The sequence below is a fragment of the Neopsephotus bourkii genome, unplaced genomic scaffold (assembly GCF_033783945.1).
Source record: "Neopsephotus bourkii isolate Nb327-2 ecotype Australia unplaced genomic scaffold, CSIRO-AGI_Nbou_v1 NB_1615, whole genome shotgun sequence".
Lineage (NCBI taxonomy): Eukaryota > Metazoa > Chordata > Aves > Psittaciformes > Psittacidae > Neopsephotus > Neopsephotus bourkii.
Window position 1 is genome coordinate 7,096,627 of NW_026902090.1, and position 54,953 is coordinate 7,151,579.

The window sequence follows — 54,953 nt, forward strand, 5'->3', positions numbered from 1 at the left end:
GCCCAAATAAAATACTATAAAATACAAATGCATCAGTTTAATGCCTTGAATGTCATCATTCTTCATCAATCTCACAGCCACCTTCTGAACTTGTAATAAACAAGGTTGTCTAACTGATGTCCTGATTTTCCTTCACTGAAGAAATTACAATAAGCAGCCACACAGCTTTCCTGCTGCTCACCTATGAATGCTGGCCCAACATGCTGGTGTGCCTGCTGCTGTGAACCGCTGACAGGCCAAGTCAGGAGGAGCCCAGAGCTGCTCAGGCACGCAGCTGTCAGTACTACCTGTAGGTTGTTCTGAAATGAAGAGCTAAGGACAGTGCTACTCATGGCTCTCTCGAGCCAGTATTTTGTAACTTCTAATTATTCTTTCTGCATCACTAAGAGCAGTACAGTACAAGAATCCTCAAGGAACACATGGGGTTACTAGTGAAACCACGGATGTTTTGCTGTCCCTCAATGAGTTTTGATGCAGTGAGAAAATTAGTAGTGCTTTTGAGTAATAAAATAAAAGCAGTGTTCTGCAACGCACTGGGTGTAATACCATTTGTGATTGACATGGTTTTGGCCAAAGTTAAGTGAACACCACACAGCTCTCAAGCTCTCATAGCTCCATAACCTTGGGTTGGAAGGGACCTTAAAGGGCCATGGGCAGGGACACCTTCCACTAGAGCAGGTTGCTGCAAGCCCCTGTGTCCAACCTGGCCTTGAACACTGCCAGGGATGGGGCAGCCACAGCTTCTCTGGGCACCCTGCACGCCACCACCCTCCCTCAGGTGACCTGACCCCGTGCGCTGATGGCCGGTGCCCGCCCATCTCATGAGGCGGCCTGGGCCGCGGCTGGGCCTCATCGCCCCCACGAGCGCTTTAAAGCCAGACTCCGCTACCCGCCTCCTGCGAGAGCGGGCATCGGCATCGTCTGGGCCGCCCCTTCCCCGGTAAGATGGCCGTTGCGGCTCCCGCTCGCCTGGTCGTTTGAGCCTCGCCTGGCTACGTGCCGCAGGCCGGCGGGGCCCGGCCGGGAGAGCCGTTGAGGAGCCGGGCTTTGCCCTTGGAGGGGTGTTGCTTCCTCTGCAGCCGCCGGCGGCCCTCGAGGGAGGGCCCGGCCCAGCCTCGCGTGTGGCGCAGGACGGGGAAAGGCGGCTCGGCAACGGGCTCCGCGCTGAGCGGGAAAAGGAGCTCGGGCCGGGCCTGGGCTGGAGGCTGCGGTGAGGGGTGTGTGGTTGTTGGGAGTTAATTAAAGTAGCATGTACCGGTGCTGCTCGGTTGTGAACGTGGAAGCTCATTTCTGGGTGATTGCAGCGTCAGTTGAAGTATGTTCGGTTTGTTTTCCCTCTAGTAGTGGAGCAAAAGGGTATTTTTGTATTTAAAGTAATTATATTGTGTGTTAACATTCAGATAGCAGGTGCTAAACGTTTCGGCAGAGCCCTGTGCAGTAGTTCCCTCACGGATGGGCTCTTCGTGCTCTTTCTCCTGGTGGTCGAAGGCTTCAGCCCTTCACCATGCCTGTGCTCCCAATCACAACAAAGCCATGGGTGCAGTTTATGCTTCGGTGGAGGGGTGGGTTGTCTAGAGCAGGGTCTCTTACAAAGGGAGATGTCTCTTGTAGGTCCGACAAGCTTGGTGTGCAAGTAGTGACACCCATTCCTGTTTTTAGGGTGTTCCTCTCCTAAAGGACTTTTGTCATGATAGTCTAGAGTGTGCCTTGTTTAGGTCTTCAATACAGAAAGTATTTTACTTTTTACCGCACAGGTTAAGCGAATGGGAAGTAGAGAATTAAGCTTCAAAAATGGATGCTTAAGCATAGATTCAGACCGTGACTTAAAAATGCTTTTATATTTAATTTGTGTGCCTGCCTGACTTAATCTTTAAATCCGTGCTTTTGTAGTTAACTCGTCTACAGCCGCTGTTCATCATATACCAGTGCGAGCATTTATATGATGGCAGAACCTCTTCACATGAAGAACAAACATGATCAAGTTGTAGGTGGAAGTTAAAGTGGCAGAATCGCAGGTGCCAGCTCCCTGTTGAAAAGCTCTCAAGTTCAAGGTTGAGTTTCTGAAATACCTAACAAAAATCAGTATTCTGTAAACAAAAAATACAGGGTGTACTTTTCTGCAAGTGTCGAAACAGTACAGGAAGTTCTAGCTGCAGCACAAGTGCAATAAAAGAGAGACTTTGTCCAAAGCTTGACAAAGGTATCTTGACTTTGTTCTTCTCTGATCGTATATGTGCTTGATTATTGATAAACATCATCAGTATGGCTTATAACTGGAATTAACTTCTAATTATCTAAACTTGTGTGGGCTGCAATGTCTTAGATAAGTGAAAAAAACCCTGGGAAATTGGGAGTACTAGGGAATTTGGCACAGGTATGTGCAGTGGGATTTGGGAGTGCTTTCAGCTGTGTTTCTTGCCTTCATGAGTGCTTCAGTACTGTCTGATCCATATTCTCTTGTACTCCAATTGGGGAGAAGGTGAATTAATTCTGAGAGGTCTGAGAGCTTTGTATGCAGCCTTCTTGGGTTTGGAGAATTCATGGACATCTGACTGCATGTTAGGCAGGAGTTTTAGTTTAGGTAAGGTTTACAAGATTAACTTGCTTCCAGGCGGGGAGAAAAAAGGTCATACAAGCTTTATGTTGTCTCAGTGGAGAACTTGGGTTAATAAGCTTGCCAGACTGGAACAAACTCCTAATAGCATGTATAGTCTACAGCTGAAACAGATGTTTTGTAGGTAAATGAGTTGCCCACTAATAAAAACTTAGTATACTTATAAAAACACCATGTATTGGTATGCAGGCTTAGCTGAATATTTGTCTTGTAATAGTCGCTTGATGGAGAACAAACTGGCTTACAAAGACCTCGAAGCTCATAATGTATTCACTGGAAAGTCAAAATCTCTCCTGAAGCATTTTGTTTCTGAATACTTGCTCATGTGATCAACTATCTGTAAGTATAAGCTCAGTGGGGGCCAGAGATCTGTGCTGTTTCAGCTACTGTATTGTTGCCTAGTCTATTTTTTTGCTCTATGGATTTTGGGAATTGCATGTTGGCTTTGTTTTATTTGTTTTTTTTTTTTTTTTTTATCCCTGCTGAACAACTTTAATTGAAAATTAATTTATGGATGGAGGGCATTAAGTCTTAGGTCAAGTGATAGGCACAGACCAGTAAAACTGATAGGTTTGGATAAACATTGTATCAGAGTGATAGGTGACTTCCAGTGTCATGGTCATAGCATCTCCATTTACTCAAATGTGCTAGCAGAACAGGAGTAGATAAGAGCCTTGTATCTTCCTTGCAAATACTCTATAACACAGGCATGCATTAGTGTAGTAAATCAGATCCTTTTGCAAATACTTCTGCTTCTAGGAAGATCCATGGCAGGCACAACTGAAGGAGGGGACTTGCTGTTGACAGCTGCATCTGATAATGTGAGTTACTGTACTTCATCATTGCCCCAAATATTCTGAGCATTTCTAGATAGCAGAAGTGATCAACATATATTGCTGTTTCTACAACACTGAAATTTTGACTCTCTTATCACATTCTGTTGTCACATTTTGGTATATTAGACTAATTCTACCCTAATGGGCAGCTTTTTTTTTTTTCTAGTAAGAATCAATTAAGATGTTTTTCTTCCACAGGTATCATGTTCTGATTTAATTCATGAGAAGCCAAAGGAATCTCAGTATTCCTTTGAGAATGATTTCTCCGTTAGCTGTGATGAGAGTCTCTTCAGTTCATTAGTATCACGCCCTCAAAGAAAGACTTGTCATAACTGTGGTCTGTTGGGTAAGTGCCTTTTTTCCCATAGTCTGGTGTATTTCAGTGAAACCACATCAGAAAGTTTGCTCAGAAATGTGTTAAAGTAGAGAGATATTTTTGTATCTCAGATGCAAGTATAGAGACTGTTCAGAAAGTGTTTTGAGTTACAGACCTGATTAACAGAAGTGAGCATCTCATTAAAAAGTTTTGGTTTTCTTTTGGGGATTTTTTTGTTGTTGGGTTTTTCTTTTCCTTAATTATTGAAAGAATTTGGGGCATCTGGTTTAGTAATCTTAGCTGTATGTAAATACAAAAACCTATATCTATTTTGGACCTGTCTTGTAAAGCGGTTATTTAATAATACATTGAGTCTGTCTCTTAGCAGCTGTTGTCTCTTATGATATAGCTGTTTCTCTTGGACTCTTCTCTCTCTTTTTAAGGATCCCGTAGATGTTCACAATGCAAGCAAATATACTATTGCTCTGCAGATTGTCAGAAAGAAGATTGGCCAGCACATCGTGTTGTGTGTGAGCCAGTTAAAGCAAAGTAAGTCTGTTAAAAAGTTCTGCCAGATAATCTTTCCATAAAGACAATATCCATCCCATTACAACCTAAGTGCCCATTTAAAGGTGCTGTTACGGTGAAATACGTTGCTAGTGCTGCATTATCTCATATTTGTCAGAAAAATCTGTTGCTTTAGAAACGTAATTTGGAAGGTGTTGGAGTTCTAAAGGTGTTCTGTAGAGCTGCTTAAAGCAAAAGCATTGTTTTTACTTGCTTATCACGTCTTTAGTGTTGATGATGTAAGGAAGGGAGGAGAAATGAGACTGGTTTTCAGCAGTGGCATGCTTAATGGATTGCATTTAACAGACTCCAGAGAGGCACGCTTTGAATCTCACTGTTACCTCAGTTAATTTCATGGATGTTTTAGCTTTGATAAGCACAGCTGCAATTAGCAATTGTCTCAGCCAGGACATTCTCTAGCTGGAGGAGGAATAAGGGTTGATAACCACATACTATAAACACAGCTTTTTGTATTTGCAAGTAGGTGTTACAAATGCTATTTGTCTGTCTTTGGTTGTTCAAAATTAACATCCTTTTTCCTTTGGTTATAGTGTAAGTAATAAAAATGGAGGCAAGTCACCTGGTAAAAACAAGAAGGGAGTTTACCTTAAGGTACAGAACATGCTTTTTACTATTGTCTTGAATGTGTTTGCTGTGAGCTAGTTGCAATGTGCTTAGTTTAAACTGTACAGCAAAGAAACAAGTTCCAAAGGTTATAATCTACTCCTTTTAGAAAGATCAGTGCTTCAAATAAAAAGTTACTGGGAGAAGCATTCAAAACCATGTTATGTTTTGAAGCCTTCTGATCTTAGTTTCAACCAGACATTTCCTGTTGTCTTCCCATGAACTCTTCTGCAGGAAATCATGTTCTTGTCTTCCTGGTTTCTTGGGCTGATATTTCTGAAAGTGAGTAAATGTGTATACCTGCAACGAGCCTTATGCTTGCACTGTGCAAGAAAACTCCATGTGGTTCTTTGAAGTAGCTCATTGATCTGTTTTAACTTCCTGATAAATGTCTGGTGTGTGTATTTGTGACTGTGTTCTGATAAAATTGATCAGTGATCGTCCAGGACCTTTATGTTCAAGAGGGTATACAATATGCATAAATAACAGAAGGTGTTATTTATCCCTCAGTCATATTCTGTAACTCAAGGAAGTTCTGTGGAAGTAGGAGAGCTTATATTGCATATTGAGCAATACTTAATGTGGTTTTGGTATTGTACTGTGAGATGTGTTTTAATGGAAAATCTAGAAGGATCTTTTGCAAGTAGACAGTTTGCCAGCTGCAGCAGTAATCTCAGTTGTCATGCATTGTCTGCAGTACGTTGGTCGAAATACAAGATGTTTTTCCTAAGGATGTGTAGAAGGTTATTTTTCTGATGTTTTTAGGATATCACAGACACAGATGCATTAGGTGTATTGGGTTTGTGTGGCAAGGTTCTGTTAGTGGAGGGGCTACAAGGGTGGCTTCTGTGAGGTGCTGGAAGCTTCCCCTATATCCAGTGGAGCTAATGACAGTGGGCTTTGAGGTGGACCTGCTGCTGTCCGAGGCCGAGCCCATCAGTGATGGTGGCAGGGCCTCTGGGATGCCATGTTTGAGAAGAGGAAAAGTTGCTGCACAGGAGCAATTGCAGCCAAAGAGAGGAGAGAGAATGTGTGAGAGAAACAGCTCTGCAGACCCCAAGGTCAATGCAGAAGGGGGGGAGGAGGTGATCCAGGTGCTGGAGCAGTGGTTCCCCTGCAGCCTGTGGTGCAGACCATGGTGAGACAGGCTGTGTCTCTGCAGCTTATGGAGGTCCATGGTGGAACAGATACCCATGTGCAGCCCATGGAAGACCCCACACCGGAGCAGGGCGATGCCTGAAGGAGGATGTGACCCCATGAGAAGCCTGCACTGGATCAGGTTCCCGGCAGGACCTGTGGCTCCATGGGGGAAGGGAGTCCACACTGGAACAGATTTGCGGCAGGGCTTGTGACCCTACAGGGGGCCCATAATAGAGCAGCCAGTTCCTGAGGACTGCACCCCATGGAAGGGACCCATGAAAAACTGCAGCCTGTGGGAATCAGGTTAGGGAGGTTTGTGGAGGACTGTCTCATGGGAGAGCAAGGGAAGTGTGTGAGTCCTCCCCTGAAGGAGGAAGGAGCAGCAGCAAAGACAATGTGTGATGAACCCACCACAGGAGGTTGTTTAGATTTTCTTTGTTGTTTCTTTTAGCATGGATGCCAGCAGTTAAAGCAGTAGCCATAATCTACTCTGGGGTGTTAAGGCCACAAGGAAGCAGGTGGAATTCGATTTGTCTTATTTGTGAGAGCATCATAAGCAGGAAATGTAGCAGAGCTGTCCTGTAAAACGGGTGTTAGAGGAAGAGGTGAATGTGTGAGACTTCAGCACTTGTTTTTCATTGTCTTTTCAGTTTATCTCTGTGATGTTTGTTATTTTCAAGGGTACCAAGTCTGTAAGATTCCTTATTGAAAGTGAACAGAAGCATTTTTTCACATGTTTCTTGAAATGATCAGAAGTTGTTTTGTTACTACAAGGTGCTAAAGGTAAACAGTTCCAGTTTAAGCATAACTTGTAGCTGTTTTAAATAGGATAGCTCAGCTTCTGTGGATTCTCTCAAGACAGAAGAGCACATTAAGAAGATAACACTTCTGGATCTTCAGGCTCTACAGATCAAAAAAGCTATGGAAGTACAGGTACTCTTGTTTCTGAAGAATCCCACAATGCTTTATTAGGTTGCATTGGAAGCTTTGTTAAGCATATATAGCTGCATGTCACATCAGCAATTTTGTATCATTTTGCTCATATGTAAAGTTCTTTTATTTGTATGAAGATGAGTAAATGCAGGCAGGGCTGTGGGGGGAGTGGGGAAGAATATTTCTGTGAAAGTGAACGTCACGGGGTTTGTTCCCTGCAATTAATTACTGCTGGATTCAAAACAAAAGAATAAAACCAGGTTTAGGTTGAAATGCATTGATTGAAATGAGCACTGGTCCTGAATTGTATACTGAAGGTTGTTCTTGCATGATTATAATCTATTATGGCTTTTCTGTTTAGGGTATAGTAACAGAGTTCAAGAGCCCAAGTGAATTTTATATACAGTTGAGTTCTCCAGACTTCTTAGACCAGATCAGTAAACTTTCTCTGAAACTGCAGGACTGTTATGCTAGCACAGTTACTCAAGACCAATATATTGCCACCAAAGGGGAAGTCTGCGTTGCAAAGTGTTCTTTCGATCAGGTAACATCTGATTGTCCATAAAGTAACCATTCCTGTAAGCTCATCATGTTTTGAATGTTTGGCTTTTATATCTCCACCAGTGAAGGCTGCTAATTAGAGATTAGTTTATTGTGGTAGTAACTAGTTTCCTGTCATCTGTAACTCATATTTAGGGTACTGACTTCCTGCAAAAAAGTTCACTTTTTTGTGTTTATGTACTTGAACCCGTAAGTGCTGTTTGTCCTGCTGTTGCTTGAAGGATGTCTGTGTTTTTAACAGATCTAGATTAATGTACTTAAAACAGTTTGGAATATGACTCTGCTTAATTAAGGAAGTTATTCTTCATTTCTCACCTAGCTTTTCTGGCTGCATTTCCATAGCCACATGTAGTTCCTGTTTCCCTTCCCATCCCTTTTTCGTATTTCTGCCCCTTTTTCTCCATTACTAGCAGATTCTTACTCAGTATCCAGTGTCTGTAGGAGCAGAATTTTGCCTTCACTGCAGTGAACACTACACTGGGTTGTGTTCATTTAAGTCGCATCAGAATTTGTCGGTGCCTTTGCTAATAAACAAACCCCATGAAGTAAAGCAAACTATCTGGTGTCCTTACTAAGACTGTGGTTTATTCCTACACAGACCTGGAATAGAGCACTGGTAAAGGATGTGGATATATTGCAAAAGAAATCACAGGTATTCTATATAGATTATGGAAATGAAGAAGATGTTCCACTCACCTGGATTAAAGCTTTGCAAAAAGATGTTGAACTATTGGTTCCTCCATGTGTAAGTTCTCTTTACCTGATGCTGGCCGAGATATTTTAAATGAATAGCTCTAAAGTGAGTGTAACTCATGTCTCTGTAACTGTCACTGTAATATTTTGTGTTCAGTGAAAGTGATACATGAAAACTGCTATGCTACATGAAGTTCACCCTCTGAAATGTTTCTTGTCTACTCCATAGGGGTGAGGAAGGCTGTTTACCTTTTTTCCTTACTAGTCACAGAATTCTTGGGTTCTGAGCTGATAAGAAGAACCCTCCAGGGTGCTTAGGTCTGCTTGTCCCTTGTATGCTTTAGACCAGTTAGTCTCACCTGTGTGCCTGGCAGAATCTTGGAGCAGATTCTCCTGGAAGCCATGTGAAGGCACACAAAAAACAGCAAGGTGCTTGGTGACTGGAGCACCTCCCATACAAATATAGGCTGAGAAAGTTGGGGCAGCCTGGAGAAGAGAAGGCTGCGTGGAGACCTCATAGCAGCCTTCTAGTATCTGAAGGGGGCCTATAGGGATGCTGGGGAGGGACTCTTCATTAGGGACTGTAGTGATAGGAGAAGGGGTAACGGGTTAAAACTTAAACAGGGGAAGTTTAGATTGGATATAAGGAGGAAATTCTTTCCTGTTAGGGTGGTGAGGCACTGGAATGGGTTGCCCAGGGAAGTTGTGAATGCTCCATCCTTGGTGGTGTTCAAGGCCAGGTTGGACAGAGCCTTGGGTGACATGTTCTAGAGTGAAGCATCCCTGCCCATGGCAGGAGGGTTGGAACTAGATGATCTTAAGGTCCCTTCCAACCCTATTCTATGATTCTGTACTAGAGGAAGGCAGAGGAAACATTCTGCTTGTGTGTTCTAATCTGGGCTTGTACAGTAGGAAGAATCGTTTCTAGCTTGGGAAGGCTTAATTTGGAGTAAGGAGAGCTGTTGGTCTGAGTTTGTTGCTGTACTATGTGAATGTCTTCCATTATAACATAGATGTTCTAGCTTTAATTTGTGAGTTAAACTGGTATGTTTAGCTATGCACAAAGAAGGACAGAGAAGCATTTTTCCAATCAGTGACAACTATGACTATCTGCTATTGGAAGTAGTTGTTAATAACTTGTTCAGATGACTTTCTGTTGGGTCCATAAAAGGTTTTGAGAGGTGTTTAAATCTTTGCTTGGAGCCCTCAGTGTCTGTTGAGGGCAAGTTAGGACATGCATTTGTGGTAATATGTGATGTGTGATATAAAAATGCCGTATGTAAGACAACATAAATAGTGGGAGAATAGGAGGAAATGTAGCTTACAGTTTGAATGTACCTTCCTTATTCTTCTGTAAATAATTTAGCTGAATTGGTAGTGCTTCAAATTCCAACAGCAGCTTCAACTTTTATGTGCAAGGTGGTATTTCTAAGAGTCCTAATTACTCACTTTTTCTAAAGGGCAAACAACCCCCATCCCCTCGTGTTCTAATTGCAGTTCTTTGCAGGCCATTAGGTGTTCCTTTGCTAATTACAATCCAGAAGAAAAAGGGTGGAATGAAGGTGCTGCCAGACTTTCTTCTCAGCTCATAGGAAAACACTGCTCAGTAACTGTTGTTGACATATTACAGAAGGAAATGATGTTGAGTTTTGCTGTAGAAGTTGTTATTCCAGATTCTGGTGAGTACTTGGTAGCATAGTGGGGCAGGGGGGGAAAGCCTAAATACAAATGATAAGTATTCTGTGTTCACTTTCCTTCCACCTGCCCAGTACCTTTAAAAGAGGATGTTTTTTTTTTTTTGTTTTCCTCCTTTATTCTTTTGCTTTAACAGATGCAAAATTGGGACCATGTTGTTCTTTTTATCACATGCATTTTTAACTCTTTAAAAATTACAGTGTCAGTTTTGAATTCCAGTAAGGATTTCACCAGCTTTTGTTCTATTTCGTACATGCTTACTAATGGCAAAGCAATGTAACTTGCCAACCTCTTGGAGAGAAGACCACAAAAAACACCACTGCATTCATGAATGTGGTTTTCCATGGAATGTTGCATGTGCCTATTCGATGACTTTACAAGCAACTTAAACACCTGTATTCAGGCTTTCAGGTGAAAATGACTATATAGAAAGCTTGGAATACTGTTTGATGCATTAGAAATGGAATATGGAATAGTTAAGAAACTCAGGATTTCTTTGTAAACCTTGGTAACTCATTGCATGCTGAGTGTTGTAAATACGAAGGTACGTTATGAACTCTTGTGTCTGAAAAGCTGTTATCAGTCTGCCATGACTTTGAGTACATACTCATTACTGGCTAGCTCATTTAATGTAGTCAGTCTTGGAGCTGTGAATGCCTTCAGAAAACTCAAGTAGTGGGATTACTCTGAAATTACTTTTATTTTGCATCCTAAGCATATTAAATGCTCAACAAATAACTACAGCATGCTCACTTTGTGATAGGGATATAGGTCAGGCTCAGAAGATAATTCTGAAATGAAAATAAGTCATGACTGTCTTGCATGGTAAATAACTTTTGTTTCTTACATCTGTATTTTAGGAGACTCCCTAGCTACAGTACCTTTAGAAACAAAGTCTGATATAACTACAGGAACTGATGCTGAAGGAGGAGACCCTCCAAGAGGTAAGCAAGCAAATCAAACTTCTTAAGTAAGGGAAGGAACAAAAAAATTGGGGAATTTTAGGTCCTTCCATGTCCCATGATACTCTGAAAGTAGTGAATATTCTAGCTGTTCACCAATGTCTTACTTAAAAGCACTGGCTGGCAAAGCTTCCTTCAGTTCACTAGTGATAGTAGCACATGCGCTTTTTAATAGTATAAAGCACTTGTTTAGTGATGATCATAGAATGGTTTGGGTTGGAAAGGACCTTGAGATCCTCTAGTTCCAACACCCTGCAGTGGGCAGGGATGCCTTACACTAAACCATGTTGCCCAAGGCTCTGTCCAACCTGGCCTTTGGACACTACCAGGGATGGAGCATTTACCACTTCTTTGGGCAACCTGTTCCAGTGCCTCACCACCCTCACAGTAAAGAACTTCTTCATATCTAACTGAACTTCCCCTGTTTCAGTTTAAACCCATCACCCGTTGTCCTATCCCTCTGGTCCCTAATGAAGAGTCCCTCTTCAGCATCCTTATAGGTCCCCTTCAGATATTGGAAGGCTGCTCTGAAGTCTCTACACAGCCTTCTCTACTCCAGGCTGAACATGTGAGCATTATTAGCTCACATTTCAATGGCTAATATGGCAAGAGCCTTCAAAGTCTGAAGAGTCACGAAAAACAATAACCTGCTTCAGCATATTTACATTTTCAGTCATCCAGCTTTTGATCAGTAACTTCCTTTTTTTGTTGTTTGGATTTTTCTACACAGAGTCAGAAAACCATTCTAAGAAAAGTAAAGCAAAAATGCCTGAAGATGAAGAATATCTTCACTGTTCTCATTCAACTCCTGAGGATGTCTCTGTATGTGTGGGAGATGTGTTTTCTGCTATGGTTTCTGGCATGCAAAGTCCAGAAGACTTTTTCTGTCAGCCAGTACGCAACTCCCGTAAGTGCCAGTGGGGTTCAAGATACCTACTGTGGTATTCTGGTTTCTCAGTAGAGTTGGTCTTGTGGTTCGACCTGAGATGATGATTCCCTGTAGCTTTAGGCCATGCCTAAGTCAGTTAAGAGTCATGGTGCTGTGTAGGATAGATTTGGGCAGCGTTACCCTGTGAGGTGATAATGTGTGGGCAGTCTGAGTAGTGCAAAATAAAGAGATGGTGTGGCGTGGATTTCAGCAATCCAAAATCAATTTGTATCACAAATACTTAAATATATTGTCTCATGTGCCAGAAATATGTTTCTGATTACTTTTATTCCTACCTTGTTGTTTTACCACTGGAGGGAAATGTTTCCTTATAGGCTGGCTGCATGGCCCGAACTTTGTTATGTAGTGTGGGGAGAATATCTTGAGTATGAGAAAGTCTGATTAGAGTGCCCAAACCCACTTTGGTGTCATCTGATATAGTAAGACATAAGACTGAGTAATGCAATAGTGGGCCAGAGTGCTAGGCTGCAGGGACTGCTGGTGCCCCACAGTGCCCATAAGCAGATGTCTGGGGGAGAGTAAGAGCAGAGTAAGTTTGTGGCCAGTGTTTGTGTGTTTTCAGCTAAAGGCTTCTGCAGCTGAATGTGATCTGGTGTGTCTCCTACATTGGATTTCTCTTCTGTGTACTTGTGCAGCCTTTGAATTCTGGGTAGACTCAGTGCATAGCATGTCCTTTGGCAAGAAGTGACCTTATCATCTGTGTGTTGTCTGAAGAGCTGTCTCTTTGATTTCTTTCTAGTATGCTAACAGTTTCAATTTTCAATTCCTACTAGCTTCAGTCTTTTTCCTGTATTGACTATTTTTTCCCTGTTTGTTCTCTTTAACACTGTGATTCCCCAGGCTCACATGAGGGCTGACTGTTTTTTTTTCTGATTTGAAGAGTCCTGGTCTCATCACTATTTTGATATTACATTAAGCATTATGTGAAAAAAATCTCCATTATACTGCAAGTTCTTCTTTGATCTTAAGATTTGTATACTTTTTTAATAATTACAACATAGTGTATGTTCCAAACCTCTCTGTGTTTTAACATTAGGTCAGCTTGTTGAGCTTCAAGTGTCTCTTAATGACCACTGTGACAAACTTCCCAGTAATCCAGCTTTCCGTCCTCCTGTTGGGAATGTGTGCTGTGCCCAGTTCACAGGTAAAAATGGAGTGAAAATATGGCTCTTATGTCACTTTATTTGAAAAATAGCATTATAATTATGTTTAGAAATATTTCATAGTTTATTGTTTGGTTTTAGCTGTGGATAGCATTTGGTAATAATGTAAAGAAATTATTAATAGCAAATGGTGGCATCTAGAAAATACTAGTTTAAAAATTTTTAGACCATAAATTGGTGTCTTCATTGTGCAAACTCTTTACACTGGATTAATTTCTGTATATAGGAGCTTTTTAAGAGACCATGAAAGAAACCTGTGTGTTTCGATGTTGGTGCGCACCATTTCTTGTGCCTAGAAATAAACGGGCCCCCAAAGGAGAGAAAGAAGAAATGGGCTCATTATATCTAATGATGGTTCTTTGATAGATTACCTCTCAATGTTATTTAGTGAAGACCTGATAGTCATGACTTGTATGTTGATAAAATAGGTTCTGACAGTGATCACTGATGTAAAGCTTTTACAAGTCTCATGATAAAATTGAGCCTTGCCTAAACATGGGCAAATCCTCTGCACAAAGCAGTGTTTTGTGCTAGGAACTGATAAGTCTATATGAAAGACATACCTTTTACTGGTTGGAATCTGAAGTCCTGTTTGCCTGAAGGCAGTCAAATGAAGATGAATCTCTCTTCCTCACAGATCATTGTCCTGTTCATCAGCTTTTAACAAGAAAAAAAGCTGCTCTTATGCCTTTTTTGTTGCTCGGAAATATTGCTGCTGTTACTTTGTGATTGATAGACATTCCTGGTCATTTATTTCTTTCTATTTCCTGTAGCTTTGCTGCTTTGAACAAATTAGTTGTGGAACTGATCAGAAAAACTGAAATAAATTTTTTATGTTCTGATAAACAATAAGCTGTCTTGGAATATGAATGGGTATGGGTTTCAGGTGCCTAGCTAGGAAAAGCTATGAGATCAGTACCTCAGATACCATAATAAACTTGACTAAGCTTGTATTTCTGTTCCTCATATCTTTCAATTGAATTCATATACTGAAATTATTAATCTGTGGTTTTGCCTTTGAATTGCATGTCATTGTGATCATCTGAGAGACTGCTCTTTGTTTAAATGTATTTAATTTCAGCACTACAGCCACATGATGTAACCAGTTCTTTGTTGCAATATGTATTCGTGAAGGGGGGGATGTCTTTATGGAAAGGTAAGTTTGCAGCAATGAAGTTGTGCAAGGGGTGACGGTGGTGGATGTTGCATCGTCCATTCACCTTTTGTGAAGGTCTGTATGAACTTAATGGTGTTGGTTTATGTAGAGACTGGTGGTGTATTTTTAGGTTGGTCTACCCAAAAGATCATTCTGTGCTCAGAAGTTAAACTACAATGAACATTTGTATCTTTCAGAAGACAATCATTGGTATCGTGCTGCTGTTGTAGCATATGCCTCTGAAGAGACTGTTGTGGCACAGTACATAGATTATGGGAATTCTGAAGTTCTTCCACTAACTAGACTTCGTCCTGTCATTCCAAGATTAATGGACCTGCCAGCTCAAGCCATAAGGTGTACCTTGGCAGGTATAAAATAAATTAGCAGTTTCAAACTGGATAAAGGCAATATAAGTGGGTTGGGGTTTCATAATGATCACATCTGTAGTATCTTCTGTTGAAATATGGGGAAGCATAGAGATAACAGAAGGTGTTACTTCCTGAATTCTTAATTGTGGCACATCTACAAAACGGGCTAAGTCTTTCCTAATGTACCTGATGATCTGCAGTTGTATGGCTGGAAAACTGTGTTATATTAATATACCTGTTAGGTTTTGCATGTGCTTTTGTTCTAAGCAAAATTCAGTTACCTACTGGATTGTGGAATTCTTTAATCCATGTGCTTCTGACACTGCAGGGGAAGCTACAATTCCTTTTTTATGCCTTGCAGTTTAAACTGTATCCCTGTTGTGTGTTGTCTTTCCTGTCCTCCCTTGGCTCTAAGGCAAATCAACTGAAACTATCAGTAGACTCCTCTCTGTATGCTTGTAAAATCTGTCAAATTATAGAAAGGATGTTAACACTTTCTAGTTCATCCTTCTGTCTTAAACCAGGATCATAATTTGTTTTTTGACATACTTGTTTAACCTGCCATTGGAAATTGTTTATTTTCTGTTCGTTCCCATCACTCTGCAAAATAATCCTCCCCTTTGCTTCTATGCCCTTCCTTTAGAATACTCAATGTCTTGTACTTTCTTTAAGATATGTGACATTTAATCTGCTTTTCATTCATTTTATAAAGTCAGGAAGCTAGAATATGCTCCTCAGACTACAGAAGGTAAACATGAAACAATGGTTCCCTTGTATGTAGAGATATAACCAGTGCATATGGAATGTGACTTAAATCTCTTTTCTGGGGCAAACCATGATGCCTATAGAGAATGAGTGTTCTAAGATGAAAAAAGGTCCTAAACACAACACGGACTCTTTTCTGGGGCAAACCATGATGCCTATAGAGAATGAGTGTTCTAAGATGAAAAAAGGTCCTAAACACAACACAGACACAAAGAACTGATCAGACAAGATCTTTTCTGATAAGACTCGAATTTTACTGCTGCATAAAATATCCTTATGTAAGGCAACTTCTGCCAATCCGTTACTGTAAAGTTCTGGTTATAGCTTGCATTTTAGCCATAAATTCAGTAGCATGGAGAGTAAATGTTTAAGGAGGAAAAAGCTTAGAGGAGCAGATACATTGGCTGAGAGATGGTTAAGGTGCTTCAAAACTGTATGTTGCAAGTCTGAGTCTCATGACTACACTTCTTAAATGTTCATCCTAAGGAAGTATTAAACCTGAATTTATGCTTTTATTTGAGCAGTAGGCTAGTTGTACATGATCTTTGTCTTTTTATTAAATCCAAGTACTCTAAAGTTCAGAATCTAAATAACTAAGTTTGGAATCTTACAAGCATGAGGAGTAAGGACAAGTCACTTGATATGTCAGCTGCTTAATCTTTTGTTTTAAACAGTGTTTAATAATTCTGTAAAATATGCTCTTGAGAATAATTCTGTAAAATATGTTGTTGACATGTTGAAACTTGGACTGTCTTCAGACCCTTTCCATACGATCTCACTTTTTAGGTGTAAAGCAACCATTAGGAGGGTGGACATCAGAAGACACTTGTTTTATGAAACAACTGGTGAAAGACAAAGTGTTTACAGTAAAAGTAATGGGTAAACACAGTTACAGATATGTGGTGGAGCTTGTAGATGCATCAGTTACTCCAGCAATAAATGTATCAAGCCATCTCATAGAGAGAGATTGTAGAGCTGAAGAACCAAGAATGGCCTTGCCAGCAGTTGGAGTGAATGATGTTAAGCAAGCAAATGGTGAGTGCAGGCATGTCCTGCTGAACTGGCATTATTTAACCTCCCTGCTACAGTGGGTACAAAGAATGCAAGTCCTTAACTGCTAAGAACTTTTCAGCTGAGCTTATGAAGTCTGGCTTTCACAGTGGATGCCAGCCACTCTAGGCTTAAGTCTTAAAAAGCCTGTCAGTTATTTCTGCATGCTGCTGCTTACCACAAACTGTCACAAACTTGGCAGCTGTGGAAAATGCAAGAAGATTTAATAATATGCTTCATGGAGGAAATTATGGCTTCTCCAATGTGCCATCATTTAGTTTTTCATGTGATCTGTTCTACAACTTGTGTTAAGTAATCTTTTTTTCAGGTACTGGAGTATAATATACAGTGTAAGTTTCTACAACAAGTCTTTCTGTCTTTGTTCTTTTTGTTATTTGTAATCTTTTGTTCTTGTCCTTAGATTATTTCCAGTACTGTGACAGCTTTTCCCCTCTTTTATGCCCCCTCCCCTGTTTCCCAGAGTCCCTCTTGCTCGAGTTATTACCACTAGCTTGTACCTGTTCATGTGATTACTCTTCCTTCCTCATGTATGGCTTGCCATTGATCAAGTACATTAACCAACTAGCACATTTCTCTTACTTTGCTTTATTCTGCAAAGAGGGTTTCCCTGGTAATGAATCTGATGGATTATTTAGAACAAGAAATCCAGGGACATGAATGAGCATTCAGGATGTATCATTTTTTCCTGTAAAAAATTATTTTCTCTTCCTTTCTTTTCATCTCTGTCCTTTCTAGAGGACACAACAAACAAAAGCATTTGCAAGTGGAATAAATTAACTCTGAAACAAACAGTCGATGTCATAGTGTGCACACTGTACAGTCCTGGAGAATTCTACTGTCATATTTCAAATAACAGTGGTAAGTTTATTCAGCTTTTTTCTTTCTGCTGGTTTATTTGCTTCCTGATTGTCATTTATTATAGTTCTAATGCATTATGGTTTCAAGTGAGCTTGTTGCACAAAAACTTACCTCTGAAGTTTTGGTCTAAGAATACAAGTGGAGTATTGGAGAAGTTGGGTGATGGCATGTAGTGACTCTGAGACTGAAAGCTGAAGATGCTGGAAGATAAGCAGTTAAATGAAACTTAAAGAACGTAGAGAAAAGTGAGAAGAGCTACTATATGATTCTATAACCAAGGCAATGGAGAGAGAAGCAGAAGATGGCAAATAAGTTTCCTGTGCCTGTACAATATTTACTAGTGCTCTCCTCTACTACTGTCCTATTTTAAGTTTAAAAAAACCTACAAAGATTCAAAAGAAATAACATGAAAATGAGAAAATGCAGCTTTTGAGACTTGACTTTCCCTTGGGTAAGCTAAAAAAAAAAAACAACCCAAATAGTCCTGTTGTGCTATCTTGTATAAAGACTTCTAATAGCCACTGGCATTTTAACCTACTAAAAGACCTGCATGATGAAATTCAGTGGCTGGAAGTGGAAGATAAATGCATTCAAACCAAAAATAAGGCAGATCTTAAAGCAGGGGGGGGAGGTTTGTTCTTTAGAGATAGTATAGATATATGGCTTCTCACCTTTCAAACACAACTGAGTTCCTCTCTAGAAGTGATGCTATAGAAAAAAAATACAGAAGCAAGTAGATGAGATCCCATAACCTGTCATATGCATTGGCTGAACTAGATAATTCTGGTGGTTCAGATTTTGGAGTGGAGGGTGCTTGCTGGATTAGCAGAGAGAATTGCTGATCATTTAGTTATACTGAAGTAATTTGTCAGAGAAAAATCAGCTATCTCACCACTTCCTGCTACTAAGTCTGTCTGGTAGGTGAAATGACCCAGTGTCAACAGTTATTTCTTCATGAAGTTCTAAAATTCACTGAAATCTCCCATCTAACCTTTAGGAAAGCTGCACAGCAAACACCATTGATCAAGTTCAAGTCATTTTGTTGATCTCATTTTTTATTTTCTTTCTTTCAGAGTTATATGCTCTAAACTTACTTAACAAATCACTGTCTGAATACTGTCAGAAAACGCCACCGAATGTTTTTAAGCCTGAGAATGGAGAACCTTGCTGTGCCTTCTTCTCGGGTAAAATGTCTTTTTGTTTTTACAGGGTGAACATAAAGCAAAAAATAAAGTAGTTTTAATTTCTTACAAGGATGCTGGAGAGGGACTCTTCATCAGGGACTGTAGTGACAGGACAAGGAGCAATGGGTTTGAGCTGACACAGGGAAATTTCGGGTTAGATATAAGGAAGCTCTTTACTGTGAGCATGGTGAGGCACTGGAATGGGTTGCCCAGGGAAGCTGTGAATGCTCCATCACTGTTGGTGTTCAAGGCCAAGTTGAACAGAGTGTGGGTGACGTGGTTTAGAGTGAGGCATCCCTGCCCATGGCAGGGGGGTTGGAACTGAATCAGCTTAAGGTCCTTTCCAGCCCAAACCATTAAATGATTCTATGAGTTGGCAGAGTATAGCAAAGAACTGGATTTACTTATTAAAAGCTAAATGCTGGTAAACCTGCTAAATGAGCTAAGTAATTTTTTTTTCTCTTAATTAGATGATGGTTGCTGGTACCGTGCATTGGTGCAAAATGTTTGTTCAGATGGGACTGTTAAAGTGTGTTTTGTGGACTATGGAAATGTGGAGAAGTTACCACTGGATAAAATACGTCATATCTCATCCTCATTCCTAAAACTTCCATTTCAAGGAATTAAATGCTGGCTCTCAGGTGGGTTTTCATATGAATTCTTTCTCTTCTAAGAGCTATTGCATTTAGAGACTTGCTGCTCTGTGGGGAGGAAGTGGTGACATGGTCTGTACTTCACAATACTCTGGGTTTTTTTGGTGTGTGGGTTTTATTTGTTTGGTTTTTAATATGTATATCTGTTGCTTCCAGCTTCTGGAAATTGTGGGAACTGTTGTTTTAGCCTTACTCCATAGCAGACTGGCATTTAACAGAAAGATGGTGGCTCTTCCTGAGCTCCTGACTGCTGTGGAATGATCTGCGTGGAGGTTACTTACTGATTCACCAGTCAAAGGGAACTTGTCATTTAGTACTGCTTCATCTGTAACGCTTACTAACCTTTGGCTGTTGCCTTGCTAGGAATAAATGTGCTTTTGTGGACAGAACTTAAATATTTCTCAAAACTCTTGCAGGCAAAGGAGCTCATCTGTTTTTGTGAAGCAAACTGGCTTTTCAGTTCTCACAGAGATGTTTTATTTGATTCTTGCAGAGTTTAGCACCATACTGCTCTTTCTCAGTCTTCTACCGTTCCTCTGCTTTTTCTGTACCAAATCACTCAGAATTCAGAGTTATTCTGTTTTCCAAATGTAGTCTATTTGCCTTAAAAACAAAAAAGTGTGGAAACAGGGAAAAGCTCAAGACCACACTTTGTCAAAGTGGGTTTTGCTGGTTTAGGGGGGTTTGTCTCTTAAAACACTTGGTTTTTTTTCTGCTGTTTTGACAAAGTGGTTATATTAAAGTGATTCATAAACAGTCTTAACAGTTGTTGCTTGTGCTAAGGCACAGGATTTACTTAGTAAAATACCATAAAATGTAGGAAACCAAGCTTGAGAGTCTTGAGGAAATGCCTCCTTTTAGATGAAAGGAGGAAGAAGGAGACCAGTTAACAGGATGAAGTACAATGTGTATTCCTAATGTAGTAAAAGTAGCCTTGGAATTTTGAATTATCTTTAAAAACAAAGGTGGGGGGAAGGGTAAAGGAAAATACAATGTTCAAGAAAATCACTTAATGAAGGTATTTTGAAAAGTTCTTCTGTTTCCTAGGTATAAAGCCTGGTAGCAGCAAATGGATTCCAGAAGCTACAGCAAGATTTCATATGTATGCTGTAGGGATGAAGCTTCAAGCCAGAGTAACTTCGCTTTCCAGGGATGGGGCGGGTGTAGAGCTTATTGATAATTCCACAGGTTGTCCTAAAGTGATCAATGAGTTACTAGCTTCTGAAAAACTGGCTGTAAAGGAAGTTCTACAAGAAAAAAATAAGGTTCCAAACAAGCCTGTTGACAAGAAAGGTAACTAAATCAATGGTAACTTTTAGATTGCACAAGAAACTTCAGCATTCCGGTCTTTAACCATGATCTTGCCATTCAGCTGTAGTTAATATCAATAATAACCATGCATAGTTTTGATTATCAGTTTTTACAGTTAAACACAAGCTGCCCTGCAGGTGGCATTATAGACAGAAAGAGAAAAATGAAAAGATACTCTGTAACATTTACTTATGATATGTCTGTGCTTGGAGGGAAGTGATAATGCTGCCTTTTCTTACTGTTCTGTTAGAAACCTCACTTGGGCACTGGAAGTCAATCAGATTGGCTATAGATGAAACCATGTCTGTCTGTGTAACAGAAGTTGTAAGCCCAGACTTGTTCTATGCTGTACCAGTTAAAACTAAAGGTAAGAAAGTGTGCACTGTTCCTAATACCAGTAAGAAGGCCCTGTTGAAAGGTAGTTCATAAAATGAATGCCTGTAGTGAACTGAACCTTGTGGAAGTGTAGCTTGGACAGTAGAAACAAAGAGAATACCAAAGGTGGAAGCAGAGGAGCTTTAAGTATTCATTTCATTATACTCAAATGTGGTTAGTTATTAAACTGCTTTTTTTTTTTCTGTAGATCAACTACATAGGCAGTTGATTGAACTACAAGACTACTGTAAATGTTGTATTAAGGAGCCCTTCAAACCAAAACCCGGTGAAGCCTGTTGTGCCAGGTTTTCAGGTGAGGCAATCCTTTGTTCTTATTTCCTTGACTAGTGTTAAACAGTTCTCACCTTTGCTTTAGGAAAAGGACAGCTGCCAGCTTGAAAGTGTCAACTCTTAATTCTGCTCCAGAGGGTAGCCTGGCTGCATCTTTAGGGCAAGGAAAGCATCCGACAGCCTAAAAAAAGTAAGGAATAAGTTATGCCCTGCAAGATCCATGAGGCTTTAAAAGGAAAGAAAGCTAGTTAATGTTTAAACTGATATTAGTGTCTGAGTCACAGGGATATGAGACTTATGGCAGAGCAGTAGTGTACTTGCATCTATACAGACCCACTTCTGGTTTGTGGGTCCCTGGGCATGTGTTTTGTTGATGCTGGCTGTGACAGCTGATCATTCAGCCTTGTTAGTGTAGCAAGCTGTGCAGGGTTAGCACACTTGGTTCAAGTCAGAAGTATTCTTAAGTAAGGGAACTTACTGCCTTAATCTTTCAAAAGAGGGGATGCTCTGCTGGATTATTAGCACAGTATTTTAAAAGGCGAGTGTTGGCTCATAACTATTGTAAGTTGACTGCATGCGGGTTGTTACAGGAGATCTGGCTAAGTGCTGAAAATGAACTTGGGTGTTAGATCAGATAGCAGCTCCTAGGAAACAGGATAGGTGAATTAAAGTGCTAGGCAGACAACAAGAGCATACCTAAGTGTTTGACAGTTGGGTTTAACTTCCACTGATTTCTGCATTATGTTTTGTTTATGACTCTTCAGGGTAACTGAGGGAAAATGTTTAGGGTTTTCTCTTCTTAATTTTGGTTATGTTTTGAGAGGGAATATGTGTTGGAAAAGTAAAAAGCTGGTAATAAAGTGTGCAGATATCCTTAAAGTGTTGTAGTGAAAATCTCATCTATTTACAATACAGCAATCAGAAGCTTGTTCTTTGGGCTTGCTACTTGTAAAGTGGCTTTTCGTACGTACCAGAGTACTTAAAAATGCCAGGAAGGCTGTATAGAGTCTTGCTCTCCGGATGAGCTGTGTTTTGCAAGATTGTACTTTGTGTGATTCTTGTCTTGATCTTTTTCAGGTGATGGCCGTTGGTACAGAGCTCTTGTTCTGAAAGCTTTTCAGTCTGTAGTGGAAGTCCTGTATGCAGACTATGGGAACAAAGAAACTTTACCACTTTCAGAGGTGCTGCCAATCACTGATTCCTACTTAAAGCTGCCATTTCAGGCAATTACATGTTCACTTGCAGGTAATAAAATATACAGAAAAACACCCCCAAAAAACCTGACTGTTCTTCTTGAACATTGCAAGTCTGTACATATTCTGATGGTCATGTTAATTCCCAATTCTGATAAACAATAAGGTGATCTGCTGAAATAGAGGTAATCTGTGAAAGCTGTTTCAGAAATTATGGTTTTAGTTAATTATCTATAGAATCTAAGCTATTTTATGTTAGAAAAATTTAGCAGCATCACACTTTCAAAAGCAGTGATAGCATTACGTGTAAGAGTCAAGTCGCATCATAAAGGAATTCTGTATAGAACAAACTTGATTGGCTTGGGGTTGTTGTTTTTTGCAGGAATAGAGAAACCTGAGCAGCCTCCATTACAAGTTGACAAGTTGAAAGAAATGTTATTGAATAAATGCATCACGATTAAAGTGAAAGGGATTAATGGAAATGTTAATCTAGTAACAGTGGAGAAACTTTGGGAAAACAGCAGTCTGAAAGGAGCTGTAACGGAAGGTTTGGTCAAATCCAACAGTGCTGAAAGCTTAAGCACTGAACACCAAGGTACACAGTTACTTCAACCTACTTAATTTGAAGACCTGTGGGCACATGAGATGCTTGAGTGGCTTTTCCTGCTAAAAACTTTAGAGGGATTCCACATGTCATCCCCTTAAATTAGGGAAGCAATGTCTATGTGTGTTTCGCTCATTCATTTGCTTTGGGTTGTTTTGTGTTTTTTTTTGTAGGCAGTGCATGTGGGACCAAATGCTGCTGCACAGAATTAAAAATACAAGTAAGATTCAGTCCAAGCAACTCTTCTACATTTCCAGGATTTAAAAGAAACCCCATGTGGGATACAGATGGGAGTAGGGAGATAATTGCTAATGTTGAAGATGTACAAAGTGAACATCCCAACACTTGTTCTTCAGTTTGTTTTACAAGTGGTAATAATTAGAGCACCCTGAAACTGAAGGAGGATAGTGCACAGATCACACACACTCCATTAGGCTGTTTTGCCACATGCACAGCTCTCCTCTTTCTTTTCCTAGAGTATATGGGCTCAGGAGGGTTCATTTGTCTGCTGTGTAAAGGTAGTTGTGGTGCTTGCCATAAACTATGTCACTTAGACAAAGGGCAGGTGGATTTTTCCAGTAATTGGGCTAATTATGGAAAATTGGAGCTTTAGCTTACTAAAAGTAACTTAAAATATACCAGGAAAAAGTGAGGATCTTTGCCAGAGGAATGAAAAAAAACTTGAATTTCAAAGATGGAAACCGTTCTCAAGTGTGTTTCATACTTCCACCTCTCACCCCATCCAGTGTCAACAAGGTCAAAAGCAAAAATGTGCACTGTGATATTTTGGAGGTAGGAATAGTGTTTCTGGTCAAGGTCATTTAGACCTTCACTGCTTTGGAGTAAGCATTGCTACTGGGAGTTTAGTGGCAGAAAGACAGAACTGTGCTGTTCCTGAATGTAGTTCATTTGTCTGTCCCACTGTAGGTAGCTGGAGCTCCTTTTCCCTTTCCCCTCTACAGCTCTTTGATCTTCCAGTTAGATCTAGCTAATGTCTTCTCACTTCAATATGAGCTTTCTATTTTCTGTTATCCTATTGTATAATTTTGGCTCACTCATGACAGATGAAGATAGGACAAGAGATTCCAATATAACCCAAAACATCAGGAAATAGATGTGTGAATAACCAATTTGAGTATTTCATCAATATGGTTCAAGGAAGCTGCTGCTTGGGGGGGGGGGGGGTGGGAAGGGAACAGTGATAGGGGGAAGTCAGCTACGCTTCTACTGACTTTTCACGCATCCAGAAGGTTTTATAGCAGAAAGGAATTGTATATTCATTGAACTAATATGGATTTAGCAGAGTTCTGTATGTTTAGGAAGTATCATAATATGAAATCAGCAATTTAAAAGACAAATCTTATGTTTCTGTTTATTCCACAGCTTAAAAAGCATGAACAGATCCTACTCTTCCTTTTAAACAAGTATGGGAATCCAGATGGATTCAGTGAAATGAAAAAGCTGTTGGAACACTAAGTCTCCGACGGGCCATTCAATTCTACATGCACCAAATTGCTACGGTTCCTATTTTGGAAGAGCCAGGTGTATTCATCAGCTTGAAAATGAGTAGCTCTATAGGAATGCTTCTGTTTAAGTACCTGTATTTGTCTGTGTACTGGAATTGTTGTGAAATACGTAGCTGGAAGGATTTCAAAGCAGCAAGCTCAAATTAATGTTCTGTTTTTGCTTCGTACAACCATGTGCTGCTGGTTTTGCTTTCATTTTGCTGTTGAATGCACATAACTCTGAGAATGGTCATTGCAGTGTGAGTCTAGTCTGCAAACTGACATTTGAAATGACTGTAATCATAAAGCTCACTTCAATTTTGATACATTTTTTCAACTAAGATTAATGGTATCTTCATTTAGTCGTCTTTCAGTTTGATTTCCAGTCTGAAGTTAAGACTGCAGATTTTTTTACATCAGCTTGGTTTCAGTATCATTAATGGCTGAATCTTGTCTTGGACTGTCTGCAGGTAGTTCTGTCTAAAATCACTAAACATGTAAAAGCACACAGTTCTTTATTTACACGTATGCTGTGTAATCTGCTTCTGTGAATATTGTTTTGAAGTAAATAGTATTGGAGCTGTTTTGGCTGTAGCTATGTTGTCGGGATTTCTATACCATCAAGTTCTTTCACATCATAATCGAAAAGTCTCATTCTGGGTTATGACAAAAATACTGAATCAAATTATTGTGGGGATTTCAGTACTTCTTTAAAGTGAAGCAGATACTTCGTTATCATTTCTGACTAATCCAGGAGCAGCATTGCTGAGGATGCCAAGCTACTGTGCATACAGCACAGCAGGCACTTGCTTATTGAAACTGCAGAGTCAGCTTCTTTTCCACTTGAAGTATATATTTAAATTGAGGCTCTGTGCAACTTGGAAATACCTTGAGATTAAACTTGGGGTGAAAGTGGACTATTTTATGGTTGTCTGAATGTTTTATTACATGTGGCTCAGATTGCTTGTTTTCCTGCCTCTTGGTTTCTGCTGTGTCATAATCTAATCATTATTCTAATGAAAAATGCTTGAGTGTTGAGCTCTTTGTGCCCCTCGTTCTGAACCAAAATTGTGGCTGTCTCAAGGGTCCTTTGACTTCCTGGGGCCAAGTGTGACTTTCACAAGCATTTACCCACCTGGAAAGCAACTCCCTGATGCTTTAGTCCTCCTACAGCTCCTCTTCACTTTTCCACATGCTCTCCTAGCACCTAGGCACTGCATTTCAGAAGATGACTTTGACTACAGCAGTCAAAAGCTATGACTTTATCCACACTTGATAAGCAGGGGAAAGGAAAAGGGAATCTTTGCTGGTTATACTTGGGCAAAATCCCCTGGAACGCAGTGGTTAGTGTCTCAGTTGAAGGTGTATGTATGGTGCAGCACCATGCTGTCTGACAATCCCTCTGTTCCCCTTGGGAAAGGGGAAGAGACTTGGCATGGTTCAGAGACCTATTTCACTCCTTAATTTAAGAGGCAATCTTTGGGACCACTGATGTAGGGACATACCAAGCAACACTGTGAAAACCTGTTGTGACTTTTTGATGTAACCCTGGGCTCCTCTTGCTTTAGTGTGCTACTTTTAATCTGTAATTGAAATCTGTTCTTGAAATGATAAATTATCAGCTATATTTATCTAAATGCTAGTACAGAATCTAAAGCAAATTCCAATGTGTGATTATGTCTGAAGATTTAGGTTAAATATTAGGAAGAAATTATTTACTGTCACCACAACTCCTTGAGTGTGATTCTTGCTGTGTAGTCTGCATTGCTCTGCTTTCACGGGTAAATAAGGAGTGTTGATGGTGAGTATGGCAGGCACCCCATGGCTTTCAGGAGAGATGTGAAAAGCAGAATCAGGAAAGCTGATGCAGGAATGGGAGCTGCTACTTTGGTGTGGCTTCTGTCAATGGAACAGTATTATCACTTAAATTCCACTTTATTCTTAGAAAATCTATATATGAAGTTAGTACTTTTCAAAGAACAGTGGAGCGTAGAGATCCTTTGCACGTGTTCAGTTGTAAAAGGAGAAAGAAGCCATAATGATTTAAATCGGGTCCCTTAAATGATTCCTCTAGGTATAGCAGGTGTGAATATGGTACTTTCACTCACAGGCAGAGAATAGTTTTCTGTGGAAAAACAAACATTAAGGGAGACATTCCCTAAAAGCCATAAAAAAAAGACTTGTAAATGAAGTTGCTTCATGGCTATGGGTGTAGCAAAGCCCCCTCTGGGCTGTGGTTTTACCTCTCCTCCTGTTACCTGTGCTCTGGGGCACCACCATTTCCAGCTGTGTTTAGTCTGTGGGATGAGTGGATGCAGCAGTGTGCATCCTGAAGGCAATCTAGAGCAAGGTGCGTGCTGTCGGGTTTGATTTGGTCCTAACTGTAGATGGCAGGATGTGCTGGGTGAGGCGAGAGGCTGGCACAGCTGAACGCGGTATAAATCCAAGTGTGACGGGAGCTGCTCACAGACCCCTGAGGTGCACAAGGCTTCGTACGGCAGACGAAAGGTAACGTGCAATTTAAACTGAGTGGTTTTCCCCCATTTCAGTTGGTAACAGCTTAAAGCTCTGCCTCGGCGGATCGGGACCGGGACCAGGACCATGTGGGAAAGCAGCGGCGCTGGGGCTGGCGGAGGATCCCTGCGGCACCGGGAGAGGGGCAAGGGCTGGGCGGGCAGCTTCTCCTCTTCCTCCTCCTCCTCCTCTTCTCCTCCCCTCGTTGTCCCGGGGGCCGGGGCTGCGGCCGCCTTCTTCTGACGGTCCGGGCGGGCCGAGGAACCGATGGCATCGGGGTGAGTGTCCGGTCCGAGCAGCCGGGCGGGATGTGAGGGGTGCTGGGGAGCAACGGGGGTCCTGCGGGACGCCTTGGAGCCCGTGATACGGTTGGGATGAAAGGGGGCGATGGAGCAAGGCACTTGAAAGCCCCGTTACTGAGCTGATGTCCAGTCCCAGGCCAGGGGAGGACCTGACACCAGGGTGAGTGTGAGCCCAGCCTCTGTGTGTTCTACCTTCGGTGCGGTAGCACGGTGCCCCCGGGAGCATGAGGTTTGCTCCTGTGCTCAGTAATGTGGATTGGGTCAGGCTCGTCTTGAGCAAGGGATGAATTTGTTCACTCTAATAAATGAATAGCGCTGTGCTGGGTTATTGAAATAACAAAACCCCACCACCACCACCCAGAAAAGCAGCCCTGGCCCCTGCTCTAATGCTTTTTAATTGACTTGGTTCCAGCAGTTTTGAGGTGCGGCCAGGGGGAAAAGTGCTGAACTTGCCTGGGCAGGCTTCAGACAGGTTGTGTCTCACGTCCTTAATGAAAACCCATCTGCAGAAGACACAAAGGCAGCTTGATGAAGCAAAGAATGAAGGAGCTGGAATGGTATCTGTAGTCTGCCCAGGCAGTGGCACTTCATGGAAGAGTTTAGAGAAGCCCCTGTCTTTGAGTACACACAATAGCTGGTATTCCTGATGTGTTGCAGTAGCTAGAGGAAGGCTCTGGCTGGATCCTACTTGTACTATAAATTCATGCACCTGTGAGCAAGTCGCTTTGTCTTTCTGTATCTTGGTTCTGGTGTGTGTTAAAGAGGGATGAAGGTGCCTCCCCAGGTGGTCTGGAGTGGAAAGGAAGCAGGGAGGTGTGAGGACCCTGCTTTGCAAGTGAACAGACACCAAAATGTGACTTGGAAGTTATGAAAGTGATTTTACAAGTGGCTTCTGCACAGTTGGCTTCCATTGTGTCTGTTTATTACTGTGAGGGTGCTGAGGCGCTGGCACAGGGTGCCCAGGGAAGCTGTGGCTGCCCCATCCCTGGCAGTGTTCAAGGCCAGGTTGGACACAGGGGCTTGGAGCAAGCTGCTCTAGTGGAAGGTGTCCCTGCCTGTGGCAGGGGGTTGGAACTGGATGAGCTTTAAGGTCCCTTCCAACCCAAACCAGTCTGGGTTCTGTGACTGTGCACAGTGAAGGTGAGGCATCACCAGGAGGCCAATGCCCATCTACAAACACATTTTCCCACTTCCTTCAGCAAGGGCTCTGCTTAGAGGGGCTGTGTGTGTGTGCTGACCTGCTGCTCATGTACTCCGTGCTGGGGTAGTTAACCACATCATCTTCAGTGGGTGCCCCTAAAGATGTTTCTGAGAAGACTCCAAGAGGAGTAAGTGGATGGAATAACAAGACCTTCTCTTTTAACCCTAACCCAGTTCTGCAAAACAACCCAAACCTGTGGCAGAGTCCCACATTCTAAACCTCTTTTAGGAAGGGCACACAGACTGCTGCCCTGAAAATACATGCAGGTAACAGCTTGTATGTGCCTGCAGGAGTGATGATGGTGCTGAGAAAATTCCCAGGTTGTGGCTTGTTGTTGGGGCTTGAAGAGATGCAGCAGGAGGATAAGGTGTGAATTTGGGTTAGTGTTGTAAGAGGGGCTAGGTATGAGATGATCAGGAACACCTTGGTGTCATGCATGCTGAGGTGAGGACAGGCTGTCTCACTAAACTGAACACCTCTGCTGCAGGTAACCACTGCAACTGGCTGCCTTGGAAAGGCAGAGCTCCTCCTCTTCTGCAGTGTTGGATGTTTGGGGAAGGACAGACCACAGTTGAGTTTCCTCAGGAGGCAGGCTCATCACAGCAGCCTTTAAGTCCTTATTCCTGCTTGTGAGGTTTGTCCTTCTAAGCCAGCCCGCAGGTGCCTGTGGTTTGAGTGATGGCTTCATTAGCAACCAGCAGCAAACAGCACTTCCAGTCCTGCAGGAGCATGGGCAGTGGCACCAGCAAGTGATGCAGCAGAGGGGTTTTTGTCCTGTAACACAAGGTGACCAACCTGAGGTCTTCCTGTCCTTTTGGGGAGCTTTTGGACCAAGGCACCTGTGTGGCATAGTGGTGCATCTAAGGAATGAAGCAGGCAGATGTCTTGTTGATGTGCATGAGAAGGACTCTTCATTAGGGACTGTAGTGATAGGACAAGGGGTAATGGGTTAAAACTTAAACAGGGGAAGTTTAGATTGGATATAAGGAGGAAATTCCTGTTAGGGTGGTGAGGCACTGGAATGGGTTGCCCAGGGAGGTTGTGAATGCTCCATCCCTGGCAGTGTTCAAGGCCAGGTTGGACGAGGCCTTGGGTGATATGGTTTAGAGCGAGGTGTCCCTGCCCATAGCAGGGGGGTTGGAACTTGATGATCTTGAGGTCCTTTCCAACCCTAACTATTCTATGATTCTAAGGGAGCAGGGAGCACCCTCATTCTTTGTGAACCATTCACACCTGCACACGATGTGGGCACATCAGTAGTTGATGTGTCTCAGGTGGGATTGCTTCTGGCTGGTGCAAGGCAGTGTCTGGCCCCAGCTGTAGCCTCCACAGATTTGCACAGCGAGGGGCAACAGGGACAATCACAATCATTGCACCATAATCCATTGCCTTGAATTAGCAGTTCTCAGTGGGTATGTGACCAAGTTACCTGCGTTCTTTCATAGCCTCAGTATAATTACACTATTGGCATATTCAGTTCCTTATGCTATTGGTTTCTCCTAAGTTACCCCAGATCTGTTGCACCCCTTTTCTCTGCCACTCCATACGTTTCTTCCCAGTACCAGTGCTGGCTGCCTGCTGTTGCACACAAGTACTGAGTGCTTGCAATGCTGAGACAGGCTCCATCTCCTTTGGGTGGTCTTGCATGTGGCATCCAGCAAAAGGTAAGAAAGACGAGGCATTCACAGAGACACTCCTGCTGCTTTGCCACAGGCAAAGTCAGTAGCATGAGCGCTTGTGGGTCATACCTGATGGATGTGTGCTGATTTTGATAGTACCCCCTATGAATGCAGCAAGATTAAGTCTCTTAGATACAGGAGCCCTTATTGCACAAGGGGAAAAGGCGCTGTCACAACTGTTCCTCCATGCAGAAACAGGGGGGTGAACAAACAAGCTGGTTTTGCAGAGCATCTTATGGAAATTAAATCTTATCGCTTGAGGAGAAAAAAGTGTCAGAAGTTTGGGACTGGAATTTGTGTGGTTTGTTTTAAGGAGAAGTGAAACATTTCCTTGTCAGCTTCCTCTGCCTCCTTTCGGTTCTGACTCCTGTTCCTGTGGCTGGGCAGAGTGGACACCCAGAGCTCCCAATAGAGATGTCCAACTGCATCCAAGCCTGGGCAAGAAGGAAAAGTGAAATTGGCTTACGGAAAACAGGCTGAGAGAAGGGGAAGCAAAACTGGCCTCCTCCCTTCTCACCTCACACCTAAACATCAGGGGAACAGTGGGTCCCCTCAGCAAGCGGGTCCACATCCTCCCAGGCCGACTGAACGGAGCTATGGAGTTACAGCTACAGTGACAGGGGCTTGTTTGGCTTGTTGAGAACATACTTCCATGAATATACAGCATAATAATTCCTGCTTTCCCCCCTATTATTAAATAAAAGGTGGTCAGCTTGAAAAATGAGCTGGAAATGCCTTTTGTTGCAAGCCAGGTCTCTTGAGATGAGAAGAGGCGGTAGTCAATTACAGCAGCTAACTGGTGATTTTAAGTATCTCCTACTTGTCCCAGTAGAAGAGTAATGTTTGCTCCAAATTAGTGTACATGATGATAACTGTTCGAGTAACACACTGTGAAAAAGGGATGTGCTCATATAGATATAAACAGGATAGCATCTCATGGTGGTGTTTTGTTCCAGGCAAGTTTGGCAAGATACATTACATCAGCTGCTAGCCCTTTCCCTTCCCTTCCTTTAGAGACTCCAGCCCATGCTATGTTTTAGATCCCTTTTAGGCAGGTACTTGCCCTGATATAGGCACAGCTCTGCTGTCGGACATGGGTCAACATCCAGATGAGCAACCCCTTGGTGTTGGTTCACTGTGTTTTCAGATCAAGGTTTGGGTCTGTCCCAGTAGTAAGAATAAGGAAGGTGAGACGTTTTGCAGATGGTGAAAGCCATGTTGGGAAGCGCTTGTCAAGAGGGGCTTTCTCCACCTCTACCCCTCTTGTCTTACTCCTCCCTATAAGGTACGTGTGGCTATGCTCTTACTCAGCTTTACATAAGGTGGGATTGTATATACATGAGAATCTGGTTACAAAAAATACAACTTTTGACTAATCATGGTTAAAAGAAGAGGTTATTTTGACTCAGTATTAATGCAGATACTTCTGAATTTTCCTTTCTTAATGACTAGAAAGATGAACTGAAAAACTCCTTCACTCACCACAGCACCCCCAGCAAAGCTGCTGTCTGAACATCCTGGGGTAACGCTGATGAGCAGCGGGTGATGATGCAGTTTTCTTTCAGTTCCTGATGCTGAGAGTCTAACTGGACTGAAAGACAAAGAATTCATCCTTCAAATTAGTTGATGTAAGCCCAAGATAAGGCCAAGTTGTAGAAATATCTCAACCTGTCAACGTTCTATAATGAAAACAACCTGAAATCCCCTCACATCTGTCACATCTGGTTGCAGGCAGAAGCTTGTCCTCCTTTGGATGTTGTGTGCATTGGAATTAGCTGCTAGACAGAAAGTCCTTGGGGCATGGCGAAAGGATGACCTTACCTCTGTGGCATGTGCCAGGGCTTGAAGCTACTGAGGGACACAAGGGTTTCCTTGATGAAGTCATGTGTTGTGTTTACCCCCCTTTACTTAAGCAAGCTTGGGGTCTGTTAATTTGGCAGTGTTAATTTGGGGGTGTTAGGAGGATGTGTTGAAGAGTGATGCTTGTAAAGCACCTGGTACTGCATAAAGAGCTGCAAGACACAGAGCGCTATTGTGTCTATAATCCCTAATGATGCTTTCCCAGTTCCCCTCTTTATTATGGCCCCATGCAGGTAACTGAGCAGGGCCTTGCCTTGTCTGTGAGGGGTGTTGAGGTGCAGGCATGGGCTTAATGGGTCCGACCATTTGGTGTCTGTGGTAGGTGCTAGAGGTACCCCTAGCAGAGCAAAGGGTCCCAGACTGATGCTCTAGGGCAAGACAAGCCCGTCACTTCAGGTGTCTCATGTGCTCCTCTGAATAGAAAACCTTGCCCAGAGGAGAAGTTTCCATTGCTGAAAGCTTGGCTTGTGTCCTGGGGTTTAAAGTTTTATGTGTCCCTGGGGGCTCATCTGTGTAAATGAGGTCTTCCCACCTACGGAAGCACAAGGGATAGTGGTACCCAATCTTAAAGACTGGGGAAACTGAGGAAGCGAGATGCCAGCACAGAACATTAAGTCCAATGTCAAACAGTGAGACAGAGAGAGGAACCTTTCTCAGACTAGTATGTTCCTTCCTACAGGAGCTAACGTAGATGTGTCCAGGGCAATAGCAGTTGAGGGTTGCACTGGGATAGGCAATGTGAGGACACTCCATGAAGCTGTTCCCTGACTACTGCTGCCCTGACTCATGAGGTTTGCCACATTACAAAGAACTGACACCTGAAGCGATGGGAATGTGCCTGTTTTGGTGGTTGCACTAAGAAGCATCAGTTCTTCCAACCTGCTTATTAAACATATCCTCTGCTGCAGAGGCAAGTCTTCCCTGGGCAAAAGCCCTCTCTATTTTCATAGGAAAACACTTGGTTAATAGAGGTGGTTATCAAGAAATGCATGTATTCATCTGTAACTCCATGAGAAAATCTGCTTTTGTAATGAGAGAGGCAGAGACCCAGCATGAATCTGGTCAGATTTGCTCTAGTGAGTGCACCCAGTGCTCTTAATCTGGAGGAAAAATAAATACACATGCTTTAACTAGAAAGCCATAGCTGAGCCAGGCGTGCTTGGTCTAAATGTGTGCATGCTTGAAAGTGTCACTGAAGTCCATCTGCGATGTGATGGCAGCCTTGCTGATTTCAAAGGAGAAATGAGCAGGAAATGGGCTTTGCTGGGCAGTTGTGCATGAAAGCGTCTCCCCAGAAAGCCAGTCCTTGGAAGATATAAGGCATGAAAGAGTGTTATTGAAGACCCGCAATGATGGGCTGCAGCGCTGGCTGAGGCAGGGATGTCTCAGCTGGATGGTGGGGTCAGAGGGACATTGCTCTGCACCATGCTCAGTGAGCCCCCAAAGGAGCTGTGTTTGGCTCCCTGAGGGCAGCAGGGACCTTGATGGAATTCAGTTTTGAGAGTGAGGTGCAGTGATGAGGAGGAGAACAGAGGTCTGGGTGGCCATGGAGGGAAGGAGAGGAGGGTGGTTGGGTGCTCCCTCCCCTGGAAGCCTGCTTTCTCCAGCCTGAACAGGACAGGAGATGGGTGCACAGGGAGACTCTTTTCCATCGTTTCCTCATTTTCCTGTATTTTCCTTCTATCTGTTTCCCACCCTCCTCCCCAGGGCTTGCCTTTGCTCTTCAGAACTCATCTGAACTCATCCCATGCGACAACCAGCAAGGAGATGATCAACTGCAGGTAAAGAATCCAGCCTTAGGCATTGGATCAATATTCCTCTCCTTTATTTTTCTTTCAGATTTGTCACCATGAGCCTCGTGTCATGTGGGTCCATCTGTGTTTTCCTGCTCTCCCAAGGTATGTTTGAAGTTGCCGCTTTTCATGGGTGGTTTCTGTCTCGGATGCTTCCCTGTCTCTGGAGTTCTTCGCTCTGAGGAATGAGGGCCAGATGAGCACCTCTCCAGGAGGTTTACCCATAAATCTCTGAAAGAGCTTCACATAGAAGGGGAGAAAATAATACCTGGAGGAAGAGCTTTGCTGAGAATTTGCACATCTGTATATGTGAAGTGTCTATTGATATGGGAAAAGCTGATGTTGTTGTGATATTAAAAGCTCATTAATGCCTCCAGTGCAGTTATTGGGTGTCTCCATTGCTTATGCTTGTAATCTTTGAAGCCAAAGCCTGGCCTAGCTGTCATTCTTGCACTGTGTCCTTGCATGCAGTGAGCAGAGAACTGTCTCCTGTGCTGCGGGTCCTTGGCATCTTTCATGCTCTCTGTGTCCCTGCCAGAAGGAATTTCCTCCCATAGACACACATAGAACCATAGAATAGTTAGGGTTGGAAAGGACCTTAAGATCATCCAGTTCCAACCCCTCTGCCATTGGCAGGGACACCTCGCACTAAACCATATCACCCAAGGCTCTGTCTAACCTGGCCTTGAACACTGCCAGGGATGGAGCATTCACAACCTCCCTGGGCAACCCAGTCCAGTGCCTCACCACCCTAACAGGAAAGAGCTTCCTCCTTATATCCAATCTAAACTTCCCCTGTTTAAGTTTTAACCCATTACCCCTTGTCCTACCACTACAGTCCCTAATGAAGAGTCCCTCCCCAGCATCCCTATAGGCCCCCTTCAGATACTTCATTGCAAATGTGAAATCTCTCCCACAAGCCAGCGTTTCTGCTGCTCCAGATTAAAGCCTGCATGTTTGGTTTTACTAAAGCAGTTTTTAGTGTTGATGGCTGATTGTCCGTCTGATCCCACAGTTTTGCTGGTGTGGGGTATACAAGAGATTCATGCTGACCAGGAGATGATCAGCAAGATCTCAGCTGCTGGGCAGTGTAAGTTCATTTTAAAGCAAGTTTTTCTTTTTTCTGAATTCCTTTCTTTTTTTTTTCTTTTTCCCCCCCTAAATTTATCTGTTTGTCTACTGGATCTCATTCAGTCTGTAATGCTCTGGCAAGCACAGCATTGTGGCTGCTTCTGCCCTAGCCTGGTTTCCCCCCCTCCTTGGTAATAGCTCTTCTGGGATGCGACCTGCTCTGGTTTTGCCATATTGGTTATTTGCCACCTGGCTGGTGTTTGTCAGTTCCTTCAGAGCCTGTTTCAAGCAATCCTGGTTTAAGGAGCTGTGTTTAATCACAGACTCGATTAGACTTCTCCTGTGGGTAATTTGTTCAGCCTGTGAAGCCAGCAACAGCCACACTGCAGTGAATAGGGAGGGCTGCGCTCTGGCTGCCAGCAAACCATGTTCACCTACAGCTCCCTTGATGTACACTCAATTGGTTACTCACAGTCTGTATCGTGCGTTCTCCTGCTAGCTATTATTTCCTACTGTCTGCCTGTCAAGTGATAAATTACATGTTCTCCTATGTCAGGCATGCCCCCATCCTCAGCACTGTGTGTTCAGTTCAGACCTTCCATCCTGATGTGCTCTATTTGGATGTTTCTCACTGATGCACATCACCAAGAGCCCTTCGGTGGGCTGCAGGTATAGAATCATAGACTGGTTTGGGTTGGAAAAGACCTTAAACTCATCCAGTTCCAACCCCTGCCACAGGCAGGGACACCTTCCACTACAGCAGATTGCTCAAAACCCCATCCAGCCTGGTCTCCAAGGCCCCATGCCAAGCCCACACTGGGATGGAGGCACAGCAGCTTTCTCTGTGCATGCTTAAGCAGGCAGCTGTGGTTAGTGCCTGCCCTCAGCACCCAGGTTGTTGCATCTCCACATCCAGACCAGCAGTGAGGGCAAGGCTGACAAGCTGGGGCAGTGCTGGTGGGCAGACTGTGCTCCAGCTCATCCCCAGTGCAGTGCTCCAGGGCAAGGCTGGTTGCCCCATTAGAAGAGCCAGTGACCCAGAAGGGAATGCTTTACAGCTTTCAATCCCTTGTAATCTGCTATTAGAAAATCCTAACTATATATTCAGGGTTTTGCTAGCAAAAAACACTCCTGTGCTTAAACCACGACAAGGCTGAACCAGTGCAGGCCAGAGCAGGAGTGCATCCAGGCTTTGGGTTGTGTCTGTCCTCTGTAAAACTATTTGTCTGGATTTTCTGCTCCTGGCTATCTGTTTCCAGACAGTGAGACTAATAAGGTGCAGTTTCAGAGTGTCTATCTTTTCTCCTAGTGATGCAGTGCTCTGCTTCATTAGATGTCCTTTTCCTCTTGGACGGCTCCTACAGCATTGGCAAAGGAAGCTTTGAAAGGTCTAAGCGCTTCGCAAGCAAGCTCTGTGATGCCTTGGACATCCACCCAGACAGGGTGAGTGTCAGGAATGTCTCATTTTAGGATCAAACAACTTGTCAGTGCGTGGAAAGGCCAGTGATAACGTGCTGAGTGAAACTGCAGCATTCAACCTAGCAGCTACCATCCAGAAAGATGAGGTGGAGGTTTGTGAAGCAGGGGGGATCAGAGGACACTTCTTGATTCTCCATAGATTTTAAGCAGTTCCATTTGGTCTTGAGAAAAAGGCATAATATTTCAGGTTAAAGGTTATAATTTGGGTGGGGTTTTTTACTGATTTTTAGTTTGGTTTCGATGCTCATAGATTAAAATGACTGGAAGGGAAAATGTTCATTGCAAGGCATCTTAGTCAGGGGCCTTGGAGAAAGCTGGGGTGCTTTTTGTACTTGATTCCCTGCCAGAGCCTTTCCAAATAATTGGCAGGTATTTGGGAATATTGTAGCAGGGATGCAAGGTCTCTGTGTAGCAGGACGAGGAGCCTGAGGCAGGACAGGGGGTGGGTCTGAGCCTGCTGCAGCTTTGGGGACCCTTGGTCCATGTCTGATTTTCCAGAGAGTCCTGGGTGCAAAGGAGCAGAGGCAGCTCTTGTGTTTGCTCCTGATTCCCATGGCAGGGATGCTTAGATTTGTACCCAAAACCATCCTCCAGACCAACTGCCTCCACTGCTCCAGGGCCTAAAACCAGAAGCTGCTGCTCTGCCCCTGTGGCAGGATCCTTTGGAAGCTGAAATCACCATTCCCCTTCATCATTTTCTTATGTAAGAAATCTTTCACCTTTCAGATCTCAGCTTACAACCACACAGCACCGGGAGCTTGCTGCAGCCTGGCAGTGATGGCAAGGGGTCACAGTGCACACGTGAGGCTTTGAGAGATGCTGGGTGGCTCAGGTTAAATGGACATTCCCTTTTCATGGCTTGTATTACATTGATTGAGAGTAGAGACTTGTATAGGATCATAGAACGGTTTGGGTTGGAAGGGACCTTCAAAGGTCATCTAGTTCAACGCCCCTGCAATGAGCAGGGATGCCTTCAACTAGACTGCAATATAGGCCTATAGATTGAAAATCAGCATTTTTTTCACCTTTGAAGTTGTCACATTCCATGAAACTTCTTGTCAGGCTGCAGTGAAACATCCTGGTTGTATTGCCCAGTACAGACAATTCAGTCTATTTGCATTTTCAATGACAGAAAACAGTTTTAGAGGAGGTAGTGGAAAAATAATTGGTTTGTGTTGCCTGCTGTGCTCAATGCCAGAGGGAGCTGCTTTTAGTAATGGGAAGATTGCTGTGCAGTATATAACTGGCTTGGTGTAAGAGGTGTTATTTATGAACTTACTGTGCTTGAGGCTCCTTGCTGCTCTGAATGGATAAATATAGATCCTGAGCTGCCTGTGACTGCAGCAGAGGCTCACGTTGTTTGCTGATGAACTATTTTGCCTTGCATAGAGTCTGCATAGGAGATGCTGTGGTCTGAGCTCTTTGTTGAACTTCATTTAGAATCTCACAGATACCTTTCATAATCTTCAACCTTTTCTTTTAGGTCCGCGTGGGTTTGATACAGTTCAGCTCAACTCCTCACCTTGAATTCCCACTGGATTCGTATCTAACCAAACAAGATGTGAAAGAGAGAATCAAGAGGATTGTGTTCAGGTCAGCTTATTTTACAGCTCCTTTTTGGGGCTATGAATGATCTCTGGACTGGGAGTTTGTTGAGGTCAGGACATCTCCACCCCTGCTGTGCATACACCAATGTGATGCCCTCAGGGAGGAAGGTGGATGAGCACTGTGGTCCATAATCCACAGCCTGCTAAAACCTGGTCCGGCTTTGTTGATGGAAGTTGATGGGAGGGAGAGTTTTCAATGTCACACTGTAACATGGTAAATAGGGAGAATTTTCCATGACTCTCCTGGTGGGTTGTTCTGGCCATTTGTGCTGGGCAGTAGGTTACGTGCTTCCAGGGAAACGCAAGTGTGGTGTTCCCGCATGCCTGAGCAAAGGTAGGACATGGTTTTGGTGGTTACAGTTTCCTTTGTCTTATGTAGTGGTGAATTCCTGGTCCCTAGATATATGTGCATGTGTACCTGCTGAATTCAACAGGATCAGGTTTTCAGAGGGAAACCTTTTTTGTTCCTGATGATAAGACTTGGATGTGTTCCCATGACCTCAGGAAATGGAGCCAGAAGCCAGAAAAGACCTGTCCTTAGAGCCTCTCCAAATCCAAACTCTTCATCTCTGCAAAATACTTCTGGATCTAGGAAGGATCTGACAACCACCCCCAAATAACTCTTGTTTTGATGATAGCTGAGGTACTGGTGTGGCCTGTGGGAGTCTACTCCTTCAGCTCATCTGAGTTAAGGTTAATGTTAGCTCTGCGTTTCTCATGGATGCCTGCTACTCTCAGCATGATGTACATAGTGCGAGCAAATGGGATCACTTCTGACTTTTTCAAGCAAGACCAATTGGCTGGTTTTGTTGCATTTCTTTTGATAAGTTTATCAAATCAAGGAAACCTCTTGTGTAACATTAAAGGAAAAACTTCCCAGAAAACAAGCTACACTCCTCCTCTTTGGCTGTTGGCTGAAAGTCAGTGAGAACAGAGAAAGCGGAGCAGTGTTTGGTGTCTGGCACTGAAATTCCTTGATGAGAACGCATGGATGCTGACAGATCAAACACAAAGCATGACCTTGTGCTTGGCTGTTCCATCTAGTTTAAATGAAAAGCTGACATTTCAAAGCAGATAAAACAGCTACAGATGGATTCCAGTTGGCTTCTGAAAAACCTGTGTGTCTGACATCTCGGTTGAGAGGCTTCTTGATGTGCTTCTGATGAGCCTTTGGCCAACGAGGCGTTTCCTGACTTCAGCCTTGTGCTCCGGGTGTGGAGCTGAGAGCACTTGAAAGGAGGCAGCACCAGACTAAAGCGAAGCGTCTGTGATTTATTTGGAGCCTGCTGGTCTCTCTCTGTGAATCCTGTCCAATCGGCCTTTGAATTCATTGGCCAAACCCAACCACATTTGGCAGTAATCTCAGAAGCTGAACTTCTTATGAATTTCTTTCATACAAGTCAATGACTGGTTACAGGAGAAAAACCTTCTTAGCGCTGTCCTGGAGGAAAGGCAGCAGGCAAAATCCACATCTCCTTCAGCTTCAGAAAATCCTCATTGGAGTTATGCCTTAAACGTACACCCACTGTGTCAAAACCAGTGAAAACTGGTAAGAAACTGAATTTAAGGACCTTTTGTGCAGAGACTCTTTATTAAGTTTTTCTAACCCTCAGGGCTCATATGGGCACAGCTGAGTTATCGCGATTCAGTCATCAGACTGACTATGTACAGTGTATTTTCCCCCATGCACAGCACTTTTCACTGAAGCATCTGACAGCTGCTGACATCTGGTCAGGAAATGGCACATTTGGAGGTGCTATGAGCACAGTATGAAATGAGCATGAAATGATGAACTTGGGCACGATCAAATGCTTTCCTTGAACAAGTGAATCAGGAATCAGGTGCTAAAGCAAAGGATGGATGTTCAGAAAGCAAATGGGATGGGACAACATGATGCCTCCAAGAAATGAGTAACACTTGTGGTTTGGTTCTCCTTGCTTGCTCTGAATGGCTATGAAAGCAGCTCTAAAAGGTGATTATAGGAAGTGACCTATAGCACAGCTCCTTGGTAGAAGACAGCTGGAAATGTCTCCTCCAATCTCATGGTTTCGTTATCAACAGGTCTGGAGCAAGTTCCCAGTGAACTGGGCTCTCTCTGGTATCAAACATCCAGTCAGGCATGGCACATTACAGACCTCTCACCTTGTGCAGATGGAGAACTACCAAGAATGGAAGAGGGAGACTCATGTCAATGCAGGATTTACCCCTTTGAGATAAGCAAATGTTTATTCCTCCAACACCAAAAAGAGTTAGTGAGTTGTAGGCAGGGGTCAAAGCTGTCGACAGCAGCTGAAGAGCTTCCAGTGTGGGTTGCCCTTGATTTTTACAGGAAATGAAAGGCTTTCTCCCAGTGTGTTGTGTTGTAGCAAGGTCTTAGCCTGGTATTGATGGGATGCAGAAAGTAGGGGGTTGATGTGAAGCTTAAGTTGGTTGCACCAGGGGCTGCCTGGGTACCCTACATCTCCAAGTGTAGGAGATGGATGGGGAGTTGGGGCAGCTGGGGTCGATTTCATCTTTAGGCCCAGCTGCACAGTCTACCCTGCAAGGCAGAGGTGAGACCATCTCCTGCCTCCTCTCCAAGGTCTCTATTGGGTTACTCATGGCTTTTACTTAAATAAAACTGCAGTGTTTGGCTATAGTGTCATCATTCCTGCCTCAGCCTGATACAAATGATTGTTTTATATATAATTCTGGTGAATTCTGGATGAAGTGACTGCAGTTTTTAGATGGAAGACCAGAAGCAGTTGAGACATTTGTCAAAACTGGAAATAAATATCTGAGAGCTCTGGTTCTTGCTCCAGCTGCAGAAACACTCTGCTGTGTGTTAGAAGTCTTGTTGGAGATGAGAGAGGCAAGGGTGAGTAGATGCGACCTATTGATAGGAAGATGACAGGGTTAGACATCTCTGTGGATGTGTGGTGTGGCAACAGGCAGAAATACACCAAATTCCCCATTACCAGAGGGTGGAAGTTTGAAATTCAAATGGTAAATACAATAGCAAGAGAAGAGCTTTGCTTCCCACTGTTCTGATTTTATCTCCCTTCTTTCTAGAGGTGGGAGCACAGAGACAGGTCGGGCTCTGAAGTACATTCTCCGCAAGGGATTCCCTGGTGGCAGAAACTCGAGTGTCCCTGAAGTCCTGATCATCATTACGGATGGCAAGTCCCAGGGCAGCATCGCGATGCCTGCAATGCAGGTGAAGGACAGACACATCATGGTTTTCGCAGTGGGAATCAAGTTTCCAAGGTAGGAAACCTCCCGTAGAGTGGGAAATGGAGGTCTAGCTAGCCAAATGGCAAGTTCTGGTGAGGAAGGGGTGGCCTTGTGCCTCATGGGAGCTTTGGAAAGAGAAAAGGAGGATTTGTGGGCTAACAAATGGAGGAAATGCTGATTTGGCTGCTGGTGTAGGAGAACTAGTGTTGAAGATATATAAAGGGGGAGTGTCCCGAGGATGGAGCCAGGCTCTTCTCAGTGGCAAACAATGATAGGACAAGGGGCAATGGGTACAAACTGGAACACAAGAGGTTCCACTTAAACTTGAGAAGAAACTTCTCAGTGAGGGTGACGGAACACTGAACAGGCTGCCCAGGGAGGTTGTGGAGTCTCCTTCTCTGGAGACATTCAAAACCTGCCTGGACACGTTCCTGTGTAACCTTATCTAGGTGATCCTGCTCCGGCAGGGGGATTGGACTAGATGATCTTTTGAGGTCCCTTCCACTCTCTTGCATACTTCGATACTGTGAAGAAAGCTCTTCCATTGACTTGCCTGAGATTAAACACACAAAGCCTTTGAAAACTGTTTGAAGGGTGTCATGGTTCTGCATCAGCTCTCTGTTCACTGCACAAGGTCTGTTTTGATACTCAGTTCTTTGGGGATAACTAAGTGGTTGAACACCCCCTTGTTCTGCAGGTGGGAGGAGCTGCACGTGCTGGCTACTGAGCCCACTGAGAAGCATGTGCTCTTTGCTGGGGATGCTGATGATGCTGCCAACGGCCTGTACAGCACCCTCACTGGCTCTGTCTGCAGCACCACCACTCCAGGTAACCCCTTGTCCTGGCTCCTTCTTCAGGTCCATGCTCTGAGCTTGAACCATGTCGCTGAGTGAGGAAGATGAGGTGGTGGCAGAAAGCATACAAAGGAATTAGCAGGTCTTATGCTCTGAGTTATCCTGATCCTGGTGGCCAAACTGGATGGCATGCTGGTGATTCCAAGTGGTGGAATCACCATCCCTGGAAGCATTCACAGACCGTGTGGATAAGGCCCTTGGTGACATGGTTTAGTGGTGACCATGGAAGTCCTGGGGTAGAGATTGGACTTGATGAACTTAAAGGTCTTTTCCAACCTGGTTGATTCCATGATTCCATCATGAAGGCACCAAAGGGACTGAAAATTTGTCACTGACATCTGAACTCAGCAGTGAGAGTTTTATAGAGAAGCAAAGCAGGATGAATAGTGAGCATCCAGAAAGTGGGACAGGCTGGTGAGCTTGTCAACAGGAAAACTCCCTTCTGGAGTCTCTAGAGGCTGTGTGAATCCCTGTCTGGTCTGCTGCTGGTGGTGGATGAGGAAGGCTAATGCATTTTGGAATGGTGCTTCACTCCCATAGAGACTTTGCATTTTCCTGCATTGACCCAAGTTTGCATTTGTTCTTTGCTACAGGCTGCAGAGTTGAATCCCACCCTTGTGAACGCAGCACCCTGGAGACTGTGAAAGAGCTGGCTGGAAACTATGTGTGCTGGAAAGGCTCAAAGCAGCCAAATGCAGTGGGGGCTTCTCTGTGCCCTTTCTACAGGTGAGTTGGACACCACAACTGTAGAAATGAGTGGGGCTGAAAGAACATGAGAGATACAGTAATGAGGCTTTTATCTGACCTTAATTCTTTATGGTGATGAAGATCGCTCAGAAGACTGGTGCAAACATGGTCCCTAGACATAGGAAGAAGCTCTTCCTGGCCTGACCATTGACTTATATGTGAAGCAAAGGGTAAGAGGAGGAGCTAAGAGGATAATTAGCCCAAGAGAACCATGAATATTAGAAAATGGATTTGGGGCTGGTTACCTGTCTGCTGAACTGAGATGCTTTGGAGTTTACATCTCTGCACTGATTCTGCTGCAGAGGTTTTTAGGTCTGGCTCCCTGCACTGGTGCTTGCTTTGGTTTCATCCACTCAGGCTTTCTTCCTTGCAGAAACCCCTTTTCCTTTGCTTGGCTGCCCTGGGGGGACGTGGGAAGAGTTCTCCTATGGAGAGGTTCCAGTCACTGGCAAAATACCCCTGGTGCGGCAGTGCCAAAACCAGAATGAACACAAAGAGCTGCATTATCAGGTCAATGGCAGTGAGTTACATGGGGGAAATGTCCTCTTGCTCAGAGAGAGGAGGCTGGAGCTGAAAACCCATAAACCATGTCAGGTCCTTCAAATAACATTGTCACTGTAGTCGACACAGTGGGAGAAATGCTTTAAAAAATGAGCTGTGAAGGGAAAGGCTGCTTTGTGCTCATTGCTGATAAAAGCAGCTGAGTGCAAGTGGTGGTGTGCAGAAATTGGTGTGGGGGGGTTGTTTTTCCTTTGAAGAGATGTTTTGTGTGTTTGTTTTAATACCAGGCAGTCAGATTCATGTTTGGAAATCACCCTGCATCTGGGCTGTGCATAATGGTCTGTGCATGGATATGACTGTATGGATAATTTCAGGCTTGTCTTAATGTCTGTGAGTGTTTCCAGATCCTTGTGCTCTACAGCCAGTGTGGGAAAGCAGAGCAACTTGTGGCTTGTCTACGACATCCCAGTTGTGATGGTGTTGGCCACAGTTGGCTGCAAGTTTGAGCAGCCCTAATGTAGGGCACTGGAAAATCAGTGGCATAGTGAAGCTGCAGGTATTAGATAGATAGAAACATCATTAACACGGATGAGAACAAGCAGAAATCATCTCACTGTCAGGAGCCAATGTTACCTGCCTTCTTACATGGGGCAAATATACATTTGTCCTCTAGGGTTTGGGTTTATTTCATGTCACCTTAGGGAAGGGAAATGATGGAGGAAGTTAAAAAATCTCACTGGGAGGCACAGCTGAAGACTGAAGATTTCCTCCCACTCTAAACCTTGCTTGTCCACTAGTTACAGGTGGATAAATCAGATGCCAGAATTCACACTGGATGACAAATTCTCACTGCTGTAAATTTTTTTTGTTTTATTCAAATTTAGAATAAAAACTGTGACATTTTTTCTGCAGTAACAATAACAAAAAATTAATTTGGAGCCTGAAAAATACATCCATAATCTTTAAATGTAAAACATTTTTATAGAATTTGAGCCAAAAGAGTAGATTTGATGAAATTCTCTTTCTTTCTTTTGCCACCCCATGCAGAATGGACATTTTCTTTTGAAATACTTGTTTTGAAAAACTGTGTTTTCAAAGAAAATCTGTTCCATTGAAAAAACCTTGAGGTCAATCTGGAAGATACCTTGTTCATCTTTGAATTCATGGTAGGTTTTATTCTTTGTTTCAGGTGGAAGAGGGTCTTGATAAAACACCCATCCAGATGCTTCCGAACTGTATGTCCAGGTAGGATTTAGCCTTTGAAAGTTTTTATTTACAAAGCAGGAAAGATGAGAACTAAACAGCAAAAAGACTAAAATAAAGAATGAAAAGAATGAAAGGAAAGGTGTTTTATCTCTAAAAATCTTGTACTGAGTGAGAAAATGTCATCCTTAGCAAGAAGTTGATGTTACATCCATTTTTTTTTTTTGTGTCATGGGTATCTGTAACCTGAGGTCTTTTGGATTAAAATATCACCCTGTCATTTCTCCTTCCACTTGAGGAGCCAGTTAATCCTCATCTGTTTGTGTCTCTGGGGTAGAGGCTTGTGCTGCTTCCCAATGCCTGCCAGGAGTCACTGCTCTCCAGCCAGAGGAGTATGCTGTGAGATGCCTCCACTCATTCACTTGGTACCATGGTCAGTTTAGCAGGGAACCTGACCCTTGCTGATTGCCAGCCTGTTTCTGTGACTATGAAAATAGCTGTGGTGCTTCAGTTCTGCCCTTAACTCCATCTTTTTGCTGATTCAGGTGAAAGTGGCTTAATTTTCTTTGTCAGTACAACATTGCCCAAGCAGCAGGCCACACTCTCATCCTTTTGTTGCCGGTGTAAATCTGACCAAGCTGCTTGACTTTTAGCAATCCTATATGTACATGAATGTAACTTCCTTGGTGTTATTCCAAAGGAAATGAAGTGAGCTCCTGATTTCCAACACTGACTGTTGGAAAGCCATCCCAAAATGAAATTGCTATGGAGGTGAGGGTGCACGTGGCCCTGTGTTAGTTCACACTCTGCAGCAAGAGACCCCTTTTCCACTGGTGGCACAGATGGGAAGGGACAGGCTCCCTGCTGACTCCTTTCTCTGATCCCGTTTAGATCCTTGTGACTCCCAGCCATGCCAGAATGGGGGCACGTGTGTCCCAGAGGGACTGGACAAATATCACTGCCTGTGCCCAGTGGGGTATGGAGGAGACATCCACTGCGGTAGGTGTAAACCTGCACTCTTCCTCCTTCCCTGTTGGCTAAATCCTGCCCTTTGTGGTGTCTGTTGCATGGCCATGGGGACAACTGGGGTTGGGCTGCAGCCTTTGGGCTTCTCTCCAGAAGACAGGATGAGTTTATTCTATGATTCTATAAGGGTTGGACCAGACGATCACAGAGGTCCCTTACAACCTGGTTTTCTATGTTTCCATGATTGTCTTATGGTGGTTATGTCTGTGTCAGTCCCAGTGACTGGGTCTCACTGCTCAGAAACCTTGTGGATATGGAGAGCACCAATACTGACAGTTTCATCCTGGTGTGGCTGCCTTTGGGTCTAAATGCAGGTGCCATGTGAGCAGAACAGAGAAACTGGGACAGACACATAGGTATGGCTGTTGGTTCTCTCCCTGAGCACATGGGGTGAAGAGGGACTCCTGATATTGGGGGTTCAATGTAAGAAATCCAAGAAGGTCCCAATTTCAGGACATGCTTTGTACTTGCTTCCCCCACATTCAAAGCTCCCACTTTAAAATGTCCCAGGATGTTACAAGAAAAGGGGCTGGTGCTTGGACTCTCTCCTTTCTCTGGAAAACTTGGGATGGTTTTCCCAGAGTACTTAGTGAGAGGAGCTGTCATTTTTAGTTTGAAGTTTGCCATCCGAAAGTTCAGGAATCCCCCAGACTCCCATGGATATTTCCTGTCTCTAAAGCCTCGTGTGGTATCCAACTAAAATAAAGCATGCTCCAGGCACAGGTGTCCTCCAGCTTATGGCGTGCTTGGCAAACCAGTTTAGGCTATTGGACACCATGTCCCTTCTCCACACCACAGGGCTTGTCTTGTTGCCCTGTCAATGACAAATTGGTACCTCCCTTTTCAGCACCAAAGCTGAGCCTGGAGTGCAGCGTGGTTCTCCTTTTCCTGGTGGACAGCTCGTCAGCAGTCACACTGGAAGGGTTCCTGCGCTACAAGGCATTCCTCAAGAGGTTCCTCCAAGGAGTGATGGGCCAGGACTCACCAATGAACGTGGGAGTGGCCCAGTACGATAACAGTGTTAGGGTACCCATTGAAGTGGAGCAACACAAGGATGCTGTCAGTCTCATGAAGAGGATTGATGCTTTGAATTTCAGTGGAGGAGGAACCCTGACGGGCAGAGCCTTGCAGTACATTGCACAGCACGGTTTCAGGAGCACCCCAGCCTTTGCAGACATGCAGGGTGATATCCCACGTGTGGTTGTCTTGCTCACTGACTCCAAGTCCCAAGATCCAGTGGAAGAAGCTGCCAAGTACGCAAGAGACCAAGACCTCTTCTTGATTGGTGTAGGCAGCAGCTTCATGAGAGCAGAGCTGACCAAGGTGACTGGCAGTCCAAAGCAGACAATTGTCTACTCTGATCCCCAGGAGCTGTTCAACAGGATCCCGGAGCTGCAGAGAAGGATCTGCAGTGTGGACAATCCTGGAGGTAAGACTCACTGTGGGATGAGTTTGTCAAACCACGAGGAGGTCTTCTGAGCTCCACTGGGGACAAGGGAAGGACAAAAGGATGAATGTCCTTGTTTTGTTTGTGTCAGTCATAGATCCAGGGACTAACCTTCCATCCCTGCTTTTTGTGGTGGGTATGTGCTTATTGGTGTGAAAGGCTTGTAGATCACCCTTCAGTGATCAGCAGTGATGAATTTTGCCCACCATTTTCCCCTTCTGAACACTTCTTTTGGTCAGAAAAGGGTACATATATATTCTGAGAAATCCTGTGTTTCCACTCTCTTATCCAGGCTGCCAGGCGCAGTCTCTTGACTTGGCATTTGTGGTGGATGCTTCATCCGGAGTTGGCCTGGAGAATTTCCTGCAGCTGAGGGCCTTTATCAGGAGCAGCTGTTCACATTTCAGCATCAACCGTGATGTCACCCAAATTGCCCTTGTGATCTATGGCAGCAGAGCTCACACTGTGTTCGCTTTGGACACCCACACAAGCAATTCTGCTGTCCTCCAAGCCATCGACCAGGTGCCTTTCCTCGGGGGCTCGGGCTCTGCTGGCAGCGCCTTGCTGCATGTTTATGGTGATGTGATGACAGTGCAGAAAGGAGCAAGACCTGGTGTCAACAAGGTGGTGGTGCTGCTCACAAGTGGAGGTGGCATGGAGGATGCGGCTGGCCCAGCTCAGCAGCTGAGGCACAATGGCATCTTGGTGTTTGTGGTTGCCATTGGGGATGCAGAGAGAGACACGCTGCTGAGGGTTGCTGGGTCTCCCAACTACCTGGTCCACATCTCCTCCTATGAGGACCTGCAGTATTACCAAGACCTTATCATCGAAAGAATCTGTGAAGGTGAGAGAACATCCCATCCTTGCTCTTTATGCTGGTGCCACCAGGCATTGTTACTGTAGGTTTTCTAATGCTTTACCAAGTAAGCTCAATACTGCCTTTTGCCTTTTACAGGTGGGCAAACTATGGCATAAAGATCTGATGGCTGTTCAAAGCAATTCTGTAGGAATAGGAACCAACTAGGAACTCACTGGGTGAGACTTGGCTTAGTGTGAGTGGCTGTTTCCAGCCCTGCCAGGCCTAGGTTCTGCCTTCCATGGAAGAAAAAGAAGTTTATTCTTCTTCTGAGGTTGCTTTAAACCTGCAGAACTTGCTATGCATTGGTGTACCCCCTGCAGGGTTATTGGGGGGGTTAATGGGACACGTTTCCACAGCCAACAGTGTTGAATGTGAGCACCTGTGTTCACTGAAAATCAGCTCTTCAGAAAGCATAGCAGCCCTGGTTTGCAGACATTAGTAGTGGCCAAAGTGCTTCTAGTTAAGATGCCATGCCTTGTTTCTCATTCAGAATAGTCTAACATCTAGCTATTTGCTTTTGTTATGTTTTAACTTGTTTGTAAGATCAAATGAAGAAGCACGTTGAGCTTCAGCACTATCAAAGGTCCTTTTTATCTCTGGGCATGCCCGTGGCTCCTTCAGGGTTAGAAAGAACTAAAGCACTGTCTCTTTGGGGTGAGGAGCTGGTCTCTTGGCAGGCTCTGCAGATGGTTTCTACCTGGAGCTTTTCAGTGTGCTCCTTTTGCAGTGGTATTTTCAGCTGTGTTATTACAAAAACAATGTACTGTACCATGAAATTAACTACAGCGCCACAGATGAAAGGGAAAAGATGGCAAGGTTCAATGAGTCAGGGTAATAACATATCATTTCCTGAGACTGAATTGCTGCTTTCATTTCATGTGCAGGTAATCACTGTTTGCACTAGATAGGCTGGGACCAAGGGCGATGTGGAGATAAACCCTTCATTCAGCCTTCTGCTCCCAAGTCCAAGGCTCAATAACAAAATCATTGTCTGTGAAAGGGCATAAAAAATATTTATGACTCATGATAAAAGCATTTAGAAAGAGGTCCTGCCTCTGGACACCTGCAATATCGCGTTTATTCTGAGGCTCAGCTGAAGAGAGACCATAAAACAGAGATCTGGGGCAAGGAGAAAAGATCCTAAGCATTAAATGTCTATGAATCTGATTAATGGAAACACAGACTCTTGAAATCATCAAAGGTTATAATCCCTCAAGTGGAAGAAGCTTATTTCAGGTGATACGGTGTTAACAGTAGGCTTGAGTTTCACCTACAGTGAAAGCAGAAGTGTCCCTCCCTGGGGATATAGTGTCAGGCAGGACCCCATCTGAGATGCCCCACGATGACAATGTTGATGAACCCAACTTGGCTCCATATAAAATCAACAGGAACTAAAGACTGAGATGTCTCAGATCTAGGATTTGACTGTCAAAAGCCTGGATGTCAATGATAATTTTGCCAAGCTTAGGTACAGGTTGAGAGTTCATGTGCATGTCGTTACCTGTACAGGGAGAGCAAGAACAAAATGTGGTGAGCTGTAGTAACCTTCCTGATGAAGAGGATAGAATTAATACCCTTTCCTTTCCCCCCTTTCCTATGCCTTCCATGTGTTTTCTACCACAGAGCAAAGAGCAAGGGTAGGAGCTCCGCTCTCTACCCCACATAGCTGTTCAGCAGAGGAATTTCACACCCTTACCAACACTGCAGTGGTGTTGCCAGCAGACTGGAAGCAAATCCCTCCGGGATGCTGCTATTTAACCTAAAGTAGCTGCAGGAAGGCAGCATGAAACACTGCCAGCCCTGCTGACAGCTGGGCTCTGTGGTGTTAAGAGGGTTAGGAAAGCTGTCACATACCTCATATGAACAGGGATAACAACAACTTGGGCTGCAGTTGCAGGCTTTTCTCTTGAGCCTCTAGAAAGCAGCACAGGAATGTTTCCTGTGTTGTTTCCCATTCATGCCACCCTTGCTTCACGGTTGACTTCTTGTCCTTGCTCCTCACTGGTGGGAACTCAGGTTCTCTCCAGGGCAAAATGGGGTTTGAACTCCAGTGGCTTTTGGGGTTGTTAACTGCTTGGAGGAGGGCGTATGTCTTGCTCTGTATTGGCAGTGTCTGGATGCGGGGACTTAGAGTGCTCACATGTTCAGTGCAGAGCTCTGAAGATGCTCCACTGTGCTCTTCTTTGATAGGCAGCCTAACGTATTGCCATACTTTAAGCTTTAGAATCATAGAATCAGCTGGGTTGGAAAAGACCTTTAAGATCAAGTCCAACTGTTCCCCCAGCACTGCCAAGTCCAGCACTAAACCATGTCATTAGGAATTGTCATTTATTAGGAGTGTTCTCCAGTTTAAAACATCTAGCAAAGCCGTTCTTCTTCCTCTTTATGTTAAACACAGAGGAGTTTGTCTTTTGTGGCAAGACAGGGTTTTTGAGCTTGCATCCTCTGCCATGTTAATGTGGTTTTCCAATCTCTTCAGCCCTAGGTAACATTTTTTGGTGTTTGGGATAGATAGTTCCTGATACTTTTGCAGCATTCCTGATGAATCTGAACATGTGTCCTAGCTGTTAATGCTAGATGCACCTGAGCCTGCTTTCTGCTTGTGTCTGTTGCAGAAGCAAAAAGCCCCGTGAACCTCTGCAAGCCCAACCCATGCATGAACCAGGGCGTATGTATCCTTGGGCCTGGGAGCTACCGGTGTGAGTGCCACGGCTGGGAAGGACCTCACTGTGAGAGCAGTAAGGATCAGCAGATACAGCAACCACAGCAGACGCCGTCTGGTCTGCCAGCCCCTCTGAAGGGATCCCACATCTCCCACCCTTGAGCAGAGATGTGGCTGTAACTCTTGGGCAGCTGTTTGGTGGTTGGGTCTTGGTGCTGATGTGGCCTTTGTCACAATCCCTCCTTGACCCCCAAGGTGGAAATCTCTGGTTCCTTTTTAATGTGAGGGAGCTGTCTTTGTTGGAATGTGAGACACTACCCCTATTGCTTTCAGTGCTTTCCATGGTGTGAAAGCCTCCCCATTGCCTTTCCTCTCTATAGCTGGGAGGAACTGGTGACTCTCTAGCCCTCCAGAGGTGGTCCTGTGCCTGTAGTGGGAAGTTCTTAGATAAGTGGGTCCAATGTTGTGCTCTTTACCTGATCCCAGGAGTTCTGACCTCCACCCCACAGCCTCTAACATCTGATGACTTAAGAGGATGCTTCCTGGGTTGTAATGGACCGAATGTGAGCTTATCCCTTGGTCCAAAAGCCCTTATCCCACTTCTGCACTTCTCTTCTACAACAGGAGCTCTCCGGGGTGATTCTCCACGATCCCCAGTCCTTCCTCCACACTCCCATGTGCAGTGGACTCCAAGGGCTTTGCAGCACTTCTCCAGAGCCCCCTGGCACACCAGAAGACACATGGATCATGGACACTGACACAGATGCACTGAGTGCTCCAGTTCTCCATCCAGGAACACTGCCATTCTTAGGCACAACCTAGCAAGCCACCACTGTCCCTGGCAGTGACTGAGATGTTCAGCACAGGGACTGTGCCAAGGCCATTCCCAGTATCTGCATTGCACAAACTGGGCTTCACAGTGCTCTCTTTCTTCTGTAATTGCAGTAAATATTCGTGTTTAAGTATTTACTGTTGATATTTAGCATTTCCTCATTCAGGTTCTAGTGCTGTGTGAGTATTATTATTTCTTTAATGGACTTCTTAAGACATCATTGAGTCAGTCTAAAAATGCATAGAAGTCTGAGCAACACTGGAGCTCCTGCTAGGGGTATAATGTAGATAATGCACTGGCAGAGGAGGTGCTGGAGCCAGGAAGACAAATAAGAGGAAGGAGAAATGGTTATGAGCTTCTATTCTGCTTTGCAAGTTGTCCATGCTGCTTTCTTCTCTGACTTTATTTGGGCTGATTGTATATGGTTTAGCTTCACAGTCATTTGTAAGCATTAAAAAGCAGAGCTGGGACAGTCAGTTTTTCAGTAGATGCACTGACTGGTTTTCTCCCACATTTAACCCGGGTCAGATCTAGTTACCAGGGCTGCAAATACATCAAGTAAGGGCAATCCCCAACCATTTGCAAACACAGATCTGTTCTGTTGTAGGCTCCAGATGGATCCATAACTTGTTCCATCCTGCTGGTCTTTGGCCTTTGTCTGTCTGCTTTCAGGTTTAACTCCCTGCCCAGCCTCACTGTTATCTGCCAGCCACAGTCTGACATGGAGGGGACAGGACCAGGACAACCTCCTGAGTGGCTTCACATGGGTGCTTGGAGCAGAATATGTCAACGGGGAAAGAAGCCTGAGCCTTTCTTCCCTGATCCCGTCTACCCTTTCCTTTCTCCTCCTGCAGGCCACCTCTTTACTCTCTCCTTTACCCATGCATATTTTTCTCTTATTCATTCCTTTTTGCACATTCCAGGTCAAGCCCCACCTCTTCTTTTTGGTGCTCTTTCCATGACTTAGAGCTTTGCCATGTTACTGAGGCTCTCCTTTCGGAGCTGGCTGGGGAGAACAGCATGCTTGTCCTAGCCTGAACCCAGACAGGCAAGCTGAATGGCATTTCTGCCTCCCCCTGCTGTTTAAGCTGATCTGGTCCCTGGCACAGCAGTCTGTAGCGCAAGCTGGGTCTCTGGTGTGCTGTGATGGTTCACGTGTCTCCAAAGACAGTTTGGCCACTTGCCTGCATCCTTCGGAGCATCATCCTCACTGGATCACTAGATCAATTTGCCCATGATGCTGTAAAATTGCTCCCTGGGGCCTGTGCTTCACACTGTTGGGTTGTTCTCTGCTGCCTTTCCCATGGTGTCCATTACCTTGGGAGAGCAGGAGCAGCTCTGGACAGGGCTGAGGCAGAGACATTAACTGTGTTTGCCAGCACTTGTGAAAATAGCATCTATTGTTCCTAGAAGAAGAAAAATGCCTTCACCCAGATGTCCTGGCCCTGTGTGTGAACAGTAACATTAGATGTACAAAGCGAGACACAAATTACTCCTCAGGTTTGTTGTCAAGAGAAGAATGGTCTAAAAGCACTCTCGGGGATGAAAGCTGGCACTGAGACAGGAGCAGCACTGTCCTACCTTGTGGGAGAGACAAGGCTGCAAGAAGAGAGAATTCCCTCTTTCTTTTCACTATCACTCAGTAGATTGTCTGTGTCCTAAGGCACAGCAAAATAGAGGTTTAGTGGAAGGCTGATATTTGAGATAGAAAGAGAAACTAATCTATTAATGTTCACTCCTCACAGGCATTTGTACTCTGTAGGACCGTTCTTCCCTCTCAAATGGAAGCGTATTTGTCTGGCACACAGCTCTGGAGCTGGGGTGTGCTTTGCTGGCCTCATACACATGCTTAAAGCCTTTCCCCGGTATCTCTGTTGCCTGCAGGATAGTTTTGACAGCTGCTGAGCACTTTGTCTTATGGCAGCTGTGGTTGGTGTAACCTTTGTACCTTCTTTTTGCTTGAATACATACCTGGCAGGTACATTTTGAGAGTGTATGGGCTTTACCGGGACCAGGGATGCTTGCCTGGGTCTGAGCTGGGGAACCCCTGAGTTTATACCATCCTGCTGGCTTTTAAGCACTGATGGATAGACAAACCTCTCTGTGTGATTCATGAATCACAGACTGCAAAATCTCACGCGGGAGACATTTTAATGCTGGATGGGATGCATCTAGCCCTGTGTATCGGTTCCTCAGGTAGGGGTGGTATGGGAGATTGGAAACTCATGGAGCAGTTTCAGGAAAGCTGGTTCCTAAACCCAGCCCTTAGCCTCTGAGTGCATCTGCCTGGGGTCTTGGTGCCCAAAGTGTCCCAGGGATCCCCATGTGTTAGTGATTAATGTGTTGATCTGTAGTGATCTATGATGGGATGTGCTGAGACTGCGACCTTCCTCCTCAATGCGAGTGATCACTAAAGCTTTGGATGCTTGCTTAGATGTGCTCTGGCCATGGCAGCACCCACCAGCTCTCCTTTTGGACTGGGCAAAGCACTTTGCAAGGTAAGAAGGTGGTGGGGCACTGGGGGCAGGTGGGAAAAGCCAAGCTGCTAACACAGATCAGGGTATATGGGATGGTCTTTGACATGATCCCGTATTAAATTCACTCTTACAGACTGGGATCCCATCAGAAATACTTAATGAGAGCTTACCTATGGGAGCTCATTCCCTTGAGGCTGGCACAGCCACTGAGGAGCTGGGGTTCCTGTGAAGCCAGCACTAATCCTGTCTGGCACTGGGGGAGCACAGAGCATGCTGTCTGTGCCAGGTTCTCATTAGATGTCTTGGCTGCTGTTACTAATGGAGCTGTGAATTACTCTCGCTCTGTAGGATTGCTGGATGAGCCTGTTTCTCCTTTAAGAAACTGGGTTTTAAGTAGGTAGCATGTATTTTACCCCCTTTATTCTTACCTTCCCTCAGCAAGCAAAATCATGCCTGTTTATGATGAGTAAATGTGTTTGGTGCCCATACTGTAGAGGTTGCAGGAGGGAAGCTGGACTTTAGATCCTGCTATACAACCCTCTCTGAGCACCAAGAGCTGAGACCAGGCTATGAGAGGTCTGTTGATGCTCCCCTTAAAGCCAGCTGGCTTCTTCAGCTTGCAAAACACCTGCAGTTTTACTCTGCTCAATAGAATTGAATGGATTTTATATCCGAGACAACTTACATAAACATATAGGCCAGCTTCTTCATCAATGAGAGGCAGGTTTTCTTACCCCTGGCACTTGTGCCTTAGCTGCAAATCCAAGTGCCACTAGCTCGCTGGATGTGCTAGGCAGGATCCCCCAGTAGCTGCTGTAGGGCTGCTCCAAGGATGCAAAGCAAGAACTGAAGGTACTTATGTGAGAAACTTGATAAGAAGCAGCATTTGTAGCAGCAAATTCCCTTCCAGCAGAATATGGGCTTCTGCTTGTGACACCCTGCAGGCCCCATGGTGACATGGCTGCATTGCGTAGGGCTGAGAATTACACTGGGAGTAACTATCAAAGCAATAACAGTAAGTACTAAGTTGTGTCTCAGACAGTCAGCAGCAGTAGGAGCTCTGCCTCCCTGCACAGCTGTATCTTTAGACCCAGTCCTTCAACACCGTATTTGGTAGGATGAGACTGGGGTGAGCAAGCCCCTTAGTCTGGGGGGCAGTTGTGTTTGCTACCAGGATGGTCCACAGCCAGCTAAAGGCTGTTGTGCTGGGGACAGCTAAAGATAATAGAGATGTTACAA

At 44.1% G+C, this 54,953-nt stretch overlaps 2 protein-coding genes across 2 annotated transcripts; both read left to right on the plus strand.

The window, feature by feature from the left end:
• The first annotated feature begins 931 nt into the window (after positions 1 to 931).
• On the plus strand, positions 932 to 24,708 carry TDRD1 (tudor domain containing 1). Its single transcript, XM_061372754.1, has 25 exons — positions 932 to 940; positions 3,374 to 3,435; positions 3,649 to 3,796; positions 4,210 to 4,315; positions 4,885 to 4,945; positions 6,926 to 7,030; positions 7,392 to 7,574; positions 8,190 to 8,336; positions 9,792 to 9,963; positions 10,840 to 10,923; positions 11,672 to 11,848; positions 12,927 to 13,034; positions 14,407 to 14,577; positions 15,290 to 15,325; positions 16,129 to 16,377; positions 17,149 to 17,271; positions 18,345 to 18,455; positions 18,926 to 19,096; positions 20,156 to 20,401; positions 20,670 to 20,786; positions 21,003 to 21,107; positions 22,163 to 22,330; positions 22,661 to 22,873; positions 23,056 to 23,102; positions 24,266 to 24,708. The coding sequence occupies exons 2-25, from the start codon at positions 3,382 to 3,384 to the stop codon at positions 24,356 to 24,358; spliced, it is 3,195 nt and encodes a 1,064-aa protein (XP_061228738.1). The 5' UTR covers positions 932 to 940; positions 3,374 to 3,381; the 3' UTR covers positions 24,359 to 24,708.
• A 7,829-nt stretch (positions 24,709 to 32,537) lies between these two features.
• Positions 32,538 to 51,547, plus strand: VWA2 (von Willebrand factor A domain containing 2). The gene is made up of 14 exons (XM_061372391.1): positions 32,538 to 32,572; positions 33,783 to 33,841; positions 34,752 to 34,826; positions 36,117 to 36,250; positions 37,770 to 37,879; positions 40,945 to 41,139; positions 41,804 to 41,934; positions 42,554 to 42,686; positions 44,398 to 44,453; positions 45,303 to 45,410; positions 46,285 to 46,866; positions 47,177 to 47,728; positions 50,359 to 50,481; positions 51,030 to 51,547. The coding sequence occupies exons 1-14, from the start codon at positions 32,538 to 32,540 to the stop codon at positions 51,161 to 51,163; spliced, it is 2,427 nt and encodes an 808-aa protein (XP_061228375.1). The 3' UTR covers positions 51,164 to 51,547.
• Positions 51,548 to 54,953: the final 3,406 nt, after the last annotated feature.

What these genes read in the sequence shown, in the direction of transcription:
- TDRD1 (XM_061372754.1), top strand. Translation starts at nt 3,382, where the DNA reads ATGGCAGGCACAACTGAAGGAGGGGACTTGCTGTTGACAGCTGCATCT. An exon ending in TGTGAGCCAGTTAAAGCAAA is followed by an intron (nt 4,316 to 4,884) that starts GTAAGTCTGTTA and finishes CTTTGGTTATAG; the next exon opens with TGTAAGTAATAAAAATGGAG. An exon ending in AATTAAATGCTGGCTCTCAG is followed by an intron (nt 19,097 to 20,155) that starts GTGGGTTTTCAT and finishes TCTGTTTCCTAG; the next exon opens with GTATAAAGCCTGGTAGCAGC.
- VWA2 (XM_061372391.1), top strand. Translation starts at nt 32,538, where the DNA reads ATGCCAGCACAGAACATTAAGTCCAATGTCAAACA. An exon ending in ATCAAGAGGATTGTGTTCAG is followed by an intron (nt 37,880 to 40,944) that starts GTCAGCTTATTT and finishes CCTTCTTTCTAG; the next exon opens with AGGTGGGAGCACAGAGACAG. An exon ending in CTTCCGAACTGTATGTCCAG is followed by an intron (nt 44,454 to 45,302) that starts GTAGGATTTAGC and finishes GATCCCGTTTAG; the next exon opens with ATCCTTGTGACTCCCAGCCA.